The sequence below is a fragment of the Molossus molossus genome, unplaced genomic scaffold, assembly GCF_014108415.1.
Source record: "Molossus molossus isolate mMolMol1 unplaced genomic scaffold, mMolMol1.p scaffold_m16_p_1, whole genome shotgun sequence".
In the NCBI taxonomy this organism is placed as follows: Eukaryota; Metazoa; Chordata; class Mammalia; order Chiroptera; family Molossidae; genus Molossus; species Molossus molossus.
In genome coordinates, this window is record NW_023425344.1 from 30,801,345 (window position 1) to 30,873,433 (window position 72,089).

General features: G+C 44.8%; 1 protein-coding gene across 1 annotated transcript; it reads right to left on the reverse strand.

The window, feature by feature from the left end:
* Positions 1-705: 705 nt before the first annotated feature.
* On the reverse strand, positions 706-32,918 carry BEND4 (BEN domain containing 4). The gene is made up of 5 exons (XM_036247332.1): positions 32,450-32,918; positions 23,594-24,160; positions 10,553-10,644; positions 4,385-4,625; positions 706-923 (listed from the first exon to the last, which is right to left on the reverse strand). Exons 1-5 carry the CDS (start codon positions 32,916-32,918, stop codon positions 706-708), a joined length of 1,587 nt encoding a protein of 528 aa, XP_036103225.1.
* Positions 32,919-72,089: the final 39,171 nt, after the last annotated feature.

Genomic DNA, 72,089 nt, shown 5'->3' on the forward strand with positions numbered 1-72,089 from the left:
ACAATGTTTTGGGATCTTTGGATGTTTCTTGACTGACATCATGAGAACTATTACTGTTTGTAAACTCCAGAGATTACCTGGTGCCTTCCTGATCAACATGGTAGGAACTTTTGGTAAAAATAAATGAAAAAACAACAACAGATGACTACCAATTCATTGCTGTCTAGAGGTGACCCTGTTCTCTGGTTTCTATTTCATGATAGGCTCTGTCAATGTAGATATAGTATATGATATCACCTATCTGAAGTCTTTACTGAGAAGTATGAATTCAAGTCTTTGGAAAACATAAAGATGACTGATTTGAATGAAAATAACAGAATGTTTGTTCCTATCCCTTTAAATAACTCCATGTCCCTACCTTCCCCATGAGCAGGAACACAGTCCAATCTTTCAGACAGGTGACCAAGATTTTGCCTATTTTTTCCCCCGACCCTTACCATATAACTAGCAATCTTTTAAAAATCAATTGTAGTTTTTTCTTTTTATAATACTCTGAAAATCTACGGTAGGCTCCACAGACTTCCCAAACAACCCTAAAATGGATTTCTATTTGGGAACTGTGGCAGTAGGTCAAGAGAGCTGAGACTTAGGGTGCACAGTCTGACAGATGCCATGCTGTGGGCTCTCAAGAGATGGGAACAGGACATTCACAACTGCGACTCTTAAGGAGACCGACCGGCTTCTACGATGGAGAGGTTCTGTCCACTAATCCCCAGACCCATCCTGGGAATTCTTACTGAAGACTTCATCCTGGGAAGCCTGGTGATCGATCCCTTCATAGAAAGAGCCACCATTGTGTAGGAAAGTTCCCACCGCTCGCCCCTGCCGGGCGTGACCCACAGCATCGCTGAACACCTTGTTTATTTGTTCCTCCGAGGGCATCCACCAGTCGGGGTTGGAGGTACAGTGCATCCTAATGAATTCTGTGGGAACATACACAACAATAAAAGAGAGAAAAACAGCTGGTTTTTGCAGAAGATGGTAGAAGAGACTGCTTAAACTTTAACAGAAGCTCGTAAGAAAAGCTTTATGAGAACTCCAATGCAATGCCATGATGATGTCACTCATTACACCCAACTTATTCCACATACACTTCCTACTCGTGTGCAAGAGTAAGTCACGTGAAGGCAATCCTTCTAAGGAACACTTGCTATTGAAATAGAAGGCAAACTTGATCTGTAAAAGTTAGAAAGTTACATTTTCAAAACCCACTGTTGCCGCCTCACATTTTTGGGATTATAACTATCTCTAGAAGCAGAGCAAATAGCGTTCGCATGGTATTCTTCAACTAGCTACTAATTTGTAGATTAAGTGCAATAAAATAGCAAAATCTCAACGAGTAGAAAGTGCCTACATTTTAGTTCAGAAGAGGTTTGCACATTCTTAAAATGTTATACTGTAGGCTATACTTATCTCTCTAATTGTGGTGTCTACCTATGCACTGACAGATATTTTAAAAATGAGATTTCCTCTAAATATTTAATTTCACCAGAAAGCAATCAGCATGCCTGGAAGGTGAATATATAAAAAGTAAGACTCCAATGAAACAAACTTGGCCTCCTTTGAATGAGCCCAAATGAACCTTCCTCTGTTTCTTCAGGGAGCAAGGCACCTACTTCGTCCCTACGTAGCTATTGTAATATGAATGGCGGTAAAGTGAAGATGAGCACTCTGGGAAAAGTTCTACATCACGCTTTTTCTGCACAGCTGACTGAGCTTTACCCCATTTCCTCTCCACGGCGCTCCCTCTGCAAGACCGTAGTTCTGGCTGTAGGCTGGCCTGGCCTGAAATTTCTTTGTGAATCCACGCCCTGCCTGCCCTTGAAGAAGCTACAGCTTTCAGGCACCTGGACCAGCACTCTCATGCACTGAACCGTGCCCATCTCAGCGGAGTCCAGTGGCAGAAGCAGGGGCAGCGCGGAGGTTGTTGGCATCCCCCTCGATTCTGTGCCTGAGGTGAGAGACTCGCCTCACCTCAGTCCCAGCCCTGTGGCCTTCCTTGGGGAGAACACTGTTTATTCAGCTCCTCCCTCTGCAAAACTGCTGTGAACCTGATGACCTTCTCTGGGGTGCAAGCCCGGGAAACACTGAAGGGTGCTTTGCAAACCTAGGTCACAGTCATTTTAGTGCTGGGCAGAGAGAAAGGAGGTACTCTGAGACCGCAAGGGCTCCAACATTTACACTTTCTATCACTTCCTTGTGTTCGTAGCTATTCACAGCTGTCCTCCAATCATCTCCAGCCAGACTGTTATTAGCTCCAGAAGCCAGGGGCTGTTTTCTATTCCTCTTCTGTCCTTCAAAAGTCCCTACTGTATTCAGCAAGCATTCAATAACTGTGTAAGTAATTTCCCTCTCTGTCCAGGTCCCCCACTCTCCTATGAACACAAGGAAATGAAAGACTCAAAGTATCAACGAGAGGAAATAAAGGCTAATGGATGAGGACACAGCAACCTGCACTCGGGGAGAATGCACTGCGGTGGCGCCCTGCTCCCCGCTCCTTGTCAACTGCTGGGACAGGACTTTCCCTAACACTGTGACGGACCATTAACTCAAAGTAGAGCTCATTCTGTTAAACAATATGAAGCATCTTCATGGGTCCTCTCCCCTTTAGGGTTGAAACTTTCCGGAGCAGGTCAGCCCAGGATTTGATTCCATTCCCCAAGCTCCCCGCTTTCCAACACTGAAAGTGTCCCGTGGTCTAAGGCTTCCTTGTAATCCTGTTCACCAAAACAAAGACATCTACCCCTGGAGTCACCAGGCGTAAACCTTCAGGGAGGGATTCCTCTCTAGGTCACAGGAAGGCCCCTCAGGACAGACATAAATGCTCTAACCAGCTGCCCTGGACACAATCACTATCTCGCGCCCTATGTATTGTCCAGTGGGGGCCTGTGGGTCGAGTCCCCAAGGGAGACAAGAGCAGGAGAAGGTGCCCTGGCCAGGCAGCCGGGACTGCGTTAGTGTTGCAGTGGGCGTGGCAGCACCCAGGGCAGTGGCACCGTGCTAACCCCTCAGTTTCCCGGGCTCGCTAGTTAAAATAAGCCCCTAGAAGTCCCAGGGCTGCTTCTGGAGCACACACTGAGAGTGCGTTCTGGGGAGCCCCAAGCCCGCCACTGCCTCTTTGTCCTCTTGGTGAGTAACTCCATCAGCTCTGATGATGTTGGGAAATAAAGGGCACCATGGCTAGTTTGCTCAGAAAGACCCTGAAAATGTCCATCACACCCACTCTGAGCAGGTCCAGACGGGGTGCTCTGGAGCACCTGTGCCTAGTTAATACTGGTATTTTCATTCCAGTGGTTTTCGGAAGCACCGGCCACCGGCATCAAGATCACCTGGGGTGTCCTGAGGCACAGCGATGCACGCCTCCCATGCCCACCCCAGGCCAGTTTATCCGAAGCTCAGGGTGGGCGTGGGGAACCTCGGCTGCTAAGAAATACTACATATGCATTTAGGCACACTAACCGTCACTGTGGGCATCCCAGCAGGGAGTGTGGGATTGAGTGTCCTGTGTGATAACTTACACCTAACCAGTGATCAGGTTTTTCCCTATGACTTACTCTCCAGAAAACATTTGGATCCACGTCCAGAGTAAATCACTATTAAATCTTTCCAACCAATAAAATTACGCCTGAACTATACAGGTTAATAGTTGAGCTTTTCAATATGAAAATGTTCAGGCGCGAACAGTGTTTTTGTCAGTTCTATAATGTTCCTAGTTGTCTATGTTTGTTTGAACCTGCTGAATGAACTGTGCACCTGTCGATTCTTCCTCCTCACCCTCTGCCTGGCCTACCAAGTGTGGGTCAGCTACTAAGTAATAAGTTACTAATACTGGCGAAATGGTATTACCTAAGGAGTATTTATAATGCAGAAACCTTTTTCTTAAACTAATAGAATAAAGTTTGACTGGGCAAGTGACATTTAGGCACAAAGGGAAATGAATTCTAAATAAATTTAAGGAGTTGGAGATGTACTCTTGAGAAGGAAGCTAGATGGGATGGGGGAGGGATGGGCCACAGGCTGCAAATGAAATGGACCATATCATTTTATTAATTACAAAAAAATTCCATGTCTTCCCTCCCTCTGCATTTCCCAACGCTCTAGTTTTGCTGGAGATGGCCTTCGCTGGTGGCAAAGAAAGTCTGAATTTAAAGCATGAAAACATGAGGTGCTATGCAATGCTTAGGTGCCAGTGAGAACACCAAGGCTAAAGCAAACGAGGAATTTTAAAAAGAACTTCTCGATACCAAGTAGATGGGCCACATGAAGCCTATAAGGTCTCAGTGGGAAAAACCAGAAACAGTAAAGGCTGAACACTGCACGGGAGCCACAGCCAATGCGGTGAAATGAGATCACAGATGGGACACTGAGCGGAAGGATGCAGTACCTCGGAGGCATGTTACTTTAACTGGATCCAGAGGGCGTCTTTCAGGACCTGTCTCTCCTGACTGCACTGACCTTTTCCTTTTCCCAAGGCCGCATGAGTACTTAAGCTCATCGGTTGTGAAAACAAATCTGATGAGGTATCGAAGGAGCCGTCTCCCATCTTTCTTTGAAGAATTTACAGCCTCGTCCCACTGTTTGCTCGTTATGTAGACAGGGTAGTTGTTCAACAGCTGCTTGCTTCCCTGGAAAAGCGAAATATTTTCTCATTACCCACTTAGCCAGCCAGCCAGAGCCGGGGTGATCTCCATTTCAAAGGCAAACGTGCTTTTAAACCAAGTGGCTATGTGCTGACAATGAACCAGGTATTGAGGAGCACAAGTAATTGCTCACACTCAGAACGGGCACTTTTCAAATTACATTTGCATTTTCTATAACAAGAGCCAATGAGGTATAATGAACACCTTTGAAAGAGGAGCTATTTATAACCTGCATTTTAACAGGTAGGTTAAAATGTGTCAAGATCCAATGACAGGGAACACTATTTAAATATAACCCGTAAGTTTCCTTTCCAAGCTATTAAAATGTGCAGAAATGACTTTGAAGAGTGTGATCAAATAGGTCTCTTCAGCCTTTGGTTGGCAGTTGTGTACGTTGAGAAATGATGCTGGTGGACTAGTTTCATAAGGTATTACTTGTGTTTATGCACCTAACACCTGATAGTCATGGATTACGATGCAATGAAAACATTAATAAGTAAATTTAAAAAATTGTGGAAACTGGAAAAATATCAATAATAATGCAAAACAGGTTTTCTCAAATTACAGCTTTTGCAAATGTCACTATGTCAACTCAAAATGTTTCTTACTTTTCACCTTCATAATTTATGTCTGATATAAAATCCCCAAGCTTACTAGTTGCAGTGGGACTAATTATGGGAATTTCTGCAACAATGATAAGCCATGTTAGTCAACTGCACCTACACAACTAGCACTTTCGTCCTGGTTGTCCATAAAAGTCTACAGTCCAGGACAATGAACCCATGGCCTTAGTGTTAATGTACTCCTTCCCCAGTAATTAAGGTGCACAAAATAAAAAAGGGAAAATACATTTAGTTGTACAACTCTACAAATTTACTACTGGTTATAAATTTGGCAATGTTTGGGTCGATTAGGGTTTTAGTTCAGAAAGTGTTCTGTCCTATCAGTGCTAGGAAGGCCACCGGCACAGAAGCCAACAGGAAGGAGGCACCAGACTGGGCTATGAAACTGTCACCAAATTATACCCGGGAAGCTCATCTCCACAGCATTCATCCTTCCTGGAATTAGCAGTAGTGTGACTCAGTTTCCTTTTTAAGGGAGAAAGTTGAGGCACATAGTTTGTGCTTTGAATTTAGAGTAAACTTGGGTTTTAATAGAATCTTGGCTCTGGGTCTTATTTGTTGTGTTTCTTGAGCATGTTATTATTTCAACTTGTTGGACCCAAGTTTCCCTGTCTGTAAAATTGAAGGAATTAAATAAATTACCATGGGTTTAAGATATGAGAATTGGGGAGCATAAATCAACCCTGGCTCTGTGTACCCTAGATGATCAAGTGATGGGCAGGAGCCCAGAGGTCCCGAAGGGCTGTCCAGACTGCTGTCCCAGGGCAGGAGGTGAGACGCGGAACGACTCGAGTCTGTGGCAGTGCAGAGGGAAAAGCGAGCAGGAAAGATGCAGCATCTAGGGGGTCCAGCCAGCAATTCAGAGAGCCGGGGTGTGGGAGCCCGAGGAGTCAGGTGCTCCCCAGGTGCAGTGGTGGTGCCCCTCACTAACACAAGGAACAGAGGAGAAGAGGCAGACACAAGGGGGACAGTTCCATGGCTTCCCATGCACAAGGAGGAAAGGGGTCACAGGGTGCTGATTAGTTGACCCCTCGGCCCTGAGCGCAGCCCATGGGGTCTCTGGAAGGTGGGATCCAGGGCTGTCTGCCTCGGACCAGGAACCACGTCAAAAGCATTTCTGTGGAAAAGCCTAGTCAGTAACTGTCACCACGGCCACGGACGAGCAGCCTGGGCCGCCGTGTGCCCTCCTACCCCGGTCCCTCTGCCCCTCCCGGGCCAAGATGCCAGTGCAAGGAGAGAGGTGGGCTCTGGGAAGGCCCTGGCAGGTGACCCACCTTCTCTACACTTCAGCTCCCTTCTGTCGAAAGAAGGGTAACAATTCCGCGTGCAGGTTTGTGGGGAGTCCACCAATCTCCCCACCAGAAGACAGGCCCACAGGGCTGGGACTGTTACATGCTTTAGACTGTGCCCTCTCCCGGCCGACAACAGTGCAGGACACCGAGCAGGTGTGACAGACATCTGTGGAATGGCCGCCGCAGCCCACACCACCGCGACCCGCACACAGTGCACACTCAGCAGTGGTGCCGCAGCCAACTTCTCCCCTTTTCACTAACTGCTGAGGCACTGGCACACTTGAAGAGCTTCTGGTGATAATAAACTGCTAACGTTAAAGAACTTTAGAGACCATCCAAGACAGGGGCCGAAGAAAGGACTACCAGACAGAGGACTTCCACCATCCATGAAAATCATCTTCTCGGTATGGCCCCTGTAACCACACTTGCCAGCCTGAGAAAAGGGGACTGAGCAACTAGTTTTTAAACCTTGTATTTATTTAATGCTGCACAAGTTTTTTTTTGTTTTTGTTGTTAATCCTCACTGGAGGATATCGTTCCAGGATTATTAGAGAATGGAAGGGAGGAAGAGAGACAGAGAGACACATTGATTGGTTGCCCCCTGCACAGCCCTGACTGGGTCCAGAGATTGAACCTGCAACCCAGGTTCGTGCCCTTGACCAGAAATCGAACCCTTGACCTGCAGCCCCCAGGCCTGGGCAGGGCGACAGGGCACAGCTCTTCCCTTAGGCGTGCGAGCTCGTCTGGAGCCAGGGCTCCTGCAAATGTTCAGCCACGGAGGTTACGCCCTCTCCCGAGGTCTCGCCAATGAAGAGGCAGAGCTGGGAACCCTGTCCCCAAATTTGAGTTCGCCCCTCAGACCAGAGTCGAGTCTCTTTCAAGGCAGGAGATACTTGAGACGAGGGAGCTGACAATCTCAGAAAGGAAGGAGCTTTCTCAAACTCTTAAAGAAATCTACCCCGAGAGCACTTAGCTCTTCTGGAACATAGCAGCTCTCCATAAAATGTAGCTCTCCAAAATGCAGAAATACCATTTGGAGGTAATTTTCTTTAAAAAATATGTAATAAGAAAGTAATTTACACTCAAAACAACTCAGAATGCTGTGCTGTGGATGAGATTTATTGTATGTAGTTAATAAAAATAAAATGTAATAAATAATACCAATGAGGAAATGTTCAGAGGCCTAACATAACAATAAAAATAATACAGCAGCCATGATGATTATGGGTAGAGTCTAAACAGTCCTATCCAGAGGAAGTGTAGTTATTTCCCCGACTTTTATGTTTTTATAGAATGCTGATGGCACAGTCTCTTTAATTAGCCACCAACAGGTTATTAAACTCTGACCTAGCGTTGTCAACTTTGAAAAGACCACGATAAACAGCTCTTTTTATGTCTTCACAGCCTCGTAACCAAACGGAAGACACAGGTGGGCATTAACTTTTCAGCAAATTCTGAATTCATCTTGTGAACATTGTGCTCTGTGAGAAGAGGGGGTGTGGCAATCAAGGAAAGCTTCTCGGAGAAAGTGTGCTTTTTGTATAAGAGAAATGTCAAGTTAAGAAATAGCAGACCACCCTGGCCAGTTTGGCTCAGTGGAAAGGGATTCGGCCCGTGGACCCAAGATTTGCAGGTTCGATTCCGGTCAAGGGCCCGTACCTCGGTTGCGGTTTGTCCCCGGCCCGGGTCAGGTTGTGCAGAAGGCAACCAGTTGATGTGGCTCCATCAGGTCGATGTTTCTCTCTGTCTCGCTCTCTCCCCCTCCCACTCTATCTGATAATAAGTAGAAAAATATCCTCAGGTGAGGAATTAAAAAAGAAATAGCAGACCCTATTCTAAGGAGTAATAGGAGGATTTGAAGTACGTGACATTTATTTTGGATCTGTACTTTAGAAAAATAACTTCAGTGTGGAGGACAGAGAAGACAGAATCCGCTGCCACAGGCCAAGTAAAAAGTGCTAAGCGTGAACTGGAGACCAAGGAGAGACTACTCGACATGGCTGTAAACACGTGATGTCAGGAATGAGCAAGAGGGTGATGCCCCGGACATTTCTGCCTGGGTTGGTGCTGCCTTTACCGCACAGCAAACAGGAGTGCGGGTGGGCATTAAGAAGGGTCCTGGGTTCGGGCATTCCACTGCTGCTCGGCACTGGGCTCACTGGTCCGGAGTTGAGCCTGGGGGCTGGTGGGCCAGGTGCAGACTTGGTTAACCTACGTGTGACTGAAGGTCCGAGAGAGAAAAGACTGACCGGAGAAAGGCAGTGGACAGCGAGAGAACGACGCAGGGCAGAAGTCTGGGGAACACGGATGGAGAACGTCCTGAAGCGCACGAAGCAAAGGGCGGGAACCAGAGCACAGTCCCGGCACAAAGGCCGAGGAAAGGTCCTGGAGAAGGAGGGTGCGCTCCTGGGCTGACGAACGCTGAAACAGGGCCCCCAGACTGGACAGCTGGGAAGGCCACCAGGGCCTCCTGCAGGGCATAACGACCCGGAGTGGGGTGGGGAGATGAATTACGGACATGGGAGAGCAAATGGAGAGTAGGAGGTGGAGCTGACAGAGACCAGTCTTCCGAGTGTTGAATCGCTTTAAAAAATGAGGTCGCCATTCAGCCAGTGCCTCCGATGGCAGGCACCAGGGATGCTGATGTGAGAGCAGGGCCTAACCTCGAGGAGTGAGACGTGCTGCGGTGCAGAGTGAAAGTGCTGGCAGGGTTCTGTGGCTGATGGAAGGAGGGAAGACAACTGATGGAGGAAGGATCAAAGGAAGGCTTATTTTCAGCATGGGAAGACTTGAGTGTGTCTGATACTCGGGAATGACCGAGAAACAGGAGAGAAATCAGTGCACAAGACAAGGAGGAACTGACGCACGAAGTCTAGGAGGAGGCAGCGCAAGGTGGAGCAGGCGGGGCCAGGCAGCACCGGCAAGGGCCTTGGTTCCCATGGGCGTGGGGTGTGTGCGAAGGTTGAGGAAGTGTGGCAGAATTCAGAGGACTGAATCCAACTTGGTATCTTACCGTCTGCGGAATTCAGGAGAGGGAGTATGCTGGGGCTAGGGATAGGCTGGGGCTGTGGGAAAGGACTAGACCTTTGAGATCTCGCCTCCAAATTACCGGGAAAAGGAGCCAACTGCCAAACAAGTCTCAGGTCACACTGAAGGTGAGAGTCTGAGTTGGCCCTAGCCGGACTCCACCCTCTTCACCCGTCTGTCACGTGCAGGGGGCAGTGGGAACAAGTGTGCGGCAGGGTCTACTAAACAGTAAGCACAGACTCTAATATTACTTTAACTAGACAGAGGGAATGACAACGGGTACATGGCCACCAGACGACAGAGGGGGTCAGCATCCTACTGTTACTAGCATGAATGGCTCATCTTGCCAAATGGAAAAACTGAACTGCTTGAATCTGTTGTTTCAATCCTATACATTTATAACCCCAGTAAGGTACAATGCAGTTGCTTCTTCCACTAGATTTAGGTTCTAAGGCCCCAATGATGAAAAAAACATACACAGAAAACAGCCTTAAATCCTGCAAAAATGTACGGTGGTTTAACAGATGGACCATTACCATCAAAACACCACTGCTACACATCGGGAGAGATGGTAGTTTCCTCCGTTGAGGTCCAGAGGAACAGAATGCTCAGGTTCAGGGCCCCTAATGTGTGGTGAACATCTATCTAAACACCTGGAATCTCAGCTTGGGAGAGGTCTCACAGACAAAGGCATCTGGAACCCTGGCTGTGCCTGAGGGAATGACAGGTTGGTGTCTCTCATCTCCCGCCCCCTCTGTGCCTAAAGAATGGTGGAAAACTTGCCCCCACTATTTAAACTGCTCTCTCCCTTATTTCCCCTGGAGTCCACAGTTGACTCTGCGAGTTAAATACATGCATCATCTTTTGCTAGCCAATCTGTTCTGGTATATGTGGGTAAGCCATCAAGACACTTCATTTTAAGGAAATTCCAAATGGAACAATATTTACCTTTTTACAAACGGAGACCTACCTCGGTGGGCTGGTCAGCTGGCTGCGGGATCATGAGCTGGTTGTGATGCTGTAGCACCGTCTTCAAGTAATCTAAAACGGTCTGGCAGGGCACTGGGTGGGAGAAAGTGCAATGATTATACATTAGCTACCCTGCCACAAGGAAACAAAACAGTTAACAGTCTAAAAAGATTTCTGATGTAAACTTCTAAAACAAAGGCACTGTCTAAAGTAAATAGAATCTTCTTGCATCTGATACCTGTAGTTTATTTCAGTTTATAAATACAGAACAGGTGCTAAGGTTTGGGGGAAATTTTCAGGCTTAGCACAATTCCCTGAAACTTTCAGGTCAAAGTTAATCTAAGATGAATTTGGGTCAACAACAATGATCGATGAACAACTCACAGAAGGGACATGATTTGTCTTCTTTGACTCAAATGATGCTTTTTAAAGTGAAAATACTGAAAACCAGTATTTCACTAGTTTTTAATCAATAACATAACACTCGTCTTTAACGACAGTCACACCTAGTTCCCCAGAGAGCAGGAATGCAGTCCTGTTTCCAACAGGACTACACTGACCACATGGTTCCCACTGTAAGTGTCCCAGTCTCTCCTCTCAAGAATCTCAACGGATCCGGTCCAATTAGATCTGGTCACTGGTCGTTCATTATCTTTTGAAGGCTTGGTCTCACGGAATAATTACAATAAAACTGAACAGACAGTAACCCAACATAAAGCCTGACCTTTTTTTGTAGCATTGCATAAATAATTCCTACATCTTAAGATTTATATTAGAGCCCTTTGGGGAGTACTAATTGTTTTTAAAGGCCTTGGTAGCTCAGTGAATAGCCTAATGTATACGAATTATCACCACTATGTCTTAGATATGTGTTTTCTTAAAATGGTTTTGTCACATTAAAAATAATAATAAATAGTCAACCTAAGCCACAATTTTATTTTACTTATTTTTAAATATGTTTTTATTGATTTCTTTAGGAGAAAGGAAGGGGGAGAGAGATAGAAACATCAATGTGAGAGCGATACATCGATCAGCTGCCTCTTGCACGCCCCCTACTGGGGATGGAGCCCACAACCTGGGCATGTGCTCTGACTGGGAATTGAAGTGGGACCTCTCAGTCCATGGGACGATGCTCTAGCCACTGAGCCACACTGTCCGGGCTCTCAGCACTTTTTCATAGAGAAAGCAAACAGAAATGATCATCTTTATCCACTGCTAAAGCTTTGGGATTTTTAGGCGACATAACACTGATAGAACAAATCACAGACTCCATCAACACCCTTTTCAAGAATTTGAATGAGAGGAAGTAAGAGTGGGTTAGGAAATTTTTCTTCTTGACAAAAATTTTTTCGTAAATAGCCATGCTTACAGGCCTGTGTCTTATATTCCTGTGTCACAGGCCACTCTTGAATCGTCGTTTACATATATTCTTCAAACTGAAGAAGCATTTGCTGAACCCCAAAAGTTAATAAAAAGAAGGCATATGTGTGCCAGTTTGAAGAAGGACTTCCATTAAACCAAACTTTAATAAGACTGGTCACATCCCCCAATGCTGCCTGCCTAACCACAGTGAGTAAGAACGCATTTTCTCGCAATGGGCATTAATTCCGGGAGAACAAGCCGCAGGCAGAAGAAGTAGTGGAGGCAGAAAGCAGGCTTGTGTTTGAGGTCTGTGGCCCCTGGGGTCCCTCGAAGTCCTGTGTCCACGTCTGCTCTGCACAGGCCCAGCAGGACCCCGCAGCAGCACTCTGTCCCCACAGTCTGGGGCAGGATCTAACCCAGTGGTACACATGTCACTGCTGTGCCAAGACGGGCAAGGCATCACTCTGGATTTAGTTGGGAAGTTTTAGTGAAGTTTGTCAATACTGATTGACAGATCAGGATTAGAATGAAACTTCTTTTGATTCCTTACCCATATTTCACAGTCATTAAGATGTTTATAAAGAAATGTTTAAAGGAAGCACAGAAATGCTTACAAAACTGAATGAAATACTGCCATTTGCTACAACAGGGATGGATCCTGAGAGCATCATACTAAGCAAAATTACTCAGAAGACAAGAATCATATGATTTCACTCATATGCGGAATATAAAACAGAAAACAACAAACCAACCAACAAAACAAACAAAAGAACGCATGAACACAGACAACAGTAGGTGGTTATGAGAGAGAAAGGGGGCTGGCGGAGGTTGCAGAGAGTAAAAGGGGGGTCAAATGCCCTGGCTGTTTTGGCTCGGGGGTTAGAACATCAGCCCATAGCCCAAAGGATCTCGGGTTTGATTCCCAGTCAAGGGCACATACCTGGGTTGCAGATTCGATCCCGGCCCTGGGGTCATATGGGAGGTATCCAATTGATGTGTCTCTCTCACATCAATGTTTCTCTCTCCCTCCTTCCTTCTCTATCTAAAAATCAATGGAAAAAATCCTCGGATGAGGCTTAACAACAACAACAACAACAATAACAAATAATAATAATATAAAGAGGGTCAAATGTATGCTTATGGAAGGAGACCAGACTTCGGGTGGTGAGCTCATGATACAATATACAGATGTAGTATAGAATTGTTCACTTGAAACTCATATAATCGTATTAACTACTGTCTCCCCAATAAATTTAATAAAATAAAATCTGAATATTCAGTATGACCTCCACCATGTTAAAGGTAATTATGTGTATAGAGAAGAGACTGGAAAGAAATAAGCCAAAATGTTAATTTTTAACTGTGATTATATTTTAGTAGCAGGATTAGGGTAGTTATTATTATATTTATCCTTATCAGGCTTGTAAAAACCAGTTTAAAAGGATTTCTACAGTGGCCACGTATTAGAATAATCTGAAGTTGTTTGAAGAATGTCTGCATTCCTTTGCTCTGTTGCCCTCAGTGTCGATCACAGAGCCCTGGAAGGGCTTGGAGGTTGACTCCAATTCTTCACACCCAAATGTTTAGGCAGCAGTGCGAAGCCACTGTGCAAGGCCAGCTGCTTCACACGTGTTGCATTTACTGGCTGAGGGGGCTTTACTGAAAGCAAGCGGGTCCTGTCGGCTGATACCTGGGCACAAGGCTGAAGGCCAGGAAGATAAGACTCAGATTCAGCCAGCTGTTAAAAAACGGGAATAACTGCTGCCTGAGCCCGAGCCCCGTCCCTCCGGCGCCTCCTTGGCAAACTCCCAGCCCTGACCCTCAGAAAGCCGAGGCCTCCGGACGCTCTCCCCCAGAGCCCCTGCCGTCGGATTTGGAGTATCTCTCCCGACTGACGGCTCCTTGGGGAATTGCCTAGGTTCACAAGGGAAGCTGTAGAATCAAGTGAAATGCTTTCTGTGAGAAAAAAGAGAAACACACAACAGTCAGTCTGGGAAGTGGAGGCAGCCGTGTCCCTTAAAGTAGAGATGAAAGGGGAGAGAAGTACTGTCCTGTCCCAGCTACACCGTGCTGCCTGCCCGGGGACACACAGGGCACTGAGCAGGGACTGCTGGAAACCTGCTGTCCCCTGGCCCTCTGTCCTGTTACCCCCCGGCTCTGTGGACACACGGGACTTTCTGAGCGAGGATGTGGGGCCCTCACAGATGGGGGGTTGGGACCAGGGATTCATGTGCGGTTTTGTGCAGTTCGGGCCAGACACTGCTCTGCTGGCCCCCAAGGAAGAGGGAGATCAGGCCTTAGAGCAGTGAAAAGACCAACGGAGTCTCAGGGGCCGATCAGTGCTCCAGAGGCCTCCACATCTAACTGTCTCCTTGTGCAAACTGTGGACTTTAAGCAAGTCACTCTCGCTGACGGAGAAGCCACCACCTTAGCCCCACTTGGCAGGTTTCACTTACTCACACATTCTGTCAAAGGAAGTCAGGTTCATCTAGCAGGTTTAATTTAAAAAAAAGAGGAACCCAGAACAATAGCAACTCCCTATTAAAGGAAAGCGAGGGCATGAAGGTGTCCCAAGTGTCTATTCTGATACTGACATTTATCATTTCCCCTCCTCTATGTGGTGACATTTTAAAATGCATACTATACAATCCTGTAAAGAGTATAAAATACCTGGGAGAGAAAAAGCAAAGTAAAAAGATCTTTTTCGTCAATAAAGTGCGGACTGAGGAATGGGCTGCAAATCCTCTCCCAGCTGCTCTCAGAAACAAAGCAGCCCCTGGCCTGGATGGCTCGTTTGCATCAGGCCGGGGTAAGCGAGTTACATTCACACACACGGTCTTTAAGATACTCTAAGAGAATACTAGTATATGACACTTCACTGACAAAAATGCTGGGGAATTGGTCCTAAAGTAATTCTTGGATAGTTTTTTTTTTTTCCCCCTTAATGTACTGACTCGGGCACTTTTGAACTGTGTGATCCTGGGCAAGTAACTTAACCTCTTTTAGCTTCTGTTATCTCATCTGTAAAACAAGGATATTACTGCCCAGCGGGTGGCTCAGTTAGTTGAGCATCAACAACATGTACACTAAAAAGGTTGTGGGTTTGATTCCTGGTCAGGACATATACCTAGGTTGCAGGTTCAATCCCCAGTTGGAGGAAGTACGGGAGGCAACCAATTAATGTTTTTCTTTTTTTTTAATCCTCACCCGAGGACATTTTTCCATTTTTTGCTCAGATAGAGCAGGAGGGAGAGAGAGGAAGAGAGAGAGAGAGAAATATCGATGTGAAAGGGACACATCGAGTGGCTGCCACCCGCACGACCAACCAGGGCCGGGGACAAACTGCAACCAAGGTACATGCCCTTAGCGGGAACCGAACCCGGGTCTCTCTGTACCGTAGGCCAACGCTTCAACCGCTGAGCCAAACCGGCCAGGGCTCAATGTTTTTCTTACACATCAATGTTTCTCTCCCCCCTTCTCTATAAAAAAAAAAATCAATGGAAAATATCCTTGAGTGAGGATTAAAAAAGAAAAAGACTATTACCTATTACATAGTTACTGCATATAAAGCAGAAGATGCCCAGTAAACACTGCCTAACATAAGCTATTGTCATCTACGACTAGGAGCCTAGTGAATTCCTCGGACAGGCCACTTGACTGACTCTGCTGACTTGGCTCTTGTACTGTCTGAGTGACTGTTAAGTACGGGTCTTCCAAGAAACTGTTGCGATTCTCTTTTTGCTTCCATTAAGGGTACTTGGGTTTCAAGTGCCTAATTTTCATTGCAGATCACTGCATTAAAATCTTGATCAGAGACTCTCTTTTCATTCCTCAAGCATTATTTAACCTACCTTGCTATGTAATTGTTTGTAAAACTCAAAACATTATCTCAAAATACACCACATACAACTTTATCGGGAGAGGAAAACGATTCGCCGTCCCGGGTGACCATGCATCTGTGTGCTGATACATTCACCTCGCCTCCGAGGAGTGTAAGCTCCTATCTAGAGATAAACGGGGAACTTTGAGTATTCCTCAGCCAACAGATGTATGTTATGCTTTGGATTATGAGAACGTTCTGGCTAGTGTAATTGACGTGTGGATGCTACACACTTGACACTGGACTAGAAATTGGGGAAACAAAGATGACTCTGTGCCCTCAAGGACCTCACAGGCTGCCTCTTCACTGCAGGCCATCAGGACAGACATACACACACGAGGTAAAACCTTCCCGACACCGACTTGAACAGAAATATGCTTGATGTAGAAAGAGGTTAGTTTTGCCTGGGAACTGGGGGAAAGGTTTGTTAAAGAGGAGTGTCACCTGAACTGGATCCTGAAAGATGAGTCGGAGTTCCTCAAGTGAGGAAAAGGACACTATGTTCTTAGAAGAAATAGCGGGGTAAGGGAAGACTTCGAGGCAAAAGTGTATGGCTAACTCAGTGACCACAGATTGTCCAGTGGGGCTGGAACGCTTACTGTCTGGTGAGAACTGAGATTCAAGTCTACAGAAACAGGCAGGGAAAGATCAGGCAGTGCAGGACCTTGTGTGCCACACTGGGTGCTGGACTTGATTCCACAGAACACAGGAAGAAACCTTTGGAGGCTGTTTAGCAGTGGGGAGAGCCTGGCACTGGACAGGCTGAGTGGCTGTACAACAGCCCCCATTGTGAGACAGGCCCCTATGAAAGCAGAGGGGTGAGAGGAGGAGCCCAAACTGATGGATGTGTCCAAGCTGGAGTCCACAGGAGGAGACGGAGAGCAGGGGAGAGAGATGCTTGGTGGACGGACCTGAGGTTCCTAGCCTGGGGAACTAACTGAGTGGTGCCCTCTGTACAAGAATACCACTTATAATTTAGGAAAACCACCTGAGATTTCTGTACTACTAGACACAGAAGTTTCCCTCTGTTTCTTAGAGTCATCATTTGTTGAGCACCTACTGGAAGACCTAGCTGGCACTCAGTTGGTACTTAACACTTCCAACATTCCTACAATATTATTATTAGGTATCATTCCTACAATAATAATTTTTTATTATTATTTTAATCCTCACCTGAGGATATGTTTTTATTGATTTTTAGAGAGAGAGGAAGGGAGAAAGAAACACTAAGGTAAGAGGAAACACCGATCTGTTGCCTCTCCCATGCACCCCGACCATGGATCAAGCCCACAACCCAAGTATGTGCCTCGAATGGAAATCAAACCAGCAACCTTTTTCGGTGTATGGGATGATGCTCCATCCAACCAAGCCACCTGGTCAGCCCTCCAATAGTATTATTAACTTCACTTTATAGAACGAGATAACAGAGGCTCAGAACGGTTAAGAAATTTGCCAAAAATCATAGCTTGTGAGTAGCAGGAGCAGAAATCCAAACTCAGGTTCGACTCGAAATCCATCCTCTTCACCTCACCGTGCTCTGTCTCCCTCAATCTCACCTACAGCTACAACAAGAGCTGTGACGGCGTTTACCAAATTCTAAGTAAAAGAACTCAATTCTGTGTTCCTATCATTGCTCTGCTTTTCTACTCAGGATACAGTTACATGCACTCGCCCCCCACATCAGATATGATCAGTGTGCGTCTCAGGCCCGGAAGGCGGCCCCAGCATTTCCGCACATTCCAGGCACGTGCAAGTTCGGAGGGTGGGGGGCGAAGCTGGGGTACTAGCGAATCTACACTGCACCTCCTCCAAGGGCCTATTGTTCTGGCAAAGTTATTACCCCTACACTGACAATGATTTAGCTGTTTAAAAATCTTCTTAGAAAATGACAACTGTGGACTACGAGGGTCAGAACTGCATAATCCAGGGTTAGGCCCCCAGTTTGCAGCAGCCGATCTGCTGTATTTGCGGATTCTGTATTTGCAGATTTGCCTGCTTGCTAAAATGTATCTGTAACGGCCAAATTAACATCCGTGGGGCTCATGTAGTCATCTGCAGACCTCTGCCTTATTTCAGCTCTTATACTACAAACAAGTGTTCTTTTCATTTCCACGGTCTACTCAGTGCCACATTTTTCGCATTTTTGTGCTTGCTGTTGGTGACTTCACTATGTAAAACGTACTCCAAATGTACAGCCGAGTGCCGTCTAGTGTCCCAAGTGCATGGGGAATGTGCTGTGCCTTATGGAGAAAATACATGTTAGACCCGTTTCATTCAGGCGTGAGTTCTAGTGCTGCTGGCTGTGAGTTCAATGTTAATCAGCCAACACTATATATTAAGTGAGGTCTCTTCAAACAAAAACATACATAAAACAAGGTTATGTGTGGATCGGATGATGGAAATGCCGTGACCAGAGGCTCACACGAACCCAGCTCTGTAGCTCCCCTAGGAGTCATGGTTCAGAATTCAGTGTTCCCAGCGACTTTCAGAACACAACCTCCGTGGAAATGAGAGTTGACTATTTTGAGGGTGGAAGATGGTAATAAACTAGATTTGGAGTCAAGAATCTCGGATTATATTCCTAGGTTTGCCACAGATATCACCTGCCCAGGTTTCAATCTCTTCGTCTGTAAAATGGAAATATCGGAGTTACAAGGATAAACCGAGACGGTCATAGGTATACTTTTTAAAAAGTAGAAAGCTCTTTAATGGTATCAACAAGTCTATCTTCCTTGTAATGTGTCGTAATTATTTTACTTAGGAAATTATTTTTAAATGACCATATCTTATGGTTCTAAGACTTTCATATTTTAAAATCTCTGAACTTGGTGTTCAAAGATAATTATAATGAGTAATTACGATTTACAGTGTTTTTCTTCTTTCTTAGTGGAACATAAAGTATTGGTGTGTCTTACCTTACTGGAATCTTAACTTAGATGAAATAATATTTTATACCCATCCTCCCTATGATGTTTCTTCTCCAAATGCTTAGAGATCGGTAAGCTTCCTAAATGAACCCAAGCACTCTAGCCTGACGCCCTCTCCACGAAAAAGTTTCCCCACCATTTTCTTTCCTTTAACAACTTTGCGGCTTTTTGTATTCCTGATCCAAATACCTTTTCCTTGTGTGGCTTTTGCTCTTTTAACCCACTTTCACTTTCTTTTAAAAAATTTGAATTTTTTTTTGTTAATCCTCAACCAAGAATATTTTTTCCATTGATTTTTAAAGAGAGTGGGAGAGAGAGAGAAACATTGATGTGAGAGAGTCACATCAATTGGCTGCCTCCCAAATGTGCTCTGACCAGAGCTGAGGATCCAACCTGCAACCCAGGTACTCACCCTTCAACAGGAATTGAACCCAAGACCCTTCAGTGCTCGGGGTTGTGCTCTAACCACTGAGGCAACACCAGCCAGGGCAAGAAAATTTTAACTTTTAAATAGACTAATTTCTAGTGTGACAATCTAATGCAAAAAAGCATGTGCGAATACTCCTTTGGGATGAAGTCCTTGACTGGCCCACATCTGCCAGTCAGCCTGGGAAAGGAAGTGCTGTCCAGAAGCCCCTTGCTTTAGGCAGTTGATAATAAGACTTCGTCGAACATCACAAATAACACAGTAGCACACACCCTCCCAAGGGGTGCTGGGCCGAACGCCTCTCCCCAGCCTTTCGTTTTGGTAAGGTTCTACCACCTTCCTCTCCCCCTTTTATAGCTGCCTGAGCAAAATCGTTTTTTTTTCCCCGTCAACTAATAGGCTCACTTCTTTTGAACTCTCATTTGAAGAACTGCTCTCAGGTACAAATGCTTTATTTCAGGAAAATAACATAAAGCAGGGATCTCAGTGTTGCTCAACAGCATGACTGTGGAGAGGTGGAGAAGGGACTGAGGAACAGCGTCTTGGCTCCGACCTCCGGCAGGGGCCCCTTCTCCTATTACCCTTATTTCCTCTACTAACTGCTGGATGCTACTATCTCCTTTATAATCACCCATCCTGCTCGGCTGAAAGAAGAGTTACCCCACAACATGAGGGCAGGTTCCACCAGAAGAAAGCCCCAAGTCCTTTTATGAAATGTACTGGCCTCTGGGACAGCCGAAGCCTCCCGAGGCCACTGGGAAGCAGTGACACTGCTCGGGGAAAATCGACGCCACATTATACAGGGGTCACTGCTTGCAAAGCGCTCTCGTTACCTGCGAAACCAGAGCACCATGGCTGCACCTCTCTTAATAGGGTGTCTAAAAATTACAGATCTCCCCCCTCAAAACAGCTACTAGAGAGAAAAGTAAATTCTTGGATGATCACCCAGAATTTGGTTGATTGCTTAGCTGAAATGGAGGTTGGGAGATGAGGGCCAGAGGGTAGTAATGACTCTTTTTGAGTCAAATTTTTATCTCCAAGTGACACTTTCCACTTGACGCCCAGTGCTAAGGTGTCCCTATGTGGTGAAGACGTGTTAAGTAATCACAAATAAACTATTATTTGCTGTACTTTACAGTAATTGTTTTCTGTTCATAACAGACTGATTTTCATCTCTATAGTTGGGTTTTGGTATGGATCATTTAAAACAATCATGGTTCTCCATGTAAAATGTCTACTGGTTCAAGTACATGATTATCAATAGGGCTGAAATGTTACCAGTAATAGTAATTAGCTAATATCAACCTGTGTCGTGCAATGTATGACCATCGAGAGGGCTCAAGAAATGGCAGCATTTGTCTTCTGGGAAGTAGAGGACAATGACTAGCGGCAAGACAGTGATGAGTTATCTTCAATAGACATTTCACGGAGTCCTGATTCAGGAAATGAGGTGGACTGAAACCCCATATTTGTGTAGGACAGATGAATTTGCAAAATATTTAGAATTAGGAATAGGAATTAGGCAATAAAACTGGACATTTATGCCACCTGTCCTTGCACTCTTCAACTCTTACCCGTGGTTCTGAACAACTGACAGAGTCAGTATCCACAGGTGGCTGATCTCCAGATCTCTGGTTTCTCCTTCAGTGAAAGAGGAGTGGAAAGTAAAACGGACAATATGCCTTTAGGGGTAAAACCCAGTTAATCAACCATCATTTATGGAACTGTGAACGTTGTAAAACACCACAGTGTATTTAGCCGCCCCCATCTCTCTCTGACTGGGAGAAGCCGGAAGTGCTCGGGTTCCACTGTAATTCTGCGGGTTCTACCCAGTCTCTCTCCTGCAGTCAGTGCCGGCCTGGCAGCAGACACTGTGACTCTGCAACTAACCCCAAACCTCAAACACAGATTTATTTTACCTCTTGTTTCTCTCCTGTAAAACTACTGCACTCAATCTAATTCCAAAAGATTCTGAACCAAACCTTACGTCTATTTGGAAAATTCTTTTAAATGAAAGGATGAAAGTAAAATAAATTTCTGATTTGGCTATTTTTAACACTTGTTTTTGCTTCCTACGTGTACTGATAAACAAGTGGGTAGCTTTCTTCAACATGTCTTTCTAGATCAGCTGCCTAACTGGATGGCACAAAGACACTGATTTAGGGAAAAAAAGGAACTTCTATTTATATTTATGTATCAGGTTTAAAAAACTTAAATTTAGCCCTGGCCAGGTGGCTCAGCTGGAGTGTCCTCCCATATGCCAAAAGGTTTCAGGTTTGATTCCAGGTCAGGGCACATTACCTAGGTTGCAGGTTTGATCCCCAGTGGGGGTCATACCGGAAGCAAATGGTCAATGTTTCTCTCTCACACTGATGTTTTTTTCTCTAAAAAAATCAGTGAAAACATATCCTCGAATGAGGATTAAAAATAACTTAAATTTATTATGTATGATTTATTTTGAACATAGTATTATTAGTGTAGTAGAACACAAACTATGTAATTAACCAATAAATGTGTACACTGGTGGATAGATACATGCTCAAAATTTTTTACCAATGGCTGTGTAATTAAGAGGTTTGAAGATACTGTTCTAGCTAATGATTTTTTGGGGGGGGGTTGTTTTGTTAATCCTCATCCGAGGATATTTTTGCATTGATTTGTAGATAGAGCAGAAGGGAGGGAGAGAGAGAGAGAAACATCAATGTGAGAGAGACACATCAATAGGTTGCCTCCCACATGCATAGTCCAACTGGGGATTGAACCTGCAACCTGAGTATGTACCCCTGACCAGGAATCAAACCCGAGACCCTTCATACTGAGGGCTAATGCTCCAACCACTAAGCCAAACCAGCCAGGACTAATGATCTTAATATCTATTTTTTTTTTTAACTTTTATGTCTTTCTTTCTTTCTTCTCTTTCTCCCTCCCTCCCTCCCCCCCTCCCTTCCTTCCTTCCTTTTTTATTTTATTTTTTAAAATTTTTTTTATCCTCACCCGAGGACATTTTTCCATTTTTTGCACAGATAGAGTGGGAGGAAGAGAGAGAGAGAGAGAGAAACATCGACGTGAAAGGGACACATCGAGTGGCTGCCACCTGCACGACCAACCAGGGCCGGGGACAAACTGCAACCGAGGTACATGCCCTTAGCGGGAACCGAACCTTGGTCTCTCCGGACCGCAGGCCGATGCTCTAACCGCTGAGCCAAACCGGCCAGGGCCTTCCTTCCTTTTTTAGAGAGAGAGGAAGGGGGAGAGAAAAAGAGAGAGAAGCATCAATTGGTTGCCTCCAGTATGTGCCCGACTGGGGATCAAACCTTCAGTGTAGATATGTGCCCTGATGGGGAATTAAAGTGGCAACCAACTAACTGAGACACACCGGCCAGGGCTTAGTATCTTTTATAAGCCACAGACATGCAGGAATGAATTCAAAGACATAAGCAAAATCAGTACCTTTCCAAATAGTAAAAAAATGGCTCTGCAACCCAGAGAAGACCTTGCCATAAAGATGACTTCTACTTTTCTGCAAATCTATTGTCTCTTAAGAGGCAGGAGATGCCTCATATTTTGCCAGGGGCACAAATAGTTTGGGATCAGCTTAATTACTGGTCTGTCTTTGATCTATTCCTTTTAGTTTACAGCTGCTTATCAACTTTACCGGGGAGTTTGTATGCTAAAGAGAGTCTTTGCCTGTTGAAACTCAACAAGAAAGGCGAGAAATTAATGGGATAGCAGAGATCATTTGTTCGTCACTATTTGAGTCCTGTCTTTCCAAAGGTATCATTTCATTTTAATTTCTATCACTGATTAAGAAAACACATATATCAATGTGTTTAAAATGATAAAAGCCATTGAAAATACAAAAGCCACTTTAAAAGGACAGGCTCACAGCACTCGGCTGATTCCGAGCTCACCGTACCACACCCAGGGATCACTTTTATATCTACAGAGACATCTTTTTTTTTTTTTTTTTTAGAGAGAAAGAAAGGGAGAGAGATAGAAACATCAATGTGAGAGAGAAATATTAATCGGCTGCCTCTTGCATGCCCCCTACTGGGCATTAAGCCCTCACCCAGGGGAGTGCCCTGACCAGAAATTGAACCAGGACCTCTCAGTCCACAGGACGATGCTCAATCCCCTGAGCCATACCAGCTGAGGCTATTGAGACATCTTTTAATGGGACCATAATCTTCAGGCCTATACCCAAGAATTCTGTGGCTTAAACACAGACAGAACAAGGTTAGTGGCTCATCCTGAAGTTTCTGTTTGGCACAGGCTGGCTTAAGGGTACCCTGTGCATACCTGTTTTTCCAACTTTTCTATATTGCTGGTAAAAACCAACCAACCAAACAAACAGCATATACACATGCACCCATGCATACACACATACAAATGAGACAATGGAAAGGAATGAGTTGCAGTTGTCTTGTAAGTAACATGACAGGGTACCTGGGATGCTCTCTAATTTCCTTCTGAGCTCCTCGTTTTCTTGTTGCAATGAAATGACCTCGTGTTCCAGCTCTTGGCATCTAGGACAGTAGCCTTCTTCTTCCTCCTCCTCTTCCTCCTCTGGCAGTGTAGAAGAAGATGGGTGACCATGGGATTCAGACGTTGCTGGGGAGGTCCAGCCACCTAGTGTATGCACAGGGGAGGTCGACAGAGGATCCACGTCGGCCAGGTGGCCATACTCACTGACCGATGAGGTGTTTGGAGTTGGAAAGCTCCCCGAGAGCAAGTAATTTTGTAGGGAGTCAGTGAAAACTCTCAAAAAGGCAGAAGTCTGTTGTTTCCTTTGCATATATTGCATCTCTATGTCTACATTGTCTGAGGTCTGACTGTGGACCCCTTTTCCAATGTGACACTGATCTTGTCTTTCAGTATAACTTGAGCCTTCTTGCTTAACGTAAGAAATCATGGATTGAGAATGGTTGGAGTCCAGAAGTTTGCCTCCACAATTTAAGAGGCTGAGGACTCGACTGCACTGCTGGGCAAAGGCATCCAAGATCATGCGACTCTCTGAAACACATGAAAAGACACATCAGAGACCAACAGCCCAAAACGAGAGATAAGTCCCTAATTTTGAGTTTAACATCCAAAAATGTCAAAAATACGTATTTCCACTGTCACATAGCAAGGTGACACAGAGACTCCACTTTTAATAGGATGCATAGCTTCCTGTTGTTCTGACTGGTGGGGTGCCTGATGTGTTGCTCCCAGCTCCTGCCTCTGGGAAATGGCTAGACTATGATTTGGGGCACCGCAGAGAGAGTTTCCTCTTTGTGGCATTAACTGGCCTGCGCAGGTCTGAACTCACACCTATGGCTTCATTAATATCTTTACTCTAATGAATCAAGCCAGCCGCTGCAGACTCAATTCCTCATTGATAGGAGGGCTTAGAGCAATCATTACTTCTATTTCTGGAGTGCCCTCGTGCCCTTGCTATTAATCAGCTGATACAATCCCTGCCGAGAGTACGTTGCTCCCAGATACAAACTGGAGAAGAAAGATAAGTCTTTTTGAAGAGCTCACCAGACATCTAAGGTAAAACAAAGAGTGGGCCCATCAGGCAGACGAAGAGAAGCCCCAAAGCAAAACGGTGTGTGTTATCCAATATCTGTGCCTACTATTCTCTTTCAATTTATCTGCCAACATGGATTTCTCGTCAAGGCCAATGTTCAGGCTGATCTATATTGCATCACCTGAAAAGCAGATCGTCTCTCCCATTAAGTTGCCAAATCCCCTCAAATGGCACGCACTGGGAATTCCGGTTAGTTCACATACACAAATTCTAAAGCATATTAACTATCAATCGGTGGAAGCAAAAAGCAGACAGAAAGCAATCAATTCACCACAGAACCAAAGGGCAAAACCAAAACAAAACAAAAATAAACCCCAAGCTGTGGAAATATGATTTAATACCATCAGTCTAAAGATCCTGAAAATCCACTCTAAATATAAATGTCACAAGGTGGATTCCCTTCTTTCCTGACCACCACCCAGAACAGGCTACTAACAAATACAGAGAGAGATATACGTTCTAGGCCTTATGGTGTGGCATGAAGATGCCTTTCATCCCCTCCCCACCCCCATCAGAATAATGGTAACAAATAAAATATTGTAGTTTTTGGTGCCAATAGCTATTGTTTATGAGAGAAATGTAACTAGCTAGTTGCCGTCTCTGAAAATGTTGACTAGCTATATTTTTTCCTGAGAACAAACAAATTCCCACAACTTTTAAAATGAAAAAAAAATGGTGAGATCCTCAAGGGCTTCTATGGGAACAAGGAACCAGAACAGTTGTGAAGAGAAACTACTCTCTCCAGAAATCCAGGTGTATGACCGGCACCACCCTTCAGAAACCTCCATGCAGCACTTCTTCATTTTGTGCTTTTTTCTTATTAGTCTTTCCTGAAGAAACTAAGGTATTGGGGGAGGGAGGCCAAGTCTCCTTTTTCAATGATTTAATAAGAATATATGTGTAAAGCCCAGCCCAGAGCCTGGCATACAGGAAGCACCCCTCAGATCTTCCAAATCCATAAAATGTGATTCCTAGTTCCCTCTGAAAAAAATCAGAAGTTGGCCCTGGCCGGTTTGGCTCAGCGGTTAGAGCGTCGGCCTGCGGTCCAGAGAGACCCGGGATCGGTTCCCGCTAAGGGCACGTACTCCGTTGCAGTTTGTCCCCAGCCCTGGTTGGGTTGTGTGGGTGGCAACCACTTGATGTGTCCCTTTCACGTTGATGTTTCTCTCTCTTTCCCTCCCACTCTATCTGAACAAAAAAATAGAAAAATGTCCTCAGGTGAGGATAAAAAAAAAATCAGAAGTTAGAATACAGAGGCCAGTGTTCTTCAGATCAGGAGAGGAATAGAGATTACATATTCCCTGAGCGCAGTGGGTCTGAGTGCACTGGGGTTCAGGCCCAGCACAGTACCTCAAGAAATACATATATATATATATATATATTTTTTTTTTTCTTTTCAGATAGAGTGGGAGGAAGGTGGGGTGGGGGGAGAGAGAGATCGATGTGAGAGAGATACACAGATTGGGTGCCTTCTGCACAACTCCAGTCAGGGCCGGAGATCGAACCACAACCAAGGTACGTGCCCTTGATCGGCATCAAACCCGTGACTCTTTGGTCTGCAGGCCAGCACATTAACCGCTGAGCCAAACCGGCCATGGCCCTCGAGAAATATTTACTGAATACATGCAGGGACTCTTAAAACAGAGGATCTTAGTTCATAGCAATTTCAGATTTATGTGGCTGGGGTAGGGGTGGCAAGACCACTCTAAGTGGGCTGAGAGGCCACAGTGTTACTTCTTAGCCTGGCGCCTCCTTACTCTTAGGAGTAGTACTGCCCTAGACATAGGCAGGAGGGCCCCTGCCAGACCCTCCCCCCTCCAGCCTGCACTCTCCCCATGGTGAGGTCCCAAGATCTAGGAATTCCCTACTCAGATTGCTCCAAGGGCCTGTGCTGGTCCCTTCCCTGAGCGACCTTCCCAAAGACAGAACATGGTGCCAGAGCTTGGGAGTTCGAACACGTGTGGATATACCTGTGTGTATATGAGGTCCCTCCCACAGAAAGATAAAAATGGGGGTGGTGAGAAGAGGCCATGGGCTGTCTGGAAGCACAAAAGTCAAACCTGGTCATTATGAAGGTCTCTTTGTCAGGGTAGACAGAACATATTTTAACTGTTTGTTAGCTGGAGTTGGGTCCTTTATTTCTTTAGATATGTAATATGCAGGCTTGCATTTGTACCCCTGTCCTGAATTCCACAAATAACAGGCATTTTACACCATTATTTTGAGTGCTAAGGAAGGAACCAGATTCTAAGCATAGTTTCTGGCTAGAATAAATTGATGGGCTGGGAACTTGGATGAAGAAGCTGCCAAGATAAAGTCTGTTTACTACCTTGGAGAACAAGGGACATGGATATAGCAAGTATCTCTTACACACCAACCACTGGAGTTGTCGACACCTTCGCCCCCTGCCAGGTGGAACGAAGAACTGAGTGTATGATTGAAATAAAAAATGTAATGGGGCCCTGGCCAGTTTGGCTCAGCGGATGGAGCATCGGCCTGTGGACCAGAGAGTCCTGGGTTCAGTTCCCGCTAGGGGCACGTACCAAGAAAAAAAAAACTGTAATAGGAAAGACCTCAAATATTTGGGTATACCTGTAATTTCTCTACTATGACCCAAAACAAACAAACAAGATAATAAACAGCTGAACCATATAAGTGGGGAGGCTTAAGATGCTGCCCTGTCATTTCTTTCTTTACTTCCGGGTTTTGTTCTCTTATTAGTAAAATCAAAAGATGATATTGATTGGGAATTTTCAATTCTAGCACACTAGCAGTTTTCACCCATTTTAATCCTATAATCCCATTCTAGACCTGAAGTCGTATTTACTGTTTGCATTTTAATCAGCATAGTCCCAATTGATTTACAGCCTATACACCGTTAACATAACCTTGATGAAAGAAAATATGAAAGGGAAGGTTAAAATAGAACTGTCTAGAAAGAATTGCTCAATATTTGTTCACTATCCTAAATAACACTCAGTAGTTTTAATCATATTGATAAATCACATTAGGGCATAGATTTAAGGGGAAAAAAAATCTGACTTAGGGACAAGTATGATTTGTTTTCTTAATTGAAGGATAAACTCGTAATATGCTGAGAAAGAAATCATTATGTAATACCCTACATTATGAAGATAATGTATTAAAGTGCAGTGAGAATATCAGGGGATAGTTATAATCATAAAACAGCTCTTGCCTGCAGTTTTTCTTAATGTTTCATTCTCAGACTTGACATATGCAAAAACAGCAATTATAAGCCTTAAAATGGAATTTCTTCTCTTTTCAGTCTCTTAAAACATTTGAATAGTATTTTAACATCAATACATTGAAGAGTGTGATGAAAAATATTACTATTACACTTGGTAGAAAACAGTAAATCTTTCCACTTAATACACATTGCAGCCAGCAATACTTCAGCTTTCCAGACAGAATATAATTAGAAATGCAAGTATTGTGCAATGCCCATTATCACTAAGAAATGGAGAAAAGTTCTGTTTTCATATGAACCGCAACTGCATGGCCACTGATCCGTGATTCATAATTGTGCAAAGTGTGAACATATATTTTGAAATTTTTAACTGTTTTTTTCCCCCTAGTCACAGAATGCTTCACTCAGATGACGGCAGAGAAGAACATAGTCAACAGTTTGCAAAGAGGCTTTAAAACTACTTATTTTATCACTAACTTCTCTAACTAAAATTAAACAAAAAATGTCAGTCACGAACCTCTCTAAAATGACCACTTCCTTCTAACTTAGTTTGCTTTATTGTGCAGTCTGATGGGAGATAATATCATGCTGCAAATTGTACCTAGTCTGATTCCAGAATCTAAACCCATGATTATTTTTTTTCATTACAAAAATTCATTTCTAAAAAATTTTCTGAATTTAAGTGGTTTAATCCATCTTAAATCTGATAAATGGTAAGAAGAGGGATAGGAACTCAGCAACCAAACACAGGCTCCCTATTTTAATGTCCTTTTTTGTAAGCAAAGCCTTGTGTGGAATTTGCCCATCGCAGCATATCCCCAAGAGTATTCTGTTTCTATGAAGGAGATCACAGTAGTCGAGATTAGTGGTAACCTTTTGATTTTAGCCCAGTGAAGGGTGAAATATATTAATATTAAAAATGCAGAAGCAGAAAAAAAATTTTGTGACCTACTACCATGTATCCATATAGTATATCTACCCAAAGGATTTCCACCTAGTTTAAAATAGATAGTTCCCTTAAAACATTAATATAACTTGTTTTTAAGAAAGGACTTAATGGCATAGAAAATAGAAGTTAGAAAATGAAAGCCTCTTTGGAAGCATCACCCTTGTCTTAAATCAATGAACTGTGTCTTTTAAAAAAATGCCATCCCATTTTTTTTTTCATAATGGCAAACATCAACACAGAAAAACAGGATGCAATTTTTCTAAATAAATAAATCAATGATGTGTCAAAAATTAACAGATGAGTTAATATACTTGGTGCTATCAAAACCAGATGGTGCTTCCTAATACTCATCCTGCTCAGTCAATCCCTGAATATTTTCTGGACCATCGGTATATAAAATAGGATGCTGCTATTTGTGATGGCAAACAAAAGCAATCATGCCTGCCAAGCACATACTATAACAGGCAGCATTTCAGCTCTGCTAGACAGAAAGTAATTAGAATGCTTTTAATGTCCAAAAGAATGATGCTGATAGGCTGCCACAGATGTGTAGATTTATGAATATTTATATGGTGGTTTATAGCTGACACTTTTATCAGTTGAAGAAGATAAAATATCTGCCTGACTCAAAAGCTTGACAGTCAGGTTAATAAAATCTCATTAAAGAGAATGACCTATGCAATTATATAGGATTTATTGTAATTCATTTTTGATTGTACTCTGCTTAAAGATGCAATTTCCCATTTCCTGATGCCAAATTTAGGCTGCATATCAAGATCTACGTGGGTTTTTAACTCTAAGCCTCCCACAGAGCAAAAAATATGCTTTTAAAACCACGGTATATTACCCCTTTTAAGGAAAATTATACTCTTCATGAGATTTTATAAAAATCTATTTTTAATCACATATTTCTCCTCTAAATGGTTTATGGCCCTTAATGGCAAACAAGATTCACTTCAACCCTTTCATCTTTTCACTGCATTTACTCTGGACAAGTATCCCTCTTCTATCCTTGACTCATTTAATCACACCAATGTTCTGACTATTTTCAGTTAACCAGGTGGTTTGAGATATTGCAATAACACTTCTGTGAGGGGGCAACAAGCAAATGACCACCCCAACCTCCACCCAGTGTGCTTACACGGCCATCCCTCTGAGTACCCATGCTCATTGGTTCAAAGTGGAGCCACTAGTTCCTCAAAGAGCCAATCAACTCTTCAGGAGACCGTCACTCTGATGGCCACTCACATCACTGTGCCTGTTAAGAGATGGCTTTGTCCATCAGTGAATAATAGGACCACAGTTCATGATGTCTAGTACCATGGGCTGTTTTTGTTTTTGTTTTGCCTCAGACCGTTTTCCTCACTACATGGAAGATACCTAGAATTTAATTCCCATCTTTCCAACAAGCACTGACATCCTGCCCTTGGTGTTATCAAGCTTACCTTTCTGTGACCTCTCTTAAAAAAAAGAAAAAAGAAGCCCTGACAATAAAAGAAAATAAGAAATATAAGTTCTTTGAAGGCCATCAACAGCCCCTTTTCACTTCTTTAGATTCCCACCTGGGGACACAGACAAAGTACACCAAATAGGACATTAGAAGAAACACTATAAGAGCATTTAGAACACACTAGAAAGAGGAAAACAACTTATGAATGAAAGCAGCAGGGAAAGTGCCATAGTAGGAAAGGCTATTTGGACAGGAGAGTAAGTGACTAGTGCAGAGAAAAGAAGGAAAAAACAAGATTAAAAGTAGGGGTAAAAGTGGAAATGGGGGGGGGGCAGATTTATAGTGTATAAGAAGAAGTAAAATACTGAAAGTTAGCAAAGACTGAAAGGAGAAAGCAAGATGAGAGTAAGACTAAACAGGACAGAAGACAGGGAAAAACCTGGAACTGAGGTTATGCAAATGAGCTATGCAAAACATAGAAAACAGGAAAAGGACCCCAACTTCTGAAAAACAAAATAAAAATATAGAAAGATAAAGCAGAGCTGGGGAATAAAAATGGGCATGAACAAGTCAAATCTGGAGAGAAGGAACACAAACCTCTTAAGGGAGTAAAACAGAAAAAAATAAGGAGGAAAATAAAAGTGGATGAGTACCCTAATAATGAATATTGAAAAACAACAGAATATTGGGCCAAGAGCAACTGAAAACAACAAAAACACCGCGAACAAAAAGTATACCCACATAAGAACCCCACTCAAAGCAGTCAAAAACCATCTCCAAATCAGTGAGGTATGTAACAGGAAGTCTTTGCTATAACCTGTAATTAGATTTTCCTTCTCAAAACCAATCGTTCATGTGTCAAAATATTGACAAACAACAGAACATTAGCATGGGCACCTATAACTCATTTAGAGACAATGCTCCTATTTTCATTAGAAATAAAGCCCTGCTGGATTCACTGATATGCAGAATTTGGGGTGGGGAGAGGGGCTCCAAAGTGTCATAAAAGGCCTGAGCAGGAACTTTTAGTTCGGTTAGGCCGGAAAAACGTGGCTGCGCGTCCTCGGGGAGCAGAGAGCGCCTGGACGTAGGCCCCAGGCTCTGGAAACACAAGCCCATTTTTCTTGCGGCCGGGCAGGAAGGCTGGCCTTTTCCCAAGGGGCCACTCGCAGGCTCCCGGTAAAGGAGGGGGATCTCGGACTCCGGGGTGGATACGCCCCATGATGATTTCCGCAGTCTCCAGCACAGAGGCTCCGGGCGGGAGCCCCCGCGGTAAGGCAGTGTCCCACCCGCGGGGGGCGGGGGCGCCGCGGGCCCGGAGCGCCTGGGCTCTCCCGGCCGGGGCGAGGGGCTGGGTGTCTCCTTCCCCGACGTCGGCCACCGCAGGGGCGAGTGCCCGTTCCTCCCCGTGGCGGGGCAGCGGAGCCCGGAGTCTTTCACCCGCGGGCTGGGACTTTGAGGCGGGTGGGGAAAGACAGAGAGAACGTGCGCACGAGAGCCAGCCGAGCGGACTGCGACACTGAGAGCATCAAAGAGATGGAGGGAGAGGGCCAGAAGGCAAAAGCGAACGAGAGAGAAGGAGAAACAAATGCAGAGAGGGAGGTAAAGGAAAGAACTGGGAGGGAAAAAGCCGGGCAGCGGAGGCTGCAAGGGGAGGGCATCCCGGAGAGCCGCCAGGGCTGCTCAAGCTTCTCCCAGAGCGGCCGCCGCTGTCACCCTAGGGTGTCAGGTCCCCACTCCCGGCTCGCGGCCTCGGCCACGGCCGCCTTCCGCGTCCCCGCCCGGACGATCCCCGCCGCCGACGGGCCACCGGGGCACTTCCTGGGCGCCACGCCGGGTCCGAGTGGCAGAGCCACCTGTTAAGAGGCGCGCGCCGTCGGAAGGCCGGAATGCGGCGGCGGCGCCGCGGAATTCTCCCGAACTTGCTGCCCGCGTGGGGAGGCCTCCGGGGTGCGCTCGGACGCCCCTACGCTCAGCTGTGTACACGCCCCCGCCCTCCCGCCCCTCTCGCCAGGCCCACTTCGTGGGAGGGTGTCCGCTGCCCCCAGCTTCCCCTGGCCCGGTCCCCACCCCTCCCCCCGGCCTGGGCGGGAAGGAAAGTTGCACCGAAGAGTTGGTACCTGCGCTGAGCTCCAGGCTGGCCCCGTCACTGCCAGCGCTGCTGCTGCCCGCGGCGGCCGCCGGGCCCGAGCCGTACCGGACGACGGCGGCGAAAGACGAAGATGAGGATGCGGCGGGGGCGGCGGGCGGGGGCGCGGGAGTCCTCAGGTGGCCCTGAGAAGCGGCGGAAGGCGATGACGACGAGGGGGCGGCGGCGGCCGCCCGGCCGGGCCCCGGGGGGTAGGTGCTCTGCGCCTGGAACTGCTGCGGCGGCGGCTCGCTGCTGCTGATGGAGACCGCGGCGTGCGTCGCGAAGGGCGGCGGGGGCGGCCGGACGTGCGGCAGCTCCACCAGGGTGGGTCTCTCGTAGCGCTTGGCCAGCGCCGGTCTCTTGCCAGGAAACGTCTTGAGGACGCTGTAGGGGCTGCGCTGCTTGTAGATTTTGGGGACGCTGGGCCCCTCCTCCGCCGGCTGCATTTCTTCCTCCATGCTGCGCCTCGGGGCCGGTCCCCGGTCGCACGCCCCCTCCCCGCCCGGCGCCGGGCTCCGCGGGTGCCTCCGCCGCCGGCCCGCGGGCTCTGCCCGAGTGCGCGCGTGTGGGAGGGTGTGTGTCTGTGCCGTGGCCGCCGCCGCCGTCACTGCCGCCTGTCGCTAAGCCTGGCATCGCTGAGCCCCCGCGCGGGGGGCTGCCGCCCGAGAGCTGATTGACAGGCCGCCTCGCCAATGCCTAGAGGGAGAAAGGAAGTAAAGAGCAAGTGTTTAGGGTAATATCTGCTAATGATAATGGGGGAGGGGGCGGGGCCTGGCACCGCCACCGCCCGCAGGGTGGGCCAGCCGGGTGTGCTCCTTCGACGGGGTGGGGGAAGGGGGAAGGGGACGACTGGGACCGGGAGGGCGACCTGGTAACCAGGCGAGGTTTCCACCAAGGTGAAACTTCGGAGTCCCATATGTGGAGGCGAGGCTTCTGCTGCCGGCGGCGTCCAGCTTCGGAAAGGAGCTCCTGGCCCCCCTACGCTACCCCGAACTCTCGGCGTTGCGTGGCGTGGCTGGTGGTAGTTGGGACTGACGGGGCCGGGTGGCTAGAGTGCGTGCGTGCGGGCGTGCGTGCCTTGGGAAGGTACAACAGCTACTTCTTCCCGGGTCGGGAATTGCTCCCTCAACCTTCTGAAAAGAGCATGTTGAAGGCCTCCACCCAGGTCGACGTGCGTTGTTTGCACGCTGGGGGTTCTGCCCACCCCCACCAGCAAGGGGCCTTCGAGTTCATGCTGATCATAAGAGTGCACAGGACGTTGGATTTTCACATTATTTCGTTAGTACCCTGTAGAGGCCCTGAGAGTGCATAACAGAATCATTTTTCCCATTATACAGATCAGAAAACTGAGGCACTTCGAGGAAATAGCCCGAAGCCGCACAAATGCATCTAGATCATTTGAATTCAGATCCTCATTTCATTTCATAGCAGATAGACTTTCTGTTCAGTTGAGGGTAAAATATGACCTGACACCTCCCTTTGGGATGGTGATTAAATCCTTTCAAAAATGTTATTTGATATGTATGTATATGTGCTTGTAGGGGGAAAGTGGCCCAAGAGCCCTCCTTCTCTGCATTGCCTAGCCAGCTCCTCTCTGCATCTGGGCCACAGTTTCTGGAGGACACACAATGTCAGTAGTTGTCTGAATAAGAGGAGAGCCCTTGAGGTTTGGAGGAGGATCCATTGGGGCTAGCTAGAGATGTCTACCAGCCACTTTTTTTTTTTAGAGCAAATTACCCCTCCTGCCCTAGGCCAACTCCAACACCAGCATATCTACTCCCAGGTTTGATTTCCCCAGCCTCAATCTTCATTATCCAGGTCAAATTCTGGGTGCATCTCCTCCTTGATGTATGACCCTCATCTTTCCACTCTGAAGTTACATTCGTTTTCATAACTTTCCTTTTAGTCTTGAGAAAGTGACCCATTTTCTTTTCCTGGGGTTCAGGTCTTTGGCCTCTCATTTCCCACAGCTTCTTCTTTCCTTTGGAAGCCTTCTCTCTTTCCTGGTTCAGCTTCTGTGCTCCTCCACCTTACATAGCCTCTCTCTCTCCTGCAACCTCAGATCGCGCTGTGGTTCCTACCCAACCTCCATTTATTAGAGATGAAATAAATAATGCCATAAATAAAAGTATTTGGGAGTCCAGGAACTGTCAGGGCTGATTAGGGCATAGAGGACATTTTCTTTCTCATTATGCAAAAGCATTTCATGGGGAAATAAAAGAGGTTTCATTGTAACTCATGCATGTCATATTTCAAGGAATTCAAGATATTAATCATATTTAACATTATTTGCAACATTTCTCCCTGGCTTCTGAAATCCACTAAATGAGGACACGTGGATCACTGGGAAAAAGGGAGACAAGCTTGAGAGGGACAGTTAAAAAATAATGAAATGCTGGTGAAAGACAGGGAGAGAGAATGAGATGCCAGGAAGATGTTTCTTAGGCACATAAGTGAGAAATGGAGGAGCTTCTTCTGAGATGTGAGACAGCTGAAATTGAATGATATACTGGAGGAAATAAATGATAACAAACCTCCCCACACTTTTCTTCCATAAAGCAGTTCTGAATTTTGCATTGAAATGTTTCCCTCCCACTTTACTCCCAGATAATTTGCCAGTAAGTCCAGGCTTTTGAAAAGAAATTGGGGTAGTGGCAATGTGTGTGTGTGTGTGTGTGTGTGTGTGTGTGGTGGTGGTGGTGGTAGAGTTTTTACTGAAGAAGTGATTTCCTATATCCAGACCTTTCTCTTTTGCTTATGCATTTTAAATTTGTATCATCCTCATCACTTAAATCGCCTCAAGAGACTGGGGATAATACCCCTGTCGTTAATTTTACCAATTGAAAGGACTTGCCATCTTGTACGTCAAAAAGTGGTTATTTCTATAAAACTAAATGCTAAAATTAGTGGTTTAGTTTAAAAAAAACAAAAGTGTGTGTGGAGGTGTGGAGGGTTCCTAGAGGAAAAAATATTATAAATTTAAAAATGATCAGCTTTCAGATCTTCATGCTAGCAGTCACCTATATCTGGGTCCATAGACAAATGAAGTGCTTAATAATCATTCTTTACAAAATATAATGGGCATTTATTCCAAGTGTGGAGTTGAACTCAATTTATAGATTTTTATCTAATATTTTTAGAGCGAGAGAAAGGGAGAGACAGATAGAAACATCAATATGAGAGTGAAACATCGATCAGCTGCCTCCTACACACCCCCTTCCTGGGATCGAGCCTGCAACCACATGCCGGGGAATCGAACCAGGACCTCTCAGTCCATGGGACAACATTCAGTCCACAGTTACACTGGCCAGGCTCAGTTTAGAAATTTTAACTGACCCATTAATTCCTGCCTAGGATTGTACTTAGCTGAATATTGTACGTAAATGTATGCTATGCATTAAAGTGTTTATAAAATCACTGGTAGCACTTTGTAAGCTTCTTTCTGTAAGTTATAGTCTAAATCAGCAATTTTCAACCTTTTTCATCTCATGGCACTCACAAACTAATTTAAAAAATTCTGCGGCACACCAAAAAATACATTTTTTTGCCGATCTGACAAAAAAATGTAGGTATAACTTTGATTCATTCACACCGTACAACTATTGTTGTGTTGGGTGTTGTCATTATTTTATTTGACAGTTTAAGGGAAAAGAGGTCTGTGTCCCTGACTACATATAGTCAGGTATTGCATGTTTTAAAAATTCTGGGGCACACCAGTTGAAAATAACTGGTCTAAATGATCAGATGGTGACTTTGCTGATATCTTCTCTTTAGGGTCTCATAGGGGCTGATAGGATGGTAATTACACTCATGCTTTAAATCTTTGTAGATATTTACTCCTTATCTCAGAAAAATAGATAGTGAACTTTTAAAAGTGAAGTGGCTCTTTATAGATAGGGTGATTTTTTGATTGGCAGCATGTCAATTTCTTGAGCCATCCAGAATATAGCTTTTAAATAATGTCAGCCATGGGAAATGCTTTTTATTGCACCAGTTTCAATGATATTTAATGAGCTTCTGATTGACTGTTTGATCTCCCAATGTTTTGTGCTACTTTTAATTCATTTTGTATAATAGGAAAAAAAAGTAATTGGAATAAAATTTTGTGACAAGATAATGACCTTCCACTTTGAAATTAAATGTCTGATTAGCTCCAACATTTTAATGCTGAGATGATACTGCAGCAGGAACAGGGGTATGCATACTATCGTTTGGTGGAAAATGACAGGAATACTACTTTTCGTTTCCCATTGCACAGCAGAAAGAGGTGGTGGCCACAGAATCACAGACTGATGGTGCTAGAAAGGACCTTAAAGGTCTTTTATTCTTGTGACTGAACTTATGCCTACAACTTTTCTATGACCCTGTCAGATGCTTAGAAACCTAGTAGTGGGGACCTTGCTACTTCCAGAAGGATCATTCACCCAGGGAACTATCCAGCAAATATTTACTCAATATCTACCATGTGCTAGGTATCCTTCTAATTACTGGGAAATATAATGGAACTAGATTCCAAAATCCTAATATTATGGAATTGGGATGGGCAAATAATAAACAAATAAACTGCCCTGGCCGGTTTGGTTCAGCGGTTAGAGTGATGGCCTGCGGTCCAGAGAGACCCGGGTTTGGTTCCCGCTAAGAGCATGTACTTCGGTTGCAGTTTGTCCCCGGCCCTGGTTGGGTCGTGAGGGTAGCAGCCACTCGATGTGTCCCTTTCACGTTGATGTTTCTCTCTCTCTCTCTTCCTCCCACTCTATCTGAACAAAATATCAAAACATGTCCTCGGGTGAGAATTTAAAAAAAATAAACAAATAAACAAACAAACTAGTAACTAACTGAACACTATTAATGTATTTATATAATATATAATAAGTATATTTATATAATTTATAAGAACTATAATATAGTATATCTAGACAATAATAATCATATATAAAACGTATACCACATAAGACTATCATTATTTCAGGTAGAAATAACTGATGAAAAAATAGGGTGGGGACGCTACTTTTGATAGAGTGGTTTGAGAAGACCTCACAGAGGTGGAACAGTTGAGCTGAGAGTTTCCTTACGCTGACGAAGAAGAGCAACCATGAAATGAGAGTCTAGGCTGAGGGACAGCAGGTGCAGGAGCCATAAGCAAGAACAAGCCTGATGTTCTCAGGGGATTGAGAGAAGGGCGAATGGTTAGTGTCTAGGGGCAGAGAGCAAGGAGAGGAGGCCCAAGAGACAGGCTGGGACCAGGCGGTGCAGGGCCTTGTCCACCTGGGGAAATGTTTGGGATTTATTCTAAATCCAAGGGGAAGCTTGTAACACTGGGGAGTGAGATGACCAGATTTATGTTCTCAAAAGATAATTTTCAGAAAAGGTACCACATGACTCTCATACAGACATAAAAACAAACATGTTATAAATTTTATTTAACTTGCTCCATGTCCTCATGTTATTCAAAGGGGAAAGTAAAAAAAGCACAAATTGACACAAAATAAAGGAATGTTCAATTGAATGCATACATTTTTTTTTCCATTTGTAAACTTTTTCTTATGGGGGTTGTGGGTGAAGGGGGAGGGAATCTCTACCAGACAGGGCAGTCGTCATGTCTGTTAGTTATGTATCTAAACTTTCAAAGCTGTAAAAATAGCTCGAAGGCAATGAAAGAGTAGAATCAGGTAACTGGAAAGAGTATGCTCTATATAGACAATGCATACTTTTCCACTGAAACACAATTATTTTCTACAGTGCTTTCTTTAAAAAAACTTTCTATTTTGAAATAATTACAGATTCAGAGGAAATTGCTCAGATAGTACAGAAAGTTTTCCTTTCTTCCATTTCCTCCAATGGGTACATTTTCTGTAACTTTAGTTATATAAATGGAATCATGCAGTGTGCGATCTTCTGAGATTTCCTCTAATGCCCCTGAGACCATCTGTGTTGTGCGGATCAGTAGTTTGTTCCTTTTCATTGCTGAGCGGTATTCCCCGGCTTGGGTGTCCCACAGTCTGTCTAACGGATGCCCTGTTCTAGGACGTTATGCGTGTCTTCAGTTTGGGGCTATTACAGATAAAGCTGCTCTGAACAGTCAAGGGCATGTTTTTGTGTGGTCATAAGTTTTATTTGTCTGGGAGTAAATGTCCAGGAGTAGATAGATTGCTGGATTATTCTACAGTGTTTTAAAAGATTCATTCTGCTTTGTGGACAAGGGACTGCAGAGGATCAGATTGACAGCGGGGAGACAATTTATTTTCTAGGGACTGAGTGACCCTTTTAAAATATCATCATGTCTCTTGGGCTCCCACACCACCAAGGCTCCCATGGACTTTGGTGCAGGCTGTGCTCCCCGCTGTGGGCAGACTCAGAGGACCCACTGCCCTCTCCCAGGGACAGCCCTTGAGGGGCTGGGCACAGAGGGCGCTGGACATGTGTCCCGCTGTCCCCCCCCCCCCCCCCCCGGCCCCAGCCTCCCCGTCCCGTTTGTCTCTAACCTCACCTTCTACACATGTTCGACAGTGGAAAGGTTTACATAATTTTAAATTATTACTGCTTTGAAATAAATAAACATTTAAAAACATACATAATCATGTCTCTCTGCGGCCCTCCATTGTCTTCCTTCTCCTCGGAGTAAAATCCAGAGTCACACAATGCTCACTCCAGGCCGCTCAGGATCCACCCCGACCCTTGCCTCCTGGAGCTCTGCTGTCTGCGGCGGCTCCCCACTCCGCTCCAGCCTCACTGGCCTGCCAAGCGCCCTGCCAAGGAGTCTCACTCTCCGCACTTCTGCTTGAATGTTCTTTCCCCAGGTGCCTGGGTACCTTCCTGCCTCCTCTCCGTCCGTCCGGTCTGAGTGCCACTATCTTTCTCAGTGAGGCCTTCACTTATTACCCTCTGCACTATAGCAACCGGCCCCTCCCCAGTACAGCAGGGCCCTGAGTAACTTTGTTTCTTTCCATCTCATTTCATTATGACGTTGATGAGGAGGAACCAATTGGTTTCTAACTGGGCCACTGCTGGGAGTTCGCACATTCCCCCATCTCTGCATGGGTTTCCTCAGGTACTCAGTTTCCTCCCAAGTCCCAAAGAGGGGCAGTGAGCTTAACGTGAGTGTCTGCATCGTGCCAGGCTGAGTGAGTGGTAGAGTGAGTGTGGGGTGGCTCCGTGATAGAAGGATGTGTGCGTGTCTGTGTGTGTGTGTGTGAGCAGCTCTGTGATAGCAGGATGTGTGCGTGTCTCTGTGTGTGTGAGCAGCTCTGTGATAGAAGGATGTGTGCGTGTCTGTGTGTGTGTGAGCAGCTCTGTAATAGAAGGGCGTGTGTGTATGAGTGTGGGGGGTGGCTCTGTAATAGAAGGGCGTGTGTGTATATGAGTGTGTGTGGGGGTGGCTCTGTAATGGAAGGGCATGTGTGTGTATGAGTGTGTGTGGGGGTGGCTCTGTAATGGAAGGGCATGTGTGTGTATGAGTGTGTGTGGGTGGCTCTGTAATAGAAGGGCGTGTGTGTGTATGAGTGTGTGTGTGTCTGTAATAGAAGGGCATGTGTGTGTATGAGAGTGTGTGTGTGTCTGTAATAGAAGGGCGTGTGTGTGTATGAATGTGTGTGTCTGTAATAGAAGGGCGTGTGTGTGTATGAGTGTGTGTGTGTAATAGAAGGGCGTGTGTGTGTATGAGTGTGTGTGTGTAATAGGGCGTGTGTGTGTGTAATAGAAGGGTGTGTGTGTGTATGAATGTGTGTGTGTGTCTGTAATAGAAGGGCGTGTGTGTGTATGAGTGTGGGAAGGTGGCTCTGTAATAGAAGGGCGTGTTTGTGTATGTGTGTGTGTGTGTGTGTCTGTAATAGAAGGGCGTGTGTGTATGAGTGTGTGTGTGTGTCTGTAATAGAAGGGCATCTGTGTGTATGAGTGTGGGGGGGTGGCTCTGTAATAGAAGGGCGTGTGTGTTGGCGTGTGTGTATGTGTGTGTGTATGAGTGTGTGTGGGGAGGCTCTGTAATAGAAGGGCGTGTGTGTGAATGTGTGTGTGTCTGTAATAGAAGGGCATGTGTGTGTATGAGTGTGGGGGGGTGGCTCTGTAATAGAAGGGCGTGTGTGAGTGTGTGCATGAGTGGGGGGGGAGGCTCTGTAATAGAAGGGCATGTGTGTGTGTATGAGTGTGTGGGGGAGGCTCTGTAATAGAAGGGCGTGTGTGAGTGTGTGCGTGTGTGTGTGTGTGAGTGTGTGAGTGACTCTGTAACTAAGGGCGTCCTGTCCGGGTGGCTCCATCCTTGTTCCCTGAGCCGCGGGGAGAGGCTCCGGCCGGCTGCGGCCCTGAACTGGAATAAGCATGGTGGAAAGTGATTTTGCTTGTTTTTATTGATCTTTCTGAAATGTATGTATAGCTCACATTTATTTAAATGTTTAATATTAGAAGTATTTTGGGTTTGATTTAGAAGTTTGGTGATGGTTTTGTGACCAGAAATATTCTATAGCAACTCATTCTTATTAGTCTATGGTAAAATTGGTTTCCTTATACGTGTTTTGCTTAAAGTCAGTTTCCAAGGATCTATCCGCAATGTTAGGTGATAACTTACTGTACTCCCTATCTCCTTGCCTATCTGGCACGTGTCACCATCTGTCATGCTATATATTGTTCTTGTTTATGGTTTGTTTCCCTTGACTAGAATGTTAATTTCTCGGGGGCAGGGATTTTGTCTGTTCTGTTCCCTGCTGAGTCCTCAGCATCTAGAATGGAGCACAAGCGGAGGCTCAGCAAGCAGTTGTTGGATGTGTGGATGATTTTAGGAGGCTCGGCAGTAGTTCACCCTGGAGCTGAGACTGGACCGGCGCAGCAGTCCTGACAGTGGAAGGAAGTAGATGTTTATAGAACGTATTCAGGAGGTGGTCCATTCCATTCTACACTGCTCTCAACAGTGGGTGGCTTTTCCTTGTGTTGCAGCCAGATTTGCTTCTTTCAACTCTTAGCCCTTGAGGCCATTCAGAGGGATTTTAATCCCCTCCCCAATATCTCTTTTAAAATAAAATCTACAAGTTTTTTCTTTCTTTTTTGTGATGGTTTCTAGGACATTTTTGGAATGGATACATCCTTTTAAAGAGTAGAAAAGGACAGTCATCTTTGATTAATTACTTTTTTCCTCACTAATTGGATTCTATATTCATTAGAACTGTTTTTTGTTTTTTTTCTTAAATCCTCACCTGAGGATTTTTTTTGTTCATTTATTGTTGTTGTTCATTATTGATTTTAAAGAGAGGAAGGGAGAAAGAGGAGACAGAAAGAGAAAGAAACATAGATGTGAGAAACATCGATTGGTTGCCTCCCATACATACCCCAACTGAGGATTGAACCTGCAACATTGGCATGGGCCCTAATGGGGAGTCAAACCCGCAACTTTGATATACAGGATGACGCTCAAACCAACGGAGCCACCCGGCCAGGGCTATATTTATTAGAACTCTTTTAGTAGCAAATGACAGTAAATGAACACAAATGAATTAAGCATAAAGGTGCTTGGAGCTCACAAGACCCTGAAGATTAGACGTCTATCTGGTGTAGAGTAGTCCTGGATACTCATGGTGTTGTTAGGAATCTACCTTTCTCCATTTCTTCACTAGTTTTCTTCATGTTCTTTCATTCTCTGGCAGGCTCTTTTGTGGTACTCACCTGACCACCAGCAGTTGGTTACCTTTGTGAAAAGGGAGCACCTCTTTCTATCAGCTCCATAAAAGGTACCAGAATTAACCTTCATTGACTTACTGGCTCTTGATCAGGGATTCGTTTATTTGTTCATTGACCCTTCCAGTGTTATGATGTTGGGACTATTTCCCTTGAAGTGAAAAGAACTAAAGAAAAAGGAATTGAAGAAAATTAAACTCAAGTCAAGATTCTTTTTTAAAAAAATCAAAGTAGGAAATATTCCTTGTTAAGCTTAGTAAAATTAATCTTTTATTCTCTCTTTTTTACTTTCCTCCAATTTCTAAAAGAGTATTTTTCCCAAAGGGCTGAAAGCAACCTGGACAGAAGTGTGAGCTTTAGATATTTACTAGAATAAAGTTGGAGGGAAAGAGTCATTAAGATAAAGTTGAGGAGAGGTAGTAATGAGTCAAACTGTAGGTGATTCAGCTTCTAAGACAAGTATGCAGGTTCCACCAGCAGGTTCAGTTTTCATTCTGCCCTCGCTTAACTTTTCTGTACGAGTATTATATTGCAACAGGAAACGATCAGTTCATAATGTTAATTAGTGTTTAAGCCAACACTTTATTCCATAGAACCACAGGGGGACCAGCTTCCATGGAGAAGGTTCTGATTTGAGCCAGTGAAATAAAATCTTCAATATTGGCAACTTGAGATTTTGTAAGATCACACATTATATGCTTTCCTGGAAGTTTTACAAATTAACACATGCCATAGGTACCCAACCAAGGAAGCAGCTGGATTTGTCTGGTGTCCTGGTTGCCTGGGGTATTTTATGGTTTGCTAACAAAGCTTCTGTAAGTATTTATTTATTTATTTATTTATGTTACAGATGTTTCTCTTTTTTTCCCTCCACTGACACCCTCTTCCTAATCCAGCCCCCCTACTCCCCAGCATTATTGTCTATGTCCTTGTTTACACATACATGCATATAAGTTCTGTGGTTCATCTCTTCCCTCCCCCCACATCCACCTCTTCTGAGGTTTGTCAGTCTGTGCCCCACTTCCATATCTCTGGGTCTATTTTGTTCCTCAGCTTGTTTTGTTCATTATAATCCACAAATAAGTGAGATCATGTGATATTTGTCTTTCTCTGATTGGCTTGTTTTGCTTAGCATAATACTCTCTAGGTCCTTCTATGTCGTCTCAAAGGATATGAGATCTTTCTTTCTTACAGCTGCAGAGTACTTCATTGTGTACATGTACCACAGCCTTTTATCCACTTATTTGATGGACACTTGGGCTGTTTCCAGATCTTAGCAATTGTAAATAGTGCTGCTATGAACATGGGGGTACATATATTCTTTCTGATTGGTGTTTCAGGCTTCTTAGGGTATATTCCTAGAAGTAGGATCACTGGGTCAAATGGCAGTTCAATTTTTAACACACACAGAAGACTTAAATGCACGCCACAGATGTGCACACGGGCGCTAACAGTGTGTTTCCACAAGGCTTCAGACCACGGGGCCAATGTGTAAGTGACATGAAGAACAGGGACTTTAGAGCATGTCCATCACACCCCTGGAGATACTCAATATGCTGTAATGAATTCAAGCATAGTCCAGGAAATGCTGAAGGAAATTTACACAGGGCTAACACCTCCATGTCTTCTCCTGCTCCACCCCTAAAAGCATGGTCAGACAAGTTATTCTAATTGAATCAAACATAAAAATTGTTTAAAACTTGTATAAATATATTTTTAGTCAGGAAATCTTAACCTTGGCCGACTTAACCTTGGCTGGATGAATTTTGAACAATGTTGATGCCCAGGTCCTTCTCCAGAACAATGAAAGCAGAATCTCTGGGGTGAGACCTTCGCACTGGTGTTTTGTTTTATTTTTGTAAAGATTTTTAAAAAATTGATGTTTTTAGTCTGGCTCGTGTGGCTAAGTGGTTGAGCATCAACCCATGCACTAAGAGGTCACTGGTTCGATTCCTGGTCAGGACACATGCCCAGGTTGTGGGCCCAAGCCCCAGTGGGGGACATGTAGGAGGCGGCCGATTGATGTTCTCTCTCACTGTTGTTTCTATCTCTCTCTACCTCTTACTTTCTCTCTCTCTAAAAGCAATAAAGGAAAAAAAATTTTTTTTAATTGATGTTTTTAGACAGAGAGAAGGGGCGGGGGGGAGAGAGAGAGACATTGATGTGAGTGCAAAACATCTATCAATTGCCTCTTGCATTCGCCCTGTCAGGGATAGGGCCCGCAACCTGGCCATGTGCCCAAACTGGGAATCGAACTGGTAAACCTTTGGTTCATAGGACAGTGTCCAACCAACTGAGCCCCCTGGCCAGGGCGGCATTGGTGTTTTTAAAATCTCTTCAGATGATTTGAATATACAGCTATCTTGAACACCACTGCTTGAAATAATGGCAGTGTGACTGGAATAAACACAAATAGTATCAAGGTGACCACTTGGAAGACCAGTCCACAATGGAATGTCTGAGCATTTTGCTGTTTATGAGAAACCAGGGTATCTCCCTGTCTCTCCAAAAACAGACTAAGTTAGAGAGCAATCACATCGGCTTGAAGTTTGGACTAGGTGAGGAGTGAAAGAGAAAGAAATGGACTGAATACAGAAGATGATGGAGACTAGCAAGATGACAGGTTTGTTGGGTATAAAATTAAGTCTTTTGTAAGAGGGAAATACCTTCAGCTCAGGCAGGCATCTTCTGTGAGTGGTCAAGGCAGTGATTTAAACTTTTAGTCTTTTATAATATGACTCTTTGGGTTGCAAGAGACAGAAATCCAATTCAAACCAGATTAAGTACAAAGGGAAATTTATTGGCTCGTTCAACTCAAAAGGTTGCTAAGGTATCTCACAGGAAGGGACTGCAAGCATTAGAGGAAAAGGGGCTCACTGATTCCAGGATTTTCTCTCTCTATCTAACTCATTTCTCCATGTTGGAGGAAAGATGACCAGCAGATACAAAATATCATCTTCCCAGCTTCAAGTCCACAACGGTAAGACAGCTGTCCTATGCTGTCCTTGGACCAATCTTTATTGCTTGGGAGAGAGAATTCTGCCATGGGCTAGGCCTGGTCACAGGGCCACCCACTGGTACCACACATGGGGGTGTGGTTCCCAAAGGAAGGGATGCTGGGTAGACAGAAGCAGCTGCTCTCTGCTGCATCCTTGAGAGTGAACTAGTTAAGTTCCTCTTTCAACCTTTAATGAAAGTCATTTCTGTGGGATAAAAATGTTCCTTAAATCAAGAAAAAAGCCTTCTTTGGAACTGTAAGAGAAAAATGAAATGGCAAAGGAAAACAATCTTGAATGTCAAAAGCACGAGTCAGATGGCTTTATGCTTTGCTATCTCTCTTTTCTAGTTTCTGAAATTTAAGAGGATCAATCTAGACTCGTGTGTTCTCGGACAGATACACCTGTGCAAACAATGACTGACTTGATCTCCACTGTGTTTTTTGTAACATGGATGACAACAGCTGTTACTTAGGCTACTTCCCCTTTAATGAAAGAGCCTAGTGGTTTCATTTTGTTTTTTTCTCCAAGTGAGACTCCGGGCTTCATAAGAAAGGTCATCCACAAATTCAGAAGATAAGAACAGAGGGGCGGGTGGGAGCCCTGCCTCGGGGAGCCCCCATCATGAACCTGTGGGGGCCATGTGGTTTCAGCCTATTGAAGCTATCGTAGGTTTTTTGATTTCCAAGAACATGGATACTGGTTTCGTGTATAGATTTGTTTTTCTATGGAGTAAAGTTGAAAGAGATCCTATTTTTTTTCCTTCAAAACTTGTGAGCCGCTCTATGTCCCACGTGTCTCATTTTTGCCAGTAGGGTAGCATGAGTGTTGTTCTGAATAAAAGTCTGGGTGGCACAGAATGGAATCACCCAGCTGGAGGCTGTGCTGACTCATCATTATCCATGTGTCTGAGGAGCAGGACAGCACAGAGGTTCGAGTGTGAGCTCTGGAGCCAGTGCCTGGCTTCATGTTGGCTCTTCCACTTCGCAGCTGTGTGTCCTTGCACTAGTTGCTTAACCCTTAGATCCTTGGTTTCCCATCTATAGAATGGGGACAATAATAGGGCCCACTTGGCAGCATTGTTTTGAGGACAGAAGGGATTAATACGTGCCACATAGACACACCTAGTACACAGAAAGTACTCAATAAAGTTCAACTCCTGTCATCGTCTTCACCACCATTAGATAATAATTAACTGAAGCCCTTTGTGTTTGTTTTACTCTCAGATGAACAGGGGCCAGGAGAGGGATCCTTGTAGCTTAGGCTCCTCTCCTGGCCTCACTCTAAGCCGTGTGAAGGGCACAGGCCTTGGAACCAGCAGCCCTGGACCCAAATTTGGGTTCCACCACTTATTGGCTCTGAAATGGTGGACAAGTTGCAGGACTCTGAGTCCCATTGTGAAACCAGGACAAAGACAGTGAACTCACTCCTCTGCTGGGTGGGCAATCGGATCAGGAGACGCATTTGCCAGCTGCCCCCGGCTCAGCATCAGAGGGTGGCACGGCTCGGACACGCGTCAGCCTCTCTCCCCCGCCCACTGGGAACGTTTTGGTAAACGGAAGGCACCCTAAAATGCACTGTGATTTGTTTTTAATAGACTCCCATTTTGTCCCTATTTTGCTTTCAAGTTTTTGCTATTCCAGATTTCAGAAAATAGTTCAGTTGCCAGAATTGGTTGTATGAACTACTTTTAAAATTAGTCAAGTAATACAAAGTACTGCTTTGTAGAGTGGTCCTAGCAACTCCCCTTTACAGAACCATCCTATAAGAGAGTGTGTTGACAAAAGAGGAGGATTTATACAATTCACATTATGAGAACTTCTCTTAACAGGAAAACCCCTAGGCCATATAAATCTCTTCACTTTCCTTTCTCTTGATTGATCAGAGCATCAAGTTCAAGACATCAATCATCATCAAATAATCTAACATGGAGGTATCCAAAGACAGAACATTTTAATTATTTATTGTTATTACTCGCCGGAATCGTGAATTCCTTTCTTGGACTACTGGTTTAGTCCTGTCTTCCTACCTGCTGGCCTCAGGTTTTAACCTTAACTGTTTAATTTAAACTCAGTTCAGTAGCTCATGTTTATGGATAAATGAGCAAAACAGTAAAGATCGAAAGCAAAAATTAAGATTTCTATGGAATTCAGTATTTCAGCAAGCAGAGTCGGGGCGTGGTAGCGAAGTGTGGGATCAGGAAGGGCCGGCACTTATGGTAATGCGGCTAACAGGGAAAGGAGATTGACCCAGCTGTTCTCGGTTTCGGTCCCCTGAGGTTAGAGATTATGCAGCGCACGCTTCTGCTTTTAGCTTTGGTAATTCCTATGGTGAGAGACTACACTCTGCATATTTGTCGAGGTTGCACTCCTGTTCGGTCCTGAGTATTTGAGGTAACGCATTCAACACCGTTCTCTGAGGAGCATTGCACCCGTCCCTCCCCACCCCAGCCGCTCTGCATGCCCCCTTCCCGTGGCTGACTTCTTTATTTATGTTCAGTTACCAGGGAATTCCACAGGGGTAATCTAAGTCTGTCTTAACAACAATTGCTCCTGTGAGAAATGTTGAAATGGCTGGCCTGATGACAGAATGTTTACATTCTTTATTTGATGCGTCATTGTAATCCTGAGGCCTTTGAACACCCATTGAAGGTAGACTAAGAACAGGAAACTGGGAGATCAACATTTGATGAAAAATAAACTAGTCTTCTTTTACGACACAGAAACCTCAGTTTGGTTCCAGTGTCTTTTTTTTTTTTTTTATCCTCACCCGAGGACATTTTTGCATTTTTTGTTCAGACAGAGCGGGAGGGAGAGAGAGGAAGAGAGAGAGAGAGAGGAACATCGATGTGAAGGGACACATCGAGTGGCTGCCACCTGCATGACCAACCAGGGCCGGGGACAAACTGCAACCGAGGTACATGTCCTTAGCGGGAACCGAACCCGGGTCTCTCTGGACCGCAGGCCGACGCTCCAACCGCTGAGCCAAACCGGCCAGGGCGGTTCCAGTGTCTTTTGACAGTAGTTACTGTAGCTGAAGGCTTGGGGAGACGTGTCATCAATAAACCCAGCTCAGGCCATGGAAGGAGCAAAGGGCTGTGTAGACGGACTCTGAGAAGGTCACAGGGGTGACAGATTCACAACAGCAGGCAAGGCTGTGGGGACTGGAGCCAAGTACTCAGTGCTGGCAGGACTTCCCTCCCCACCCACTCCTTGTCCCTGCTTATCTCAGTTTCTCTTTGTGTCGCTCTTCTCTTTACTAAGATCTTCTCTGAGAACTGTCCCGCTGTGCGAGCACACAGCCACCCTCAACCTCAGCTGAGTCCCCAGGCAAAGAGAACTTCTTCCATCCAGTGCTTGGATAGAACTCCCGGGCAAGGACACTAATCTGCTGTACTTTGGGACATATGCCCACCCCGTGGGCCAATCAGTCTCTATTTGGTAGATAGATAGATATTATGATTGGTTGATCTGGGTGTGATGCTTAGCACTGTAGCCGGGAGCAGGGAGTGTGTTCCCAGGAGAAGAGGAATGAAATCATTGTCATGGGTGTTACCAGGGAATTCCATAATGTCAGTTCATCCCTTGACTGCCTTATATACATATCATATAGTCACAAGAGTGCATTCACTTATTATAACTGTCCCACGTGCAACCAAAACACAATCACATACTGGCAGTTTTTACCTCATTAATCTTCTTCTGCCTCCCTTTTGGAGATGGTTAGTTATAGGTTGTATGTAAAGAGCCATGCTTGAACTTGAACTTGACCTAGAGGAAAAGGCATTGCCCAGAAACGCTACCCTTGGAACTAGATGTAATAACTGGATGTGACATTAGTTTGTTTGGAGGCAGGTGAGTAGGAAACCAGGGGAGAGGGCAGCTGGCCTGCCTGGCGTGGTTCGGCGACCTCCAGGTTCTTGATTCTTGCGGGGAAAATTTCAATACTCGAGTCTAGGTGAAAGTGAGAACAAAGTAAGTTTTATTCAGATAGGGAAAAAGAGAGAGGCCAGTGTGCCGGCACCGCTGCGAAAGACATGAAAAGTACGCATCCGAGTGGACGCGGGTCAACTCATGAGTGAGTTGTGCGTGTGGCCAGTTTTTGGGACTTTATGTTTGGTGGGGAGTTGTTTCCAAACTTTTTGGTGCCAAATCCTGACTCTGCCTTCTCACTGGGGCGTGGGTCTTGTCCCTGATATGGTCGTTCTGAAAGTGTTATGGCATTTGTCCCCCTGGTCCCCTCTTCCACTTGTGGTGTCAGTTTTCATTGTAATGATGGTATAATGGGATTTGGGGTTGTACTCTGGTTAGTTTCACTTCTTTCTAGGATTAGTCTGGTTCTAATTGGTGTTTGTTATCTACCTTCCTGACCATGGTGATTCAAACCATCTGCTCTTAGGCATCTTCGGTTGGGGAGGATAGGGTCCTGTGATTTATTAGCTGGCTGTTAATTGCTCAGCTGGTCCGGCTATTTGTTTAGTCATTTGTCTCAGTTTCCTCATTCCACTTGCCAGGGAATTTTCCTTGTTTCTTACTAACCTGCCTCAAAACAACCCAATGTCACATCCGATTTACCATCTAGTTCCAAGGGTAGCATTTCTGGGCAATGCCTTTTCCTCCAGGTCAAGTTGTTCAAGTTCAAGCATGACTCTTTACAGACAACCTATAACTAACCATCTCCAGAATACCCAGCATATAATAATGCAGGCAGAAGAAGATGAATGCAGTAAAAACCGCCAGTTCGAAAAATGAGAAAATGGAAAGTCAAAAGCAGCCACGAGACCCTTAGCCGTTTCCCTACGCTGCACGGCAGGGATAGCAAGTTGTTTCCCCAGCGGTGAAACCGCTCCAAAAATCCAGTCACTTGATTTCAAGTGTTTTCACTGGCAAGCTTATAATTAAACAACAGGGTGCGTAAGCACACTTCCTTGAGGAGACGTGGAGGACACACTCTGATCCCTCATGTTCACGCCTTCCTGCAACCAGCCTGCTTGTGGGCTGGGTGATGCGCTGGCCTGTGTCCCACACCCAGCCTGGCTTCGCTGGTCAGGATTCAGGAGCTACCTTCATGTTTAGATGACAGATCATTAGCTTCTCAGGGATGTTCTTTTTCATGTGAACCACTAGGATTGGATACCTTTCTACAATATAATACATGTTTCTCTGCCTCTAAAAAATATGTCATCCACGTACATTGTGGGAAATAAAAAAATACAGCTGGACAACAACAAAAAGCATTACCCGTAGCATCACTATCCAGAGGTAGTGGCTGTCAGCTCTGACGTTCTCTGGAGGTTATTCTGAGTGTGTGCATGTGAGTTTGTATGTTTAGGAAAAGTGGAATCATATCACACAACTCGTCAAAGCTTGCTTTTCTCCGGCCTTTGTAAAAGGTGATGGGATGACTGAAGGGAGAGGGAAGAGAGCCAGCCTTTTTGAGCGCCTGAGTGTGTGCACATTATCTCATTTAGTCAGGGTCGTGAACCCAGGGACAGGAATGGATGGTGGTCCCAGTCTAGGACCTTGTCCCCTTCATCACTCCTGAGAGTTAGTTCCCCTTGGTAGAATCTCTTCTTGCAGCCTTCCCTTCTCTGTGTTCTCTGTGACAAGTGACCTCTGATGTTTCTGTTTGCAGCGTTGTGGGAAGTTCTTCAGGGACATTTTCATGAATTGTGGGGCCAGTGGGATACAATGTATGAAATCATTGTCCTGGAATCTCTAGGACCAAGGGTCACCAGCAAACATCAGAGTAAGTGCTTAGATCCTGGCAGGTAGAGCATAGTTCAGTCGGGGGGCACCAGGACCTGGTTCCCTCATCAAGACTGAATTTTAGGCCCTGGCTGGTTTGTCTCAGTGGTTAGAGTATCAGCCCATGGACCAAAGGTCTTGGGTTTGATTCCCGGTCAAGGGCACATACCTGGGTTGCAGGTTTAATCCCTGATCCCGACTGGGAGTCATGTGGGAGGCAACGAATCCATGTGTTTTTCTCACATCGATGTTTCTCTCTCTCTGTCCCTCTCTCCCTCCCTCCCTCCTTTCTACTCTACAAAAAAAAAAAAAAAAATCAATGGAAAAATATCCTGAGGAGAGGATTAACAACAACAAAAAAGACTGAATTTTAGGATTTGTGTCAGGTGCAGTCCTTTTGTTTCTTCCTTTCACCCCCTTCAGCTTCCCCTTGGCCACTGTCCCCCTAAACATCTGAGCAGACCGAAACTGAGCTCTCGATATGGCCCAGAAGCCATGCACTCAGACACACTTGTGACCTGACTTACTGTGGAGCGGCACCCTGTTCCACCCGGAGCTACCTGTGTCTCTGCAGTGCGTTTAAAAGGACAGAATTGCTGTTTTCACCAGTTTTGCAAAATGACCTCTCAGCCTAGCTTAGCAAATCTCAGTGGGAATTTTGAAGTTGAGTGGGTGGACAGGTAAGAAGTCTGGGAGTTCAAGTCTTAATCTTCTTTGGGGGCTTCAGGTCGAGTATCTCCTGCACCCGTGCTGCTGCTGACAGTGATGCTGTCGTTAATCCTCATCTGAGAGTTTGTTTTTTTTTCCATTGGTTTTTAGACAGAGTGGAAAGGAGGAAGGAGGGAGTGGGGGGGGGGGGAGAGAGAGAAAGAGAGAGAGAGAGAGAGAGAGAGAGAGAGAAAGATTGAGAAAGAGACACATCGATTGGTTGCCTCCCGCATGCGCCCCGGCTGGGGAATCCAACCTGCAACTCAGGTATGTGCTCTTGACCAGAAATTGAACCCATGACACTCTGATCTGAGGGCCAACACTCCAACCACTGAGCCACACTTCCCAGGGCTCACAGTGATGCTTTTTAGAGAGAAGCTGGGTCATGTCACTTCTCTGCTCAAGTCTGCAGTGGTTTCCCCTGTCGTTCAGGCCAAAGCCCACACAGTGCCCTCAAAGACCCTTCTCCCCCCCACTCCTTCTCCCTGCTCTGATCGCACCCTCTGCGCTCACCCCTCTCTGTCCACACCCGCCTCGCTGTGTCTGGGCAGGTGCGGAGCAGGCCCCGTTCAGGGCCTTTGTGCTTGCTGTTCCTCTTCTTGGAGCTCTCTTCCCTCTGGATCCACGTGGCTTGTTCCGTCAGCTTCTTTAAATCTGTGGTCAGGTTTTCAGTGTGAGTTAGCACATTCCTGAGTGAGCTATCAAAATCTCACCTTCTCGTTGAGACCTGTGCTGCCCCACACGCACTGAGCTCCCTGCTTTCTCTCCGAAGACCGTGTAACTCATACCTCTTGCTGCTTCCTTCCTTTGTTGATGGTCCATCTCTCCTCACGAGGATGTGAAGCCCATGGAGGCAGAGAGTTACATTCACCTCGGTATCCCCAGCACCTAAAACAGGGCCCGGCTCCGTAAGCATTTGGCAAATCAATGAACTGAAGGCAGGCTCCTCGGAGGCTAAATGATCGTCGTCTAGAACCCCTTCTTTTTATAAATACAGATGTCTATTCATTAATGGAACAGATCTCTTTTCGTAAGTTGGCTATAAAATAAAATCTGCTTGCTTCTTGATTTCCATTATAAAATTAAAGTGGCATTTCTGTGGGGAAAGTATCTCCCAGGAGATTAAACAAGGATTAGGAAAACTTCCAAGCCCTCGACTGTGGGCATCTGTAGCTATGCTACTTGCCACTCGGGTGTCCGTTCATCAGTTCTTGCTCCTTCGTAACATTTGCAGCCCATAGCAGTGATTCTTCTGCTGTCTCTCTCCCCGAAGAGGGAATTTTTAAAAAATGCCAGAATCCCCCCACTCTATACTCGTAACATTCTGAACTTCCTTCTCTTTTCATTCTCTTTATGCCTAAAGCATAATGTATTTCCAAAGGTTCCCGAGCACAGGACCCTACAGACAGAACGAGGCCCTGAGGACATCAGTTTGGATTCCTGCTCTTCCTCTCACGTGCACTGCAGAGCCTCCTGCCCCGGAAACACCTCACCTAACAGATATTTCTTGGGATCCTCAGCGGGGAGCCCCACCACTTGGATGTCAGGTACAGACACCACATCATTTCCGCCCTGTTCTTTTCTCTTGTTTTGACTCTTTGTAGTTGATACCGGTGCCAGAGACACCCCTCGAGGACTCTCATCTCTGTCGGTGACCGGGTGTCCGCTGGAAGCTGCTGCAGTTGTCCGGGAGCCCGGGCGTCCTCGCCCCGAGGTGTCAGTGACTCGGGGCCGAGTACTGCTGCGTTCGCCTTGGAAAGCACTGCTTGGACTTTGCTGTTTGTTTGTCGTACCGTCTGCTTGCAGGTTGGGAATGATGATGGACCTGACGTTGACCATTCCTACTATGTATCAAACATCTGAAGGTTATGTTTTGTTCGGAATTCAAACCCACGATCCCACGAGCTTCCTGGCGCTGTGCGTGCACCGGGAAGGATCTGAACGTCTTGTGGGGCGGCTTGGGAACGGAGCCTCGAGGAAATGGCTCGCGTCTTCCTCCAAGTATCACTGCGTCTGCTAGTTCAGGGGACCCTGTGTCCTGACGAAGCGGGGCTGTTGCAAGCATCCACGACAGTGTCGGCGTAGAGGTCGGGTTGTGTTCCAGTCGTTCATTCCTGTATTTACCGGACAGACTGCACACTGGCTCCATGCTGGGTGCTGGGGACACAACGTGAGCAGCATCAGCTGGCTCTGCGCTCCTGGAGCCCCCTGGAGCCTGGTAAGGAGACGGCTGATAAACGGGAAATCCTGCGCGTGGACTACAGATGAGTTCAGAGCGTTAAAGGAAAAGTACAGGCTTTCCGGACTGTGTGGGACGGAGCAGCATGTGGTCTTGCGGTATAGGAAGGGGGTCAGGGACAGCCTCCCGGGGGGACTAGAAAGGGCAGCTAAGACCTGAAACATGGGTCCGAATTATTTGGAGTAAAAAGGAGAAGAATGTTTCACGCAGAAAAACACGACAAAAAATTTTAAGATCAAGGTCTCAGGGATCTATCAAATAGGCAAAGCATCAATTTATCAATAGAAAAATGGCTGACTGCAGCCTGTTAACCTCAGTCCCAACATGGGTTGTGGTGATGTCCAGGGTATTCCACCTTCTTTCCGGTGACTGGGCCACATTACCGCCTGCTTCCGGCTCTGGGAAAACCTGTGTTAAGTGAGTATTAATGAGAATGGCAGGACTTTTGGGCTGAGCAAATATTTATTGGTCTACTTTTGTTTCTTTAAATCATTTCCAGAACCTAGTCCTTTGCTTAAGCCACGGGACATTGCGTTCTCTAGGTGTTTTCAAGGTGGTTGTTGGCTCTGTGGTGGGCTGGAGGAGCCCATGGAAATCCCCCAAGAGCACATATAAGAGTAATCCCTGGACCCTAGGTGCAGGTGAAGGAAAAAAAGATACTGTGTTAGAAAGGTGTAGCAAGAATGTCAGCGTGGAGACCTTGCACATCAGGCCTGGATGATGCGCTTGGTGATGAGCATGGTTAAGGTGCTGTACACGGGAATAACTGCTCTGGGAACTGACATGGCTTTTCTGGAAGGGACGGGCAGAAGCAAGGAGCCAAGGATCTCTCCCCGACGTCGTGTGGAGATCTTTGGTTCTGGGGGACACCAGAAAGAAACGTCTAACAACAGCCTTTGTTTCTGTCATTCTCATATCCCTTTTGATATTCCATGAAACTTCTGAGTAAAAATCATCTGTGTTCGTGAGATTAACTTCCACCATTCATAAGCCCAGCATGACTCTAAGCCCAAGACACAAAATTCAGATATCCCAACAACTTGTACTTTGGGGTGTTATGTTTGTGACACCGTCAGTGTTCCTTTTTAATGCCATTTTAAACAGTGTTTCCATATTTGTCTATAGAACAGTATTTACTTACACATTGCAGAAGTTTAAAATTGCCTCGTGAACCATGCATAGGTATCTCATTCATTCGTTCAATTAGCACATATTTATTGAGCACCTACTATGTGTCAGGTGTTATTTTATGAACTGATGGTGAACAAAACAAATTTTCTATCTTAATGAGCTCACATTTAGTTGAGAGACACAGGCCATAAATAAGTATAAACATCAAACAGAGAAATATGTCAATAATACAAGTGCTCAGAAGAAAAAATGATAGGGGGTTGGGAGTGATGGGGGAGGGGGGAAAGTACCACTTTATACAGGCAGCCTAGTAGACCTCGCTGAGAAGGTAACATTTTAGTAGAGACCTGTGGTTTTGTGGGGGAACAGCATTTTGCACAGAGGGAACTGCAAATGTCAAGGAGCTGAGGAGCAAGTACGTTTGGCTTGTTCAAGGAACAGTAAGGATAGCGGTGGGAGTGGACAGTGAGATCCTGGTAGTGGGATAGTGGTGGGTGGGAAGCAAAAGGTGCCAGGACATAAATGGTTGAGAAGTGGTCAGAAACCAAAGCAAGTCAGGCAAGCTATGGACTGTGGGTTTTAATCTCTGTGCGAGGAGAGCAGCCATCGGAGGGTCTGAAACATCATCTATGACATGATCTGACCTACGTTTTGCCAGAGAGCATGGTTGTTGGGCTGGAGTGGTTGTCCCGAGAAGTTCTCCGCATCTCTCCCCTCCCTTCAACCAGGGCAGTCTCGCCTGGATCTGTCTTACATACCTGGCTTCTGGACAGGGGTGTGTGTGTGTGTGTGTGTGTGTGTGTTTAAAGAAAGGTTCTTATTGTTTTAAAAACTTGTAGAAATTTTTGTTTTATATTGCCTATGATATTTATAAAAACGAGTGGCAAGTGGAAAAATTAAAGTGATAGAAAATGAATATCTCATAAATTTGACTTAATTAAAACGACAATGGAGCCCTGGCTGGTTGGGCTCAGTGGTTAGAGTGTCTGCCTGTGGACCAGAGAGTCCCGGGTTCGGTTCCCGCTAAGGGCACGTACCTCAGTTGCAGTTTGTCCCCAGCCCCCGTTGAGGTCGTGTGGGTGGCAGCCACTTGATGTGTCTCTCTCATGTCGATGTTTCTCTCTCTCTTTCTCCCTCCCCCTCTATCTGAAGATAAATGCAAAAATGTCCTTGGGCAAGGATTAAAAAAAAGACGGTGGAAACCACTGTGAAGGCAGGTGGTGACCATTCTCAGCTCAGCTGCATCATCAGCTAGTAAGCGGTTGAATCGTTCCTTTGTGCAAACGACAAAGGAAATGGGCAAAACTGAAGGTGAGGATTACATCGGGAATTTATAGTACTTTTTAGTTGTGTGGGAATAGAAGTCTGTTCAAAACGGGTGGGTTGTTCACATCCATCTTTAGGAACACGTGTAGTCTAGGCAGGGATTGCCTGTACAGTCCAACACAGGTTAAAAATCATACTCTGGAAATTCACGTTACACGGTCCTTTTTTTTTTTTTTTTTAAGTCCTCACCTAAGGGTATTTTTTCCATTGATTTTTAGAGAGAGTGGAAGGGAGGGAGGGAGACACACACACACACATACGCATTGCACATTGAGTGGTTGCCTCCTGCACCCACCCCAACCAGAGCTGGCGATTGAACCTGCAACCCAGGTACGTGCCCTTGACCAGGAATTGAACCTGTGACCCTGTGGTCTGCAGGCTGATGCTCTAATCTCTGAGCACACTGGCCAGGGCAGAAATTTACATTACTTTGAATAGAACTTGTTATTTTTGCTTCTTTCCTTTTGTGAATGGGGGAAAAAATCTAATGTTCAAATTTTTAAAAATTGATATGGTAAGAAATTTTCATGAATTTTTAAATTCATTACCCTCGAGAGGTATTGCCTTATTAAATTGTTGCCTGACATTTATTGAGTGACAACAATGTGCTAGGGAGGGCCTGCATTTTTAATATGATTGATTTAAAAAGACAAGTCCTTTAAAACTCAAAACTGACGTAAGTATGTCATTATTTATAGGAGGCCTGCTTCCTCCTAGGCTGTTTGTTGAATGAACATTTTTTTATGCATTAACCCTTTTAATCTGCATAGCCACCAGACACTTGGCATGAATTTATCCATGTTATAGATAAGGAAACTGAGTCTCAGAAAAACAAAGCTATTGACCCAACATCATGCATGAAGGAGTGGGAGAGGTGAGCTCAGGGGGTGGGTCTGTCTGCCTCCGGGCTGGCCCTTTGCTTCTGCCATCTCCCAGGATGGGAAAGGGGTTTTTTCTGGAATGTTCTAGGAGGAGTCTAGATCTAGGTGACAGAGAGAGGAACTTCACACCTAGGAGCCTTTTCTGAAACCTGTCTTTCTAGGAGCACATCATCCAGTGACCACATATAAACCTCTTCCTCATGCTCTGAGTTAGGGACCTTGATCAGCCTTTTTATGTTCTAGGAATGAAGGTTTATGGTTTGAAATCAACTTTAAAAAATTACATAATAAAGATCTCAGAACTTTGATGTCCATAAAATAGTGTTAATGGTGCTCGTCAGCAAGCTGTGTCCCTGGGTGTGAATCCCTGAGCCTGACTCTGGTTAGACCTCAGCAGTTTGAGAAATCTAGGAACATTGGTCTCAGGATGTTCACTGCTCTAATACATTTATTCTACGAAAACATAAAAGCCTTGTCTATATTCTTTGGACCTTAAAACATAAAAAAAAGAAATTGATTAAAAGTTAGATGTTGACACCAGAGGGGAGGGAGCGGACATCATTTATGTGAATGGGCTTAGGTCACAGTGCATTCACTGAATGTTGATGGGATCGGAATTCCTCAGCCGGAGTCCGTCAGATGAGGAGGGACTAGAGTAGCCCTAGGATCATTTGGTCTTCGGTGTCCTCACTTCCCTTCTCATTCCCTCTGTCTCTGTCACCCTCCCTTCATCTGAAAGAAAGGAAGTACTAGGTTAACCAACAATATTTCAAAAACGCAGGATAAAAAGTGGGGTCCTAGCCTAGTAGATTTTAAAACACGTTGTAAGTGTACAAATGTTAAAACAGTACTTGGCCAAGAGTCAGGCAGTGGATGATGAAGCAGAATAGAAGGTCAGGAAACAGACTCACTTCCAGTTTCGTAAAGGAAGACGGAATCAGTGAGGGAGCGACTGGATGCATTATTCAAAGGATAATTTTTGTATAACTTTCTAATTCTTTAGGAAAAAAGAATGACACTGTATTTTCTCACTGCTTACATCAAAACAAATTCCATTTGGAGAGGATTTTAATGTAAAAACAAAACTCCATAAAATATTAGAAAGAAAAGAAAAATCTTAGGATGGTAAAGGGCTTTTAAAGTATAACTCTGAAGCAGAAACTAGAACAGTTGAATGATTTGATTAATTTTTAACCAAGAACTTCTATATGATTATAAATATGATACTCAATTGAAAAGCATATAAACTTGGACCAAGATGTGCAGACATATAAAAGTTAGTATCTTTAGAAAAGATCATCACCTCAATATCATAATTTAAGTTTATGAACAGAAATTTCACTGAAGGAACAACTGTTCAGTAAGTGTTTTAAAAATTGCCTTTAGCCCTGGCTGATTTGGCTCAGTGGTTAGAGCGTTGGTCAGCAGACAGAAGGGTTGAGGGTTCGATTCCCAGTCAAGGGCATATACTTGGGTTGCAGGTTCAATCCCTAGCTCTGGTCTGGGTGCATGTGGGAGGCAACCAAATGATGTGTCTGTCTCACATCGATGTTCTCTCTCTCTCTCTCTCCCCCTCCTCCTTCCTCCCTCCCTCCCTCCCTTCCACTCTCTAAAAATTAATGGAAAAAAATATCCTCCAGTGAGGATTAACAAACAAACAAATAAAAAATGTTTATAGCTTTTGATCTAGTAATGTCACTTAAAGTATTTATCCTAAGGAAATAATTAGAAATGTGGACAAATATTTTGTACAAAAATATTAATTATGTCATTAAAACACACAGATATTTAATACTATAAGAAATTGCTCATGGCAAAATTGTAGGTAAAAAAAGGCGATCTCATTTTTTGTTGTCCTCAATCCTCACCTGAGGATATTTCTTTCTATTGCTTTTTAGAAAGAATGGAAGGGAGAGAGGGGGAGAGAGAGAGAGAAACATTGATGTGAGAGAAACTGATCGATGGGTTGCCTCTATCAGGTACCTGACTGGAGCTGGGGCTGGGGAACAACCACAACCCAGGTACGTGCCCTTGACTGGGAATCAAACATGTGACCCTTTGGTGCTCAGGCTGATGCTCTAACTACTGACCCACACTGGCCGGGGCGAGATGATCTCATTTTTTTAAATTAAGAACAAACATATATAGACACAGGGTTACTGGGAGAAAATACATCAAATTATTAGCGGTGATTTTTCTGGTATTACGGGTGATTTTTATATCTATCTGTAAAGTCTTGTGAGTTCTCTGAAATTTATACATTGCTTATGTATTTTCTCTACACTTAAAAAAAAAAAGAGGGTTAAATGTATATTTTTGTAAAGTTTCTTTTCTTTGGCTTCAGACAAATTTGAAGCAAATCTTCCTTGGATGGATACCCAGTTCAATGACCACTCTTTGCTGCAGTGTGAATTAATTCATGTACCTTTTCCTGTGTAGCTAAGGGAAGGGCCCTTGGCGAGTATCCGAGGAGGGCAGACCCAGGCAGGCTGCTTTATGCTCGAAGTTCTTTTCCTTTTGTGGGCCCCTTCTTCCTTAAAAAAAAAAAATCAAAATGCTTATTTTATGGTAGTATATACATGAATATCATCCAGGGTAGATTGTATTCATTTTTGTTTTCTAATTTTTTTTATTTATTTATTTATTTATTTATTTATTTATTTATTTATTTATTTATTTTTATCCTCACCTGAGGACATTTTTTCATTTTTTGTTCAGATAGAGAGGGAGAGCAAGAGAGGAAGAGAAAGAGAGAGAAACATCGACGTGAAAGGGACACATTGAATGGTTGCCACCCGCACGACCCAACCAGGGTTGGGGACAAACTGCAACCCAGGTACGTGCCCTTAGCGGGAACCGAACCCAGGTCTCTCCCAACTGCAGGTTGATGCTCTAACTGCTGAGCCAAACTGGCCAGGGCTTGTTTTCTAATTTTAAAAGAAATGAAACATTTGTGTAGGTTCCTGAAAGGATCATGGCTCCCAACACTGTGCTAACAGTGCCTAGGGGTGGCGTCAGCCCTGGGCCCAGGCTGGAGGCTCGCACAGGACGGGGTTTGGGGGATGCCCCGTGGAGGAGTCGGATTCCAGAAGGCAAGGTGGAGCAAGGAACAGTGCTGTCTACACCCCTGAGTGGCCTGGAGCAGCTCGAATTTCTTTTTTTTGGGGGGGGGGGCATTATTATTATTATTTGCAATTTCTATTAATTTATTTTTGTTACAGAAGTTTCTCCTTTTTCCCCACTAGACTCTCTCCTCTCGATCCTCCCCTACCCCAGCATTGTTGTCTATGTCCATTGGTTACACATACCTGCATATAAGTTCTGCGGTTTATCTCATCCATCCCCCCCGCCCCCCAATTTCTTGATTGTCCTTGTGAGAACAATCTAAGTTTCAGGCTACCAGGTGTCCTCTCTCGGCCCTGTTCTGAATTGTGCATTTCACGTCAAGGCTTTTCGGGGAAGAAGACATGCTAGAGTCTATGTAATTTCTCTTTGGGGATAAGAGTGGTTACCAGGACGCAGGTGACTACCAGATTTCTGACCAGGACACCTGGCTCAGTGGTGGTGCCAGTTTTTAAAATAGACGTCACAGGATGAGAAACATTTCTATTTAGATATGTTGAATTTTAGGTGACTTGGGAGACACGGAAGGAGGTGACAAGTAACGTCCTTGGGGATGTCCTCGAGCTAGATTTGTGGGCTTGAGGCATCAGTGGAAGGGAGGTGGGTGGAGATGCCCACAGGATGAGTGGTGAGCAGACCATGCCTGAGAATGGAACTCCCGCAGCGTGCACCCTGGGCGCAGCACAGGGCACCCCGGGGGCAGCACAGGGCACCCTGGGCGCAGCACAGGGCACCGGGCAGGATGGAGGAAATCTCAAGACAGCAGTGTTGATACTAAGAAAGGATGCAGTTCCCGAAAGAGGAAGTGATTTTTGGTCTCAAAAGCCACAGAGAGGTTTAGCAGAATCAGGATTAAAAATAAGGTGATTTAAAAGTTAGGCTGATGTTGATGACAGTGCCGAGGACGTTTGGTGCCAGGTTAAAGTGGGCTTAGGAATCGATGGATGGAGAAATAAATGGCTGTGAAAGGGTGGAGAAAATGAAGATCATAGTAGAAGTTATTATTATATTTTAGTTTTATTTATAAGAAGGGAGATTGTCGAGCATGTTTATATGTTGAGCGAGTATTATTGAAAGGGTTATGGGTTGAATTGTGCCATCCCAAATTCATAGGGTGAGGTCCTACCTAGGACCTCAGAATGTGACCTTATTTGGAAATAGCGTCTTTGCAGGCGTAATTAGTTAAGATGAGGCCACACTAATCCAATGTGATTGGTGTCCTTTTGAAAAAGGAAAATCTGGGCACAGATATGCAGATAGGGAGAATGCTTCATGAACATGAAGGCTGAGCTCAGGGCAGTGTCTCCGAGCCAAGGGCGGTCAAAGATTGCAGAAAGCCACCGGAAGGTAGGAGAGAGGCAGGGAGCAGATTCTTCCCTAGCACCTTCAAGGGGCATGGTCCCGACAATAACTTAGATTCCAACTTTTAGCCTTTAGAACTGTGAGATAATACATTTCTGTTGTTTAAGCTACTCTGTAGTGTTTGTATGGGAGCCGGGTTGGGGGGCTGGAGCGAGGGGGGAGAGAGGGAGAGATGCATAAACCCTAATTCTAAGAATCGGGCTGATTGATATTGTTCGTGCAGCGTTCTGCTTAGTGACCACCCTAGGAAATGTGCTCAGGAACACGTGGAAGTGCCCCCAGAGCAGACTAGGTAACAGGAAAAGCTTTCATCCAGTTTTTTGGTTTTATCTCTTCAGTCTAGAAGTCATTTCTATAGACTGCCTGCTGCTGACGAAATTCACTATGAATGTTTTAATTGATCATTTCTCTATTACATAAGTTCAACAAAAATCTAACATCATATAGCATAATTCACAGTATTCTCAGAGATGACAGTTACAGTAACTTGGCAATATAAATCTTGGTAGTATTGACAACAAGTGTTTATATAGATATTTTCAAATGCCTCGACTTGAGCGGAAAGGCGGGAGTGAATAGTAACAAATTGCACTAAACAATATTTCAAGAAATTGATATCCACTGAAATGAAAATAAAAAAGATTCATACCTTGGCTGAATATTAATTCTCATGCTCTTTATGGAGGGCCAAATTAATTTTTAGAGTGAGATTCTTTTTTTTTTTTTTTTTTTTTAAATTTTATTTATTTTTTTGTTACAGATATTTTACCTTTTTACCCTAGAGTGAGATTCTTAAGTCAAACAAATAAAAACTATGCGCAGCAAGAAGAGATAGAAATTTATTCAATGAAAGATAACTGTTGCTTAACTTGATCTTCATTTATTTATTTTTAGGGGGAGCAAGTGCATTCTCAGACGATTGCTACCTTATTTACTTTTGCTAATGTTGATTACACTAAAAGATATGGATAATATGTTAAAGAGCAGAAAGACTGTTTGTGTTTATGAGTTGCCTAGGTACAGCCGCGTGTGAGAAGAGGGAAGTTCAATGGTGGAGTGGTAGATGAAGAATGGGAGGAGGGCAGTAGACAGGTTACAACGTGCTAAGCTATGTGACCTTGAGTAAGTCACTTAACCTCTCTGGGCCTCAGTTTTGTCCCCTCTAACCAGAGTTAATAAGACCTACTTTGCTATTGTATGTGAAAGCATCTAGCAGAGTGTTGGAGGTGGAGTAAAAGCGCAGTTGATACTAGTGGCATCTCTTTCACACCAGGGTTTGTGCTGGGATGTGGAGTGATAGATTAGAAAGGTGAGTTTTGGAAGAGGCTGATCTCGACATAAATTTCTGATCAACTTCTGACCAACAGGTGGTTGCCTCTGACAAAGTTATTGAACTTCTTTGAGCTGCTTTTTTTTCATGTTAAACCTCCTATTTTATACAGTTGTATATGATTAAATTAGACAACATAAGAGAAAGCATATGGCATTGTAATGATCAGGGTCACTGCTGGCCCATAGGGCATCTTTATGTGAATTAAAAAAATCAACTTCTTCCTCAAGTGATCTCACTTCTACCTATTAGAAAATCGTCCTAGTATACTAAGAATTAGAACAAAAACCACTTTACTGCTTATAATAGGTTGTTAGAGTTGACATACCAAAACGCCACACACTGAGTCACTGAAACAACAGAAATTTATTTCTCACAGTTCTGGAGCCTGGAAGGTTAAGATCAAGGTGTTGGCAGGGTTGGTTTCTCCTGAGGCCTCTCTCCTTGGCTTGCAGGGGGCCACCTTCTCACTGTGTCCTCACAGGGCCATTTTCTCTGTGTGTACAAGTCACTTGTGTCTCTTTCCCTTTCTTCTTATAAGGCCACTTATCATATTAGATCAGGGCTTTCACCCTTTCTAACTTTAATTACCTCCTTAAAGCCCTCTCTCCAAATACAGTCACATGGGGGAGTGGTTAGGGCTTCAACTTATGCATTTGGAGGCGGGGGACACAATTCACTCCATAACACTTCTACCGGCAGAAGCTTGTCAGAATAATAGGCAGATCTGTGGTATCTACACGTTGGATGTGGTGCCTTTGTGTGCACGAGGCTGGCACACAACAGGTGCTAATTTAGTGTACATTTCCTCTTGTTCCCTCCTCCTTCTATTCTGTCTTCCTTTCCCATGGCAGATCTTGCAGCCTGACTCGCAGCATAGTCTTCATCCTGAATGGAGTCGCCATGACCCCAAATGAGGAGTGTCTGGGGAGCAAATGTTGTCAAGACTGCTTTCTGTCAGTTAATTGCTTTTTCACACATACCCAGAGTCGGGGTTGACATTTCCACTCTATGTTTCTCTTGATCCCACAACTTCCTCATCTCCTCAGGCCAGTCTGTGAGCATGAAGCGAGGGAACCAGAAGGAGCTCCTGGGCAGGAAAGGCAGGTGGGCGTAAGGCGGCAGTGGCTCAACGAGGAGGCAGGCAGGTGAAGAACTGAGGCTGGACCAGGTGCTAAAGAGTCTGCCCTTTAATCGCACTTCACCACTACAGCTCACTCGTTGGAGACTTTTGGCCATGGCCAAGAGTCGTTCCAACCACCCCAGTGCTTGCATCATTGATGATTTCAACTTCCAAGAGTTAATCCATTTAACGCCTGGCCCAGTGACTTTCATCTCCATTCCATTCCATTGAAACATTAGTCATCATCAAGTATTGCACCGGTTCCAGAATTACTGCTCATTCACCCAGTCTTCAGTTGAAAGCTCCTGTATTTTTGGCTGTCTCGCTCACCTCCCTGCTGTAACAATTCTTTGGTGTCATTGAGATCTCTGGTCTGCGTATCATGCAGCTTCCCACTGCCCTTTCCTCTCCTCATCCAACTGAGATTCCATGACGTCATAATCAATGTCTCATAGCTACTGTGAATTCCCTTGATTCTTTCATCTTTTGTCATATTTACCCGGTAAAATTCTGACCTTGGACGAACCCAAACATTTCCTTCTCTGAATTACACCCGAACACCTGGGCGTTGCCACATTGTGCCCGGTGGCCATCCTGCCTCAAACCTGAGATAGACTTGCTTTCCCACTCTCCCAGTGACCATTTTATGACTTGCTTGATACCTCAAACCTCCCACTTTTTTTTGCCGACAAGTTTTCAGCTGACGAACTTACCTTTTTTGAGAAATAAAAGCCATTAGATGGGAACACCTTTATCTTTCCATCACCATATCCGCAGACCTTCCTGTGCCTGCATCTATCCCTCACTTTTCTAGCATGCCCTCCCCGCACCTGTTTTTTTTTGTGCCTTCTCGTCCCCCTTCCTTATCTTATTGTCTCCCCTCTCTCAGTAGAGCATCCTCAAATTCCTTTCCTTGATCCTGTCATTTTAGTAACTGCTCCATTTCTCTGCTTCTCATCATTGTCAAACTTCTCAAAAGAGCTGTCTTCTGTTTCTACATCTCCCCCCAAAATACTCTTGTATTCGTTGATTGCCCAATATGATAGACCCTCTTTAGTTCTCGTTTTAGTTGGCTTAGTAGCAGCCATCAACACGGATGAAACCCCTGCTCTTTAATACTGTCTTCTTTTAGCTTTGGGGGCACCTCCCTCTCCTAGTTTTGTATCTACCTCCCTAGCTCTCCCCTCTTAGATCTGTTCTACCTCTAAATATCTGATTTTCTCAGGAACGGTTATAGGCCCCCTGTGTTCTCTACACTGTTTGGTCACCCTTTTCATTGCCTTGTTTTAAAATATCTTTTGTGATGATGACTCCAGCCTCAACTTCTCTTCTGAACTACCAATCTAATGCTTACTTAACATGTCTTAGTCATGAAATGACTAAAATTCTTTTTCTTGAGATTTCCTTTTTAAAATTTTCAATTACAATTAACATTCAGTATTATATTAGTTTTAGGTGTACAACATAATGATCAGACATTTATATGATTTACTTAGTGATCCCCCCAATAAGTTTAGTACCACCTAGCATCATACATAATTATTACAATATTATATGCTGTATTTTGCATCCCCATGACTATTCTGTAACTACCAACTAGTACTTCTTAATCTCTTCACCTTTTTCACCCAGCTCCCCAACCTCCTCCCATCTGACAACCACCGGTTTGTTCTCTGTGTCTATGAGTCTGTTTTTGCTTTGTTTTTTAGATTCCACATATAAGTGAGATTATATGGTATTTGTCTTTCTTTGTCTGACTTATTTCACTTAGCATAATACCTTCTAGGTCCATCTATGCTGTTGCAATGTTAAGATTTTATTCTTTTTTATGGCTGAGTAATATTCCATTGTAGATATGTACCACATTTTCTTTATTCATTTTTCTATTGATGGTCACTTAGGTTGCTTCCATATCTTGGCTATTGTAAATAATGCTGCAATGAACATTAGGGTGTATATATCTTTTTTGAATTAGTGTTTTGGATTTCTTCAGATAAATACCCAGAAGTGGAATTGCTGGACCATAAGGTAGTTCTATTTTTAATTTTTTGAGGAACTTCCATGCTGTTTTGCATGCTGAGATATCACCTCACACTGTCAGAATGGCTGTCGTCAATAAATTACCAAACAAATGTTGTCAAGAATGCTGAGAAAAAGGAACCCTTGTGTATTGTTGGTGGGATTGCAAATTGGTGCAGACACTATGCAAATATTTAAATTTTTTAATAGTCACTCCTTAAAATGTTGATCTCAAAGCCTTTATCCTTTCAGTAAATGGTATCATTCAGTAGCCCAAGCCAGAAACCTAGGAAGCTTTCCTGTTTTTTCTCTCTTCCTTACCTCCCACATCTAATCTATCACTAAGATTTCGGATTTTACTTGGAAAATATCTTGGGGAGGGGGTTTGTGGGCCTGGGTGCAATAGCATGGTGACTACCAGAGGGAAAGGGGAGGTAGAAGAGGATAAACGGTGACGGAAGAAGACTTGACTATGGGTAGTGAACACGATATAATGTACAGATGATGTATTTATAGAATTGTACACTTGAGACCTATATAATTTTATTAACCAATGTAACCCCAATGAACTCCATACAAATGTTTTGAAAAAAGAAAGTATCTTTCCAGTTAATGCACTTCCCTCCATTTCTACTGCCGTCAACCAGGTTCAGCCCAAATCCTTTTCTCCTGGACCACTGCTCCTCACCTGTGCTCCCGGCTCTGTTCTGGCAGCCCTCCGAGCACTTTCCACCCAGCAGCCCTGGTGGCTCTTGGACAAGGAGACTTCATCCTGCCATTGAAGACTCTTTAGAGCAGTGGTTCCCAACCTTCCTGATGCCGACACCCTTTAATACAGGTCCTCATGCTGTGTGTGGGCGTGTCTGCGTGTGGGTGTGCCTGCGTGTGGGTGTGCCTGCGTGTGGGCGTGTCTGCGTGTGGGCGTGTCTGCGTGTGGGCGTGCCTGCGTGTGGGCGGGTCTGCGTGTGGGCGGCCCCGCCTGGAGACATAGAGGAGCCGTGTCTCGGTTTCTAAGACCATCGGAAATATGTGTTTTCCGATGGTCTTAGGCGACCCCTGTGAAAGGGTCGTTGGACCCCCAAAGGGGTCGCGACCCACAGGTTGAGAACCGCTGATTTAGAGACTTTCCATTGCTCTGAGAAAAAGCTGAACGCCATTCGGGGTCCACACAAACCTGCTCGGCGTGACCCAGCCCCACCATCTTTATCACCCATTTCATGTCCCTTTCCCTCACTCCCTTCCACTCTTTGCCAGGGTGCCCACTGCTGTCCTTCTGAACCAGGAATCAGGCTGCGGCACTGAATATGCCTGTACCTTGAGCTTGGACTTCCCAGCCTCCGGAACTGTGAGCAGCACGTTCCTGTTGTTCAGAAGCCACCGAGCGTACGGCACTCGCTGTAGTAGCCCGCACACAGCTCTTGGCAGCTTTGGTACGCGCTGTCCCGTCTGTCCGACACTATCTCCCCTTCAGTCTCTGTAAGGCTGTTTCCTTCCTAACTCCGAAGTCTCTGTTTAAATGTCTACCTTGCTGTCAAGATGGTCTTGTCCACCCTCTGTCAAGTGTGTTCTTTTCCTTCACAGCATTTATTGTAGTTGGAATTTCATAGTTATTTCTCTGTTTACTTGTTTATGTCTGGCTGTCCCACTACACTGTCAGCCCTGGGAAAGCAGGAGCAGGTACGCTGGCCTCCATCGTAAGCCCCACACGTAGCACAATGTTTGGCACCGAGTAGGCACATTTGTTGAATTTTTGACTGAATGAATCAGCTGTTAGAGTTTGGTTAAATGAGTTATCATTTTTGAATGTAAGCTTCCTCACCTGCATTATCTTAAGTATCATTCTAACATTTATAAAATAATTATGAGTCATATTTTACAAATGACATGTTTCCATTTTAATCAGCATCTATTTAGTTCCCTGCTAGGACAGGGGAGGAAATTAGCACTCCCATTTCCTTCCACTGTCCTCGCCCACCTCCCGGTTTCGTCAGTTATATTATTTTATTATCTATGGGCCAACTTTATAACATTTACACCTGTTTCGTATCTCTGATTTCCTCAGTTATGTAATCTTAGTTTTCTATTTAAATGAATTAATTGCTCATTATATGAATCAGTTTAGGTTCTTGGTTTCAAACAACAAAAATTAACTTTGGTTAATTTAAGCAGAAAAGGAATTGATTAGAAGGATATCGGGTGACTCACAGGTGGGACTCCGGCTCAGAAGTTGGGCAGGAGCCAAGGGAGACTGAGCAATGGGAACACTTAGCCAAGGTCTTGCATGTGAGTGTCCAGGTAGGATGCACCCCAGGAACCCCCACCGGATCTTCCCTCCCTGGCTCCCTCCCTCCTTCCTTTCCTTCTCTCTTTCTTCCTCCTTTTCTACCTTGCAATTCTTCCTTCTTTGCTGTAGGGCATTTGTACGATTTCATGTTATCTCATTTTATTTTGCTTAAACCCACTGTGAGAACCTTTTCCAAGCTGTTTATCTGTTTCCATGTAGTGTGGATGGATTCCCCTGACCCTCCCAGTGTATCTGAAATCTCATCATTTCCCACGCTGAGTTGTTTGAAAGTTGGATAGCTTGTTTTTTGTTTTTTCTCCTTCCTTCCTTCCTTCCTTCCTTCCTTCCTTCCTTCCTTCCTTCCTTCCTTCCTTCCTTTCTTCCTCTTGAGAATGGGGATACGTGGCTGAAGCTGTGGAAAATCTTCACCAGAAGACCCTCCATGCTCTGTTCTGCATTTTGATTTTTGTCAAATATCCCACCAAGGCCCTAGATTCTCTGAAGAGCCCTGAAGCCTTCATTTCTGGCAGAGAAAATTGGCCACAGGTGTCTCCTATCTCATCCTCCCCTCCTTAGGAGCCATTTATATTTTCTCCCAATCAAAAGACAGAAAATATAAAGATATACTCCTCCAATTCACTTCTCTCCTGACTTGGAATAAAGTAGTCACAGTTTAGGATTTTTTTTTATACCCAAGTTTCTTTATTATTTTATTATTATTTATTTATTTATTTATTTATTTTTTTATCCTCATTCGAGGACATTTTCCCATTTTTTGTACAGACAGAGTGGGAGGGAGAGAGAGGAAGAGAGAGAGAGGGAAACATCGATGTGAAAGGGACACATCGAGTGGCTGCCACCCGCACGACCAACCAGGGCCGGGGACAAACTGCAACCGAGGTACTTGCCCTTAGCGGGAACCGAACCCGGGTCTCTCCGGACCGCAGGCGGACGCTCTAACCGCTGAGCCAAACCGGCCAGGGCTATTTTATTATTTTTTAAACTCATATTTATTGTTGAATGTATTACAGATGTCCCCTCTTTTTTTCTCCATTGACCCCCCCTCTCCTATCCCATCCACTTCTGCCTTTCCCACACTATTGTCAGTGTCCATTGGTTATGCATATATGCATAGAAGTTCTTCGGTTTATCTCATTCCGCCCTCCCTCCCCTTTCCCTTTGAGGTTAATCAGTCTAACAACCAATTTGTACATTTATTTATTTATTTATTTATTTATTTATTTATTTATTTATTTATTCCTCACCCGAGGACATTTTTCCATTTTTTTGTACAGACAGGGTGGGAGGGAGAGAGAGGAAGAGAGAGAGAGATAGAAACATTGACGAGAAATGGACACATTGAGTGGCTGCCACCCACATTACCAACCAGGGCCAGGGACAAACTGAAACCGAACCCGGGTCTCTCTGGACCACAGGCTGACGTTCTAACTGCTGAGCCAAACTGGCCAGGACCTTAATTTCTTCATCTTTTTCACCCATCCCTCCAGCCCCCGACAATCTGGCAAGCAACAAAAAGTTCTCTGTATCTAGGAGTCTGTTTCTGTTTTGCTTGATCATTTTGTTTGCAGATTCAGTTGTTAATAGATATGTATTAATTGCCATTTTATTGTTTATATTTTTGTTCTTCTCCTTCAAGAAGACCCTTCAACATTTCATCTAATACTGGTTTGCTGGTGATGAATTCCTTTAGCTTTTTCTTGTCTGGGAAACTCTTGATATGGCCATCGATTCTAAATGATAGCTTTGCAGGATAGAGTAATCTTGGTTGTAGGTCATTGCTTTTCATCACCTTGAATATCTCTTGCCACTCCTTTCTGGCTTGTAAAGTTTCTTTTGAGAAATCAGTTGACAGTCTTATGGGAACTCCTTTGTAGGTAACCAGCTGCTTTTCTCTTGTGGCTTTTAAGATTCTCTCTTAGTCTTTAACCTTTTGCATTTTGATGATGATGTGTCTTGGTGTGGACCTCTTTGGGTTCATTTTGTTGGGGACTCTCTGTGCTTCCCGGACTTGTATGTCTGTTTTCTTCACCAAGTTAGGGAAGTTTTCTGTCATTATTTTTTCAAATAGGTTTTCAATTTCTTGTTCTCTCCCTTCTCCTTCTGGCACCCCTATGATGCGAATGTTGGCACCCTTGAAATTGTCCCAGAGGCTCCTTACACTATCCACATTTTTTTGGATTCTTTTTGTTGTTCTGATTGGGTGTTTTTTGCTTCCTTATATTTCAAATCAAGGGTTTGCTTCTTGGCTTTACCTATTCTACTATTGATTCCTTGTAAATTATTCTTTATTTCAGTTAGTGCATTCTTCATTTCTGACTGGTTCTTTTTTATGTTGTTGATGTTCTCACTAAGTTTCTTGGAGGTCTCCTTAAATTCCTTGAAGGTCTCACTAAGTTCCTTGAATGTTTCACCAAGTTCCTTGAGCAACCTTGTAACCTGTGCTTTGAACTCTGCATCTGATTGATTATTTGTCTTCATTTTGTTAATTCTTTTCCTGGAGTTTTGTTCTTTTCTTTCATTTGGGACATGTTTCTTTGTCTCCTCATTTTGGCTGCTTCCCTGTGATTGTTTCTATATATTAGGTAGAGTTGCTATGTCTCCTAGGCTTTGTAGGGTGGCCTGTTGTTGTAGGTGTCCTATAGGGTCCAGTGGCACAGCCTCCCTGATCACTGCAGCTGTGCCCTCGAGGTGCACCCCTACTGTGGACTGTACACCCTTCTGTTGTAATTGAGTCTTGATTGCTGTTGGCACATCAATGGGAGGGATTTACTCAGGCTGATCATCTGCAAGGACTGGCTGTGCCCACTGACCACTAGCCTCTGACTCCCTTGCAGGATCAGCAGTGTAGGGGCCCACCACACAGAGCAAGACTTACTTCATCAGGGCTCTGGTACCCACTGAGTCCACTCTTTGAGTGTGTCACTTGTGAAGGTAGTTGGGTGATGGTGTTCTGATGTGGTCTGAAGCTGTCCAATGGGTGTGCTGGCTTTGGGGCAAGGTCAGCCACTGCCTGTGTTCTACCCAGGGCCAGCAAGCATAAGCTACAAAGTGATCTGCAGATGGCTGCTTCTTGCTTCTTGTGCTGAGCTTGGAGGTGCCCAGGCAAAGCCAAGATGTGAACCAAGGCTGGCTACTTTTAGTGCCAGGCCTGGGGCTACTTAACAAGAGGTATGAGGCTCACTGAGACCAGATGCTGCTTGTTTGAGAGATTTTAGGAAACTCTGAAGCAAGATCCAAGACAGGCCAATCCTATGGTAAATCCTTTGGAAACAGCTTGGGTGGGCCCAAAAGTTGGGTGGGGTGGGGCCTCAGGGAATCACCAGGGCGGGGCTACCAGTGTGAGCCGGGTTGCTGGAGTCCTGGATATGACAGAGTCTGCCGCCCCAGGGAAGGGCTCACCAAAGGAACAACTGCCTCGGCCAGCATGTCTGTCTAGGAGAAAGCCACCTCTCCAGCCCTTGTCCTGGGGCCAAACAGCTCAGTTCTTCCCTGTATGTCTCTGGCGCCCCCCCAAGCTGCCTCCCCTTCGAGCTTAGAGGGAGCAAGTCCAAGTAAGTCCATCTCAGGCCCTTTAAGAAGAACTGCCTGGGGCTCCCGCAGCCTCAGCCTCCCTCAGCCTCAGTTCCCACTGGCTTTATAGCCGGAAGTGATGGGGATTCTCTTCCTGGCACTGGATCCTGAG

What these genes read in the sequence shown, in the direction of transcription:
- BEND4 (XM_036247332.1), bottom strand. Translation starts at nt 32,918, where the DNA reads ATGGAGGAAGAAATGCAGCCGGCGGAGGAGGGGCCCAGCGTCCCCAAA. An exon ending in CAGCCTGGAGCTCAGCGCAG is followed by an intron (nt 24,161 to 32,449) that starts GTACCAACTCTT and finishes CATGTGTTTCAG; the next exon opens with AGAGTCGCATGATCTTGGAT. An exon ending in GAAATTAGAGAGCATCCCAG is followed by an intron (nt 10,645 to 23,593) that starts GTACCCTGTCAT and finishes TCTCCCACCCAG; the next exon opens with TGCCCTGCCAGACCGTTTTA.